Source organism: Spinacia oleracea, chromosome 1 (genome assembly GCF_020520425.1).
Source record: "Spinacia oleracea cultivar Varoflay chromosome 1, BTI_SOV_V1, whole genome shotgun sequence".
Taxonomy (NCBI): Eukaryota; Viridiplantae; Streptophyta; class Magnoliopsida; order Caryophyllales; family Amaranthaceae; genus Spinacia; species Spinacia oleracea.
In genome coordinates this window covers 63744338-63816426 of record NC_079487.1, presented here as the reverse complement: position 1 = coordinate 63816426, position 72089 = coordinate 63744338, and the positions used below count along the sequence as shown (strand labels likewise).

Genomic DNA, 72089 nt, shown 5'->3' with positions numbered 1-72089 from the left:
TACGGGGTACTCCATACTTGATTACAATAATGATTTTAGCAATTGAATTGATGTCTCTGCTAGGGAAAGGGAAGATTCTAAACATGGAAAGACTTTAAAATACTCATTTAAGTTCATTAGTTGAAAGTTGGGGCCGAAATAAGCCATTTTAGTCAAAATGTGACCGATAATGAACTAACGAGGCTTAAATGTGCATAACATCACCAAAATGGGTGAGAATGAGTCTTTGAAACATAAAACTAAGTGTATCAAATATGTAAAGACTTTAAAATACTCATTTAAGTTCATTAGTTCAAAGTTGGGACCGAAATAAGCCATTTTAGTCAAAATGTGGCTGATAATGATCAAACGAGTCTTAAATGTGCATAACTTCACCAAAATGGGTGAGAATGAGTCTTTGAAACATAAAAATAAGTGTATCAAACATGGAAAGACTTCAAAATACTTATTTAAGTTCATTAGTTGAAAGTTGGGACCGAAATTAGCCATTTTAGTCAAAATGTGACCGATAATGAACTAACGAGGCTTAAATGTGCATAACTTCACCAAAATGGGTGAGAATGAGTCTTTGAAACATAAAAATAAGTGTATTAAACATTGAAAGACTTTAAAATACTCATTTAAGTTCATTAGTTGAAAGTTGAGACCGAAATAAGCTATTTTAGTCAAAATGTGATCGATAATGAACTACCGAGGCTTAAATGTGCATTACTTCCCAAAATGGGTGAGAATGAATCTTTTGAAACATAAAACTAAGTGTGTTAAACATGGAAGGACTTTAAAATACTCATTTAAGTTCATTAGATGAAAGTTGGGACCGAAATTAACCAATTTTATTATTATACGGTTCTTTATTTGTTTGTTATGAACAAATTAAGTCTTAATTTATTGTACATTTCAATATTTATAATATAACTAAAGTGTATATATATTTTTTTATGGTCGATCTTTTCAAGGTATTCACTAATCCGAGGGAGCGACCTTTCACCTTTGAGGAGATAGATGAAGTTCGAGAAATATTGGAAACTTCATTATCAGTGATTGTCTTTGATATTTTCTTGTACTGAATCATAAATTATAGATGCTAGTTTTTTCATATGATTGTAATGTAATCGACTTTTATATTTACAATTATATACTATTTGATTTAATTATCTATATAATTGGATACTTTTTCTGTGACGTATGGAGGTTAATCAGTGGCATGGTCCAATTGCAATATGTAGCAGGAAAATCGGTTATACAACAAAACTTGATCAAGTGCGACTCATTTATAGGCCAAGTTCGGCTCATTTATAGGCCAAGTGCGACTCATTTTTATGCTTGTGCTACCCATTTCTATGTCAAGTGCGGGCTCATTTTCAAATTTGGCAGCACCAAATATGTCAAGTGCAGGCTCATTTTCAAAATTGGCAGCACTAAATATATCAAGTGCGGGCTCATATTCTAAAATTGGCAGCACAAAATATGTCAAGTGCGGGCTCATTTTCCAAATTGGCAGCACTTGAAACATCAAGTGCTGCCAATATTTTGGCAGCACTTGAGAAACATCAAGTGCGGGCAGGCCATGTGCTGCACATGTAAAAGCCCGCACTAAACCCCTTAAAATGAGCCCGTACTTGAGGTTTTTTCTTCTAGTGTTGGCTCCCTTGGTGTTTCATCTCGGGAGTTGGGACTAAGGATACCCATCGCCAACCGGGGGGTGCATACGCATCGAATGTTGTCCACTCGACACTTTCGCTAGTAGTACACCCGTCCTAAACCCAATCGCTCGCCCACTAGGTCCCTCTCGCCTGCATGCCCCCTTGGCTTGCACTTGCGGGTTGGCCTTCTGGGGCGAAATTCGTCTGTTGAAAGCACTACCCCGACCGGGGCATGTGGTGGATCTGCGATTGAAGCGGTACCATGCCAGGCGAAAATAACTACCCATAGAAGCCTATCATAAACTACATGACATATTATTATTGCCTCATGATGGGATGTTAGTTATGTGTAGCGAAATATATGATTGTGTGTGACAAACTATCGATGGGATCGTAGAAAAACCAACGACCTTAAAAATTGCCCAAACATTCATAAACCAATTTGCCAAAGAGTTATACCGAAATACGTGTTCCGCAAACCCGAACGATCGCCACAAAAAAGCGACGCTCGGGATGGCCTGTAACGAATCCCACAAACGCTGCACAACGCGTAAAGGACGTTATTAGGCAAGCACGCAAAATCGAAGTCGCATAAACAAAAGTAGACGCAAACAGAAAACGAGAACCAGCCAGGGACGCATTTTCAACGCCCCTGGCTGGGCGCCAGAATTTCTCACGCCCATCGCTGGGCGCTGAAGTTGCTGCCTGGCCTTCTGGTCAGGCACAGCAGCCTCGGTGCCCACGCATGAAGAAAATACGTAGCAAAAAAAAAAACTTTTCGTGAAAATTTTTGCTACGAGGGCGTATGAAAAAGCACTTGATTTCAAAAGCGCCTTATAAAAAAATAAATAACTCTTTGTGTCGTTGTTAGGCCTCCTACGACGACGATGTTCGGGACCAAAACCAAGCATGCTAATTTAAAAAACTTTGAATGTCACATGGGCAAAGAATTCAAAAAATGATGTTCGAATAAAGTCTTCAAGACTAGGCTATGCCAAAGTACAATCTATATCCTAAGTCTTAGTTGTCTTATCCATAGAATCGGTCCTAATGCTTGGTGTCGTTCTGCAAGTCAAAAGGTTAAACCATATTGAGTCTCCCTTCTTAACATTTAAATCAATAAGCACCCATATGTAATTGTCATCCCTTGCTAAGAATCCACGACCTCAATACTCTCTCTCACCAATAAAAAGAATACATTATAGTATTTGCAAAATGGAAACAGTCACATTCTGAAAATCATTCCCCCATAGTCGCACAACCCCCAAAGTGAACCTAAGGTGTCAATACCATTGGCAAGAAAAATTAATGACCTCAAGGCGTATGATCACATTGGGTCACGACCATCATAGTCCTCTCGAGCCACTCGCTCCTTGAAATACTCCTAAGTACGGACTAAAAGATTTTCCATGAATGCAACATGACAAACCATGAAAATACCCAAATCGGCATGCCATAAGGCTACCATTGGGGTAAAGCAATACACACTAAGAGAGAAGCCGCACTAATGATTCTAGCCTTGCAAAAATAAAAATTCGATCTCCCCAATTAACTACCTTGCCAACATTAAGCAAAATGGCGCATGACAAATGAACACCCAAGCGTTAAAATCTAAAGTGTCAACCAACGAAAGTTATGGTCCAATTAGCCTAAGTCTGAGAGTCGCTTGATCAAGTATTATAGGCTTACGCCACGTCATTATTTTGAGTCTAGGCCACCTCCTTGTATTCCTACACGGGTTATAATCAGAAAGATTAATGAAAGTTCGAGTCTAAATCACAACTTCCAATTAAATCCCGAAAACTGGGATATGAAAAGAAGCAAAAAAAATTATTTTCGATGTACCTTTCGTTAAATTTCAATAAGGTAAAAATAACATTTTGAATCTACGCTATTTGCATATTTCAAGAAACGACTAAATACGCTTGCAAAGTAAGACAATTTAAAGGTCCACCCTAGGCCTGCTAAAATTAAAGGTCCATCCTAGGCCTACTAAAGTTAAAGGTCCACTATAGGCCTACCAAACGAGGCTCACTCAGTCTCGCCTCGTGACTCAAAGACCACAACCATCTACCTTTTAGCCCAAACAAAAAAATTGATTGAAGGATTTATGTTGGGGAGAAATCCCAAGCAAAAAGAAAAAAAGAGAAAGAGAAAAGGGAGAGCGAAAAGAGCCATGAAATACTTAGCCCGTAGCTCCCAAAGTGCGAAATCTACCCAAGTAAACGAAGGAAAAGAATTGAGTCAACCAATCCAAATCATAAAATTCTACGATGTCTACCCTTTCCAATCCTTATGCTCTTAGACGCCTTCGCTCTGGGGACCCTATTCAGCTCATTTAACCCATCCATGTTCTCATTGCCATAACCCAAGAAACCATTACCTCGACTCTTGTTCTTGAACTTGTTGTCAACCGCAAACCACGCACGGCCATTGACACGTGCGTCATACCCATTATATCCAAAACCTGCTCTTACACCCCCATTAGCATAATGACCATATAACTTGTTTGGATACATCCTGTTGATATACCCTTGAGCCGTCCCCATGCTATTCATTGGCCTTGGTTGATGTAATCCTCGTGCCTGACTAATACCTATACAACTCATTCAACCCGTCTTTCAAACCGTCTTGAGTCACGAATAAAAAAGAAGACAAATGAAAAGTACATTCTACACTCAACGTAAGAAAAAAAAAAAGGAACTTTGCAAAGCGCCTCTAAAAAGAAAAAAGAAGCATTTAGCGCACCAAAAAAGATCCGCCCAGAAGTCATTTTCAGCGCCCAGAGCTGGGCGCCGAAATCTTTAACGCCCCAGCCTGGGCGCTAAATCTCTCTGCTCGCCAAATTTTGTCCAGAAGTGCTCGTCATTTTATCCGCACATGCACGGAAAAATAACGAACACTTGGAGGGGTACAACACATATTCAGATATACGTACCAAAAAACACATGAAAAGATTTTTGTGCGAATACATGTACTTAAAAAAAAAAAAAAAAAAAAAAAAAATTGGCTTACGGCAAAGCGGAAGATTAAAATAAAAATAAACTTCACTTATCTCATCCTATTTCAAACATTACGATTCCACCTCAAAACGTACTTGTTTAAAAATCAGCATTCTAAGAAACCATTTTCTAGGCTAAGAACTACGCAAGACCTGATTCCAAATTAAATCTATTTAAAGCGGATACGTAGGCAATCCATGATTCGGTCCAACCAATTTGCAAAAATATTAAAGCCTATAGAAAAACAAAAATAAAAATATAAGTCCCTTATTGAAATTTAATTACTTGCAATCCAAGTCGAAAGAAAAATTGAAAGCACGAAGGAAAATCCAAGTCATCAAGATGCCAAAATAAGCACACATCGAAAAATAATGAGGGCACGTACCCTTGCCAGAAGGAGCACTCACACTCCTAGGCACTTAGCCAAGACTCAAAAAGATCGCTTTGCCTCAATTGAATGGGGGCTAGCGCAAGCGTCCATGACCTCTAAAGTACTCGACTTGACCCTCCCTAAAGCGAACTAACTCACTTAAAGACTTTCTTTCACCACTAGACATAGTCGTTCGCTTAAAGACCTTCTTTCACCACTAGACACAGTCATAATCGCCAACAAGTAGTAAAGGCAGTAAGCTTGCAATAAAGAGGATTGTTCTACGGCGTCGCCGCATTGTTCCTTCGAGCTCAGGGCACCCGTTCATGGTAACTCAAATGCTCGCGAATCCCCTTTAAAAAAATCAGACATTGTCAATAGGACTTGGCACTTAACCAAGGCTCACTCTACTCAGACATATGACACGGGCATCTAAAATCGAAATCTGAAACATCATTAATGGGAAGACATAACAGCAATTGGGGGCTAAAAAATTGAAATGAAAGAGCTAGGGAAAGAACTAAGTATACCTTGACCTTTTGTGCAGACATACACCAAGTAAATCTAAGTCAATTTGAAAATGGTTTATATTCCCGCAATTCTAGAAAAGATGTCCCTAAAAGGCCAAAGCATATGCCAAACGGGCACAAGTAATATCTTGACGCCTGCACCCTGGCTTCCAGCAAATCCTTAGACAGCATTCCAAAAATCGTAACAGTATTTTAATTCACTCATGTGATCCTGTACGAACCCTTCTATAAATCAACTTGCTTAGGACACCTCGGATTGTACACAGTAGGATTCGGATTTTAAATAACTTCCAAATAATTTTCAAAGACTTCTTCGAACATAATAAAGAGTCGTTGGTTTAATTTAAGTATGCGTTTATCCCGATGCAAGTGAGTCAAAAAGATTTCTAAACATGATTATGGGTAAATAAAGGCACCTAGCTTTTGGTCAAGGCACACTTCAACATGTGACTATCTTGACCATGGCAATGTCGCACAATACGACATTCACAAGAAAAGTAGCAAATTACTACCCGAACGTACCTCGCACTTTACGAGTCTGGTTCAAACTATTCATGATCCATGTCACCATCAATGCATAAAAACGTATGCAAAGCATTATAGCACCAAGCCAATCCCGTAGCTACAGTTGGAGGCTTGAGAAAAACACTCTAAAAATGCTCGAAATGACGATTTTATCGCAAATTCTCGACGCTAATGCTATACATATGTCATAGGGGCACAATCCTAAGCTTTAATCGTTAAAACGAACCTTAGAATGGCTACAACCCCTCCAAAATTCTAAGCACTACTTAGAATATATAAAGTCACCCCACTAACAAGGGTAACTGAAAATCGCGAGTCACCAAAACTCCGATCAAACTACTGCACCTAACGCTCGCCCTATAAGCGCCCGTTACACAGTCGTTCCAAAGAAAAAGCGAAAGAAAAATCAGGGATAAGAACTGTCAAAATATACCCAGAAATCATTTTCAACGCCCAGAGCTGGGCGCCGATATCTTTAACGCCCCAGCCTGGGCGCTGAATCTTTCTGCTAGCCATGTTTTGCCCAGATATAAAAATAAGAAAGAAACACCTATGAATCCTCGCATCGAACGAAGTAATAAGTCGTGCAAACAAACGCAGAAGGTGCTACACTTGTTCGAGCACCTGAACAAGGCGTAACAAAGTACTCCAACGCAAAAAAATAATAAATGATACCCCAACACCTGGAGAAATGTTCTAAGACACCTGTTAGGCCACACAAGCCTACGTCGCACCATAAGTTCAACCATCCCACGGTACAAGTCTAAAAAAAGAGAGTAAGGCATATTGCACTAATGCGGGCACGACCAAGAGTAAGAGGCAAAAGACTACTTGTCGCCCAAATCCAAAATGCAAGCCACACGACTTCTACATTAAGGATTAAAGGTAGCAAAACATTACCTACCACGAAAGGGATAGCTCGCACCTACACAAGCGGAACCCCAAGGCATCTTTCTCGAAAGAACCTACAAAAATCGTACGCCAAAAGGAAGCATCCCAACATGCATACTTGGGGGCTCCAAGCTACGAAACAACCATAGCAAAATAAAAAAAAAATCTCGAATCAAATGTTTGAACAACCGAAAGGGCACGATGCTTGAGCCAACTTCATGAATGGACCTGAACCCTATCAAGCTTCTAAGCAAATTATTCAAAATCAGTCATTGCTCAAAAAAAAAAATGATTCAAACAAACTGATTAATGGACCGCACACAACGGCCATTCTATGAACGCTCGTTCGCACATACATATCATCTTTTCTAAGTATCGAACATTTACGAACGCGTTCAAAAGAAAAAAAAGAAAACGAACGAACAAGAGACCAACTGTGTCATCAAGAAACCTCGCCATAAATTATTTTCAGCGCCCAGCGCTGGGCGCCGAAATCTTTAACGCCCAGGCATGGGCGCCGAAAATGATCCCAGACCCAAAAAAAGCTCTGACTTCTATAGGGCCCTGCCATATTCATTCGACTTGAAAATTGCTGATTTCTGAAAGTCGCACCTCACGGCTTTGTTAAGAGTAGCACACCACTACAAGGGTCGCTCGCACTTACGAGCACAATCCCAAACACGATCAAGGACATTACAGAATGCGTATCCCCAAGGAACCTCTTTGACAAGAAATGACCGTCAAGCACGAGTGCTTGGGGGCTCGAAAGAAAATATATATTATGCAAAGGTAAAACAATATTGCCAGACTACGCTGTACGAAGTCCCGTATCCGGATGTCTCAAAAGATAAAACCGGTTTACGACCTCAAGACAAAGGTCGCCGTTGATACTTATACATGGTCCCCTAATCAAGGAACCTGGTAGTGGCAAAATTGAGCCGCAAAGACTAGCTCAAAACCATGAAAGATGATGACCACAAGACAATGGTCCGTCTAAGCACGTTGTCAACCCACATTCAGGTTGCAACTAAATTCGAGCATCCCTCGAAAGAAAATAAGTTCTTCAAAAAAACAAAAAACAGGCTCGCCCACCTTCAGCGGGCGAGGTCTGCGTCACTAACCGCGCAGGTCCTCAGTTTTCGAAAAAGAATCTTCAAGAAAAAATATATGTTTACAGGCTCGCCATCTTTAGCCGGCGGGGTCTGCGCCACTAACCGCGCAGGTCCTTAGTCGCTGCAGCGATAACTTTTTCTGGTTTTCCGTTTTTCCAAAAAGAACGATGTGAGTAGCTTTTGGTTTTCCGTTTTTCCAAAAAAGAACGATGTGAGTAGCTTTTGGTTTTCCGTTTTTCCAAAAAAGCGATGTGAGTAGTTTTCCCTTTTTCCAAAGATTGGTTTTCCGTTTTTTTCCAAAAAAAGAACGATGTGCTGGATTTTCCTTCGTTTTACGTCCCATAAAAACAAGGGGGGTTTTCTCGTTTAGCTAGCCCTGAAAATGAGAATCTTTAAAAACATTTTTTCCTCGTGGTTGGGCTTGGCCAGGCGCAATTACACTTTATAGCTTTAATTTCGAAAACATCTGTAGCTACTCCCAATGACAAAGTGAGGGAGTTTCTGCGCACCTTTAGATCCTTCCAATGACAAAGTGATCAAGTTTCTATACTATTCGTTGACAAATCCCAATGACACGTGAGGGATATGTCGACACTTCAAGTGATGACCCTTAAGTCAAATGTTATCACTCGGGGGCTCGTGAGACCCTCGCCAAAACAGGTCACCATGGCTTGTGCGACGCACTCCGTCTAATACTTTGACCATCGTCTTACTCCAAGACTCAGTCAAAGTGGGGGCTAACTGTAGACACCTACTTTTGTCCCCATTCCCGAAAGGGAAGGTTCGATGATGAAAGCGTAAATCTCCACTTGACAACGCATCTCCTATAAAATAACGAATCTCAATTCCCCTTTTCATTTCACCCGAAACCTGCTATTTATGGAAACCTGCTAAAAATAGTAACTGCCGTAATGGGTAGTTGTTAAAAGTGGCAAGTCATAAAAGATAGAAACCTGTCAGAATTAGGTGTTGCACTCCAACATAAATCCTAAATGAGATAGAAATTGCGAGAGAATCCTATTCCTAATACGATTCGAAAATAAGAGTTACGTATTAATTAAAATCCTAACGAGCCTAGAGTTCGTAACGGGCCCAGATGCATTCCATCATAAAATTAATACGCACTAAAAGACTCAATTAAATCTCAAATACTCCGGATTCTAGGAATCCGAATCTGACTAAGAAAAACAGCCCAGATCCTATTTTCAACGCCTGGATCTGGGCGCCGAAATCTTCGGCGCCCAGGCCTGGGCGCTGAAAATACCTGGTACGTGTTTTTTCCTAATTCCTCGTGGATTAGAGTTCTACAATTCTATCTTTCCACGAACTCTTTTCTATAAATAGGGCCTTAAGTTCGACGTGAAACGGACAACAACACACAATTATTATTCTGAGTATTGACTCTAAACCCCTAAGCCTAAGCCTCACGCTGCAAAACTGATCACGGGTTCTGTCGCAATCGATCCATAAATCGAACAGAACGTATCCCGTCCCATAATTTGAGATTCGTTAAATAAAAGGAGAAATAGCAAAGTCAAAGTGGTTAGTTTTCTGAGAATCGTGACGCACCTCTCAAGGGTGTATCGTAATGTGTCCCTTTTCCATGGTTTAATTGCTTTCCTCGCCCTTTTATGAACTGTTAAACTAACTAAAATCTGATTGTTCGATCACGCTTAATAAATATGATATTTTTGGGAAATTGGATTATCATGCTAGGTCTCTTAAAACAATCTAAATCAGATAATCGCGCTCGAGCTAGTACTATATGTTGCATATTGTTATAATCAACTCAGATTAGTTTAATAGTTAACACATGTCCCTTCAATTATTTATGCTGAGCTAGTAAGGATATCCTGCCTATGGAGTTATCGAAGAGCGAGTACTCCTCTCGTTAGTTACAGTCCCCCGAACCCTCAATCTCTACCCTGCGGGTGTACGTTGAGCGATCCCCACCACCAGGGATCACAAGGGAACCTACGGCCGTCGTGGTCAAACATAATTGCACTCCCTTTATGTCACGATAACCGGGTTTTGTCAGTTTTTCTCGTTGTCGTTAAAAACTGAATGGCGACTCCTATATTACTAGTCAATTGGGTGTAAACTCACAGGAAATCCAATTACACTTGATTTGACAAAAAGAAGCGTCACACCCACGAGGGACGAGGTCACGCATTAGCGTCGTGCTTTTTCGACCCCTTCACAGCATTATTTCCTTCAGTTGGCGCACGAACCTTTTTAAGTACGAAATCTCCTTCTTTGATATTACGAGGTTTGACCTTTTTGTTGAACTGCCTCGCTATACGTTTTTGGTATACTTGCACGTGGTGCAAGGCCCTTAGTCTTCGTTCATCAAGTAGTACGAGTTTGTCGAACCTGGCTTGTACCCAATATGTTTCAGGTAGTTTACTTTCCAGGACTATGCGAAGAGAAGGTATTTCTAGTTCTACGGGTTGAAAAAATTCCATTCCGTATACCAGGGAGTATGGTGTCACCCTGATAGGAGTGCGGATGGAGGTTCGATATCCCAATAGATCAAAGTGTAGCTTGTTGGGCCAGTCTTTGTAGTTTTCAGCCAATTTTTTCGATTATGACTTTGAGGTTTTTGTTGGCTGATTCGACTGCTCCGTTCATCTGGGGTTTGTACGGTGATGGCTTATGATGCTTAAGCCGATATTTTTCGAGTAAGTCTTGGACTTCGGTCCTAAAGTGGGAACCTTGGTCGCTTATGAGTTCGTGTGGAACTCCATATCTCCAGAAGATGTTTCTTGTAGGGGAATACAATTAAATACATATTAACGCAGCGGAATAATCCCCAAAGCCAGGAACCATGTATAAAGTACAGATCAAGCAGACTTACGTTTGTAGCGTATTTTCCCTAGATTCAACGTATCACGAACACGAACAGGAACTCCAGATGTCGTTCCTCTACTTGGTTCACCGACACGTTCAGATCCTTCTTGAGATCGATGTCTTATAAGTCACTCAAGATATATTTGCTTTTGGGAAGAACACATTCATGGAGGCAAAGAGAGAATTAGGGTTTCTCTTTCCTCCTAGGGTTTTATGTGTAAACTGAATTGTGTGTGTATGAAAACATGTATGTAGGTTATTAGAATAACCTAAACACTTAAGCTAGCTAACCGACCAAGGCCTAAGGCCATTGGCCGGCCAGCAAGCCCACGAGAGGCATTAGGCGCGCACAGAAAGATTGGCCGCGGGCCGCGAGCTGCTGCACCTGCCTTGTGCTTTGTCCACGCACACCACACAGCAGCGAGGCCTATGGGCCAGCACTGCATTTCCATGCGCGTTGCACCCATGGGCCTTGCGCTTGTGCGCTCCGGCTCGTGTGTTGCTTTCGTATTACGAATAAATTATCTTTCGATAACTTTATTAATCGTTTCGTACTTGACAATCTAATGTCGTAAGATACGATTATTCGTCTCGCCTAGCTTACGAATATACGCAATACGATATACGATTTCATGATCCAATGTTTAATGGTATAATTATGTTTTCCAAACCAATTTCCCGAAAATCTATTAAATGAATTTCCGATTCATTTAATCCGGTGATCTGTTACATGCCAATGGTGTGACCTTATAGGTTCAGTCAAGAGTAAGCTTTGAGCCTATTTAGGATTAATACTCACTGATAAGAAGCATTACTCCAGCCAGCTGTTCCGATCACTTGATCTCACTAAATTAATTGTTCGTACTTGATCTGAACCTTGGTATTGGACTAATGCACCTTAGGTGAAGGATATATTTCCTCCAGTCTCCCACTTGTCATTCAGACAAGTGTGCATTCTGATTCCTTTGTCTCTTGGTGTTACTTACTGAACATAAGGTAAGATCCAAGCTATCCTTATTAGGTCTACAAGTGTTTCTCGAATTACTGAGTTCAACTGTTAAACTTTTACAGAAGGTTAAGCCTTAACCATTCTTAGCACGGCCATGCATTTTCACAGTATCTAACTCTTCGAGAGGCCTTGTACAACAACAACACCATATCCTATAAAAGATAGGAGGACAACCCCTTCTTGTAATTTATGAACAACTTACTTTGATTCATAGCACGCCCAATAACTGCTTTAATAGTCTCCTTTTACGGTGCGACATTTAGCGAGCATCAAAGAGAACTAACTCTCAAACAAGCAGCCATAACTACTCAGGTTCTGAGGAATAGGTTCCAATCACCATTAATGAGAACTACTTATGACATGACTTTAATCTCTTAATGTGTTCTCATGGTCAATCTGATACAAGATCCAATAAGTATCTATGCAAATGATTTCTGACATCCAGTCCATCTAGTTCAAGAAACAGAACTATAAATCAACTTGCAATCAAATCTTCATTAGTCATTGGTCGTCAAACCTTTCAATGACCTGGATTAGGGATCCTTTTGTGACTTCAATATGCAAGTTCACTTATGGGTTTTTCTTTGTCAAAAAATCCATCTTGACATCCCATTTGAATGGTTTTAATCACTTGGACTTTCTCATTTAATACACAACCAAGATTAAATGGATATAAAATAGAATTTCAAAAATGATAAATGTTTAAACCAAATTCTTACCAATTTGTGGGCCTCTAACCCAAAATCAAGCATTGAATGTTTTAGAGATATAGGCCTTTCACCCAATACTTAAAACATTCATGGAACTCAAACTTGATTCCATTTATGCATATGAGTGTTGTATCTCATTCGATGCAGAGGTTTAGCTTATCATACTTTGCTATTCTTAGCATCTTTTCTATCGAAAGTCTTTCGATGTAAGATGAAAAGATCTTTGAATATGTTTATAGAATGATCTAGTCTTTCATTGATATTTAGAATGATAATCATATTTAAAATAGAAAATCATCCAGATAGCAGACTTGTGATCAACCTGAGTTCATTGAAGAACTCCCACTAGAAAAAATTCCCTTTCATTGCTTCTTAGGCAATAATGAATTCATTTCAATTGTGTAGAATTGCAAATGATGATATTCTTTTGGAATACTTCAACCAGTTCACAAAGATGTGGGTGATACATCTTTCACTACAAGAAAATGACCATTTAGCGATGGATTTTTGTAACCGTACAAATATCGGTTGCTAAATTACTACTGGTCAAGTGTGAGTCGCCACTTTGGTACGGAAGTATTTTCGGTCCCTATTTAGCTTCGGATTACCATTCAGTCACAACAATCGGTAACAAATTACCTACCAAGCATACGTTGGTCACTAATTATTTACCGAAATAATTTTAGTCACTATTTAATTACCAACAAAATTTTAGTCACAAATTTCAGTCACTAAATAATTACAGAAATACTTTTTAGTCACTATTTTGATATAAAACAATTTCAATCCCTATATAGCGACAAACACGATTTCAGTCGCAATGCGTTAGTCACAAAACACGGAATAGCTAATTTTCTGTCACTTATTAGTTACAGTTAATGTTCTGTCACAAGTTCCAGTCGCGATTTTATTACCAACTAAATTTCAGTCACTAATTAAACACTAAATAACTTATGGTCCTTATTCCACTACGAAGATAATATTGACTATAAATTTTCGAGTGAAATAAGACATGAGTGTGCTTGTACTTACGTATAAAATAAATACAAACACGAATTTAACCAAACTATATATTCACCTACGACACGACAAGTTAAATATATGTAATCTTGCTTCCTTTGTTCCTGAAAGTTTTCCATTTCTTTGGGCACGTACACTTGTCAATGCACATTTTGTAGCGTTAATATCTCTAATTACATGTTAGGAAAAAATATAAATTTTTGATATTTTTAAAATACTGGCCGAGACGAAATAAACAATACCCACATGATTACATTTTTTCTTACATATCCTATATAATAATAAAAAGTTATTGGCTTATTTGAGGCCTCCAAATCCCCAATGAAGCAATTCTATACACTCCCGCCAAATGTACCTAAATCCCTCCTAAACAACCATCACAAAATTAAAAAATTGATATAATAATTATATCAATATGTATTTAGTCATCTTTGGTTTTAGTAGATATGTCTGCAGGAAGAGGTCGTTTCAGGCTTAGAGGAACATCTAGCGAGAGAGCCGATGAGCCTAATGATGAGCCTAATGATGAGCCTAGCTAATGACGAGACTCCAGAGCTACATATGGAAGAGGAAGAAAATCATGATATCCCAAATGACACTCTTCCTACACTCGATCCTGATGCATTATGGTTTTATCAACTTGCATTGCTTTTACCATTTATCTAAAATTCTTTAAATTTATGATTTCTCTAACTTATAATTATCATTTGCAAATAGGTTTGATCATTACTCTGTTTCAAGTACCATCACAAAAGTCATACAAACCATACACATGCTGGACCAACGCAAAAAAACATGCTAAACACTACTGGTGGTTTTCATTTCAGATACTCCCCTCCCTTCCCTTCCATTCCATTTCCCTCCCCTCCTCGTACACCAGCAACACTGTCAGCACCTTCATGTCTGTATCGGCAACACAACAAGCATCAGTCAACATCTGCATTAGTCTATTTATCAGTTTATGTACTAATGTAGTCTATTTATCAGCATCTGCATTAGTCTGTTTATCAGTCAACATCTAGGTTAATCTAGTTTAGCTTCTTCATTAGTCCTAACTTGCTTTAATCTAGTCCTGCTATCATAGTGATAGCAGGCCATTCTTAGTTCCACTAAACTATAGTAATTCAACAAATAAAGGTGGTTTTTCGCTATCGTGTTATGTGACTAGTCTGATGGCCAGGTAGTGATTCCTGCTCTCTAAATACATGTCCAACGTAGTGGGATTACTTAACTAGCTATAGATGATTCTCTTGTTTTAGCTGGCAGCTTCAAAAAATTTCCTTCATGTTTCAGGGAAAGTAATGTTTTTGTTCATGATCTTGCTTGTTCAGCTGTATCTAGTTTCTGTGATGAAGAGCGGCTTAGGAGAGATCCTTGTTGGATATCAAGATCTCTGATTCCATTGTGTAGAATCTTCAGATGAAGTATTTGAGAAGTACCATATTCCATATGCCCCCTCTTGTAATTCTGTTGTGTTTAATTTAGGGTTTGAATGTGTTCACTACACTATTGAATCGTGACTCTGTAATGAGTGTATTGTAGTTGTAGATATTGGTAAAATCGTACAAAATAAGATGACATTCATGCTGTCATAATATTGCATTCAGAGCTGTCATAATATTGCTATCATAGTATTGCATTCAGAGCTGTCATAATATTGCTGTCATAAAAGATCATAGAAGTCTTTCATTCAGGCTAAGAAAATTTATAGCATTCTAGTTCATAAGGATACTAGATGATTATTGTTGTTCACTGCTAATTATCAGTACATGCTTAGTGTCAATCTTCAAAAAAAAAAAGAAGGAAAAGAACACAATGTTCTGTTTAGAAAATAATATTGGCAGGCATATGAACAAGTAAATTGTGAAAAAATATATAGACAGATATACTCACCGAAATTTCAAGATCCTTAACGTGAGGACAACTCTGAATGATCAAAGATCGGCATCTGCATTAATCTTTAGTCAATCTTATTATTTCTTAGACTACAAGAAATTTACCTTTTCGTGTCGAATATTTAGTAGCGAATGTATAATCGCAACTATAAGTAAATAATGCGTGTTAAAGAATATAGACCATTATAGCACTTTATAATCGCTATATTAACCTTTAATTAACCAAGACGAAAAACTAATTAGATATTATTTCAATTATACCGCTCTATTTTTTCACAAGTTGCGCTCAATTTTTCTCTCAAAACTTTTCGCTCAAAACTTTAGGCTCAAAATTTTCAGTTCCCTCCACTCTCAGCCCTCTCGTCTTCTTCTCAATTTAGGGTTAGGGTTAAGAGATCAGTTTTCTCTCATCCATTACATTCCTCCATAGGTGACACCAGGTGATACCAAATTCATCCATCAAAGCGCGGGATTCTGGGGGGAGGGTGTGAATAATTCACGCAAACATTGATCGGTGTTTTCATCTTGGATTCTGAACCTGATTTCACGAAACTCCATTGCAAGCGAGCTGTTTCATCACAAGTTCAAGGTAATTTTCCTCTTTTTTATTTTAATTCATTTCGAACTTTGGTTAAATTTTCGTGATTATTTTCGAAATTTGGTTGAATTTTCCCAATCCTTTTCAAATTTTGGTTGAATATTCCTAATTCGTTTTGATATTTGAATGATAATTGTATATTAATTTGGTTATGGTTGTTCCTTGTCATCGCTTCTCTCCTTCCAGAATTGAGGTATTCAGAGCAAACAAATTCGCCATGATTTCACGAAGCAGTTCCAGTTAATTTTTCTCTTTTATATTCTAATTCTTTTCGAATTTGGGTTGTATTTTCCTAATTCTTTTCGAATTTTGGTTGAGATTTCATCCTCTAGTTCATTTTGAATTTTTCTTTGAGATTTGGTCTTCTGTTTTTTCAAGGATTGAGTTACAGTACTACGTTTCTGTCAATTTTGTTTGAAACTTGTCGCCAAAATTAAAAGCTACTGTAGTAAATTAATCTCTGTTGTTGCTAAAATGCCAAGTTAATACTCCTACCAGGACACATTAGGAAGGCAGGAACTACAACCATGAGTGCCTAACTGAATGCTTGTAGTATCGTTGACTTGTGCCCATGCGATAGTCCTATAACCATGAGTACTTAACTGAATACTTGGTCCTCTGGTTTCGCTAGAAATTATGTCATGAGTGTTTTGGTGATTGGCCAGATAGAGTAGCTCGACTGTGGACACACTACTAGAATTGCATGTTCCCTACCCCATTGTGTGTTCGATTTCTTTGCAGAATAGCTTCCTTCGGATTTTTTCCTATCTTTGCCTCAATCATGCAGACCTTAGGACAAGAGAGGTGGTAGCGCTTTAAGCATGAAACCCCTTAACTACTAAAGCAAGTAGTACATAAAGTTTTCTTCATCAAAAATTTAGCGGTGGATCTGGACCTGTAAAAAGTGTATAGTTTATTGTATGTCTAGCTTTAAACTTTAACTTGCATGGGCTTTTAGTGTTGATAATTTTCTGGGTTAATTTGTAAAAAGTGCTGGGATATTGAAACTTACTCAACTGGGGAGCTACAATGAAACTGGGTTAATTTGTAACTAGTTCTTATGTTTCCTTATGAGGACACCTTGTCCTCATGCTGTACTTCTCACTTTTCTTAATAAAAAAATTCATAATTGTTTCAGTAGAGTTCGATATGGCAAACAAGAAGTAGGAGATTTTTATTGGTGTAGAAGTTGGTTTAGTTTTGTTATCCACTTGTGTCTTTGCGGTTGTGTAATGTGTGTTTTCTTTCTTATTTCCCAGGCTTCTGATGAGGCAAAATTCATTTAAGATTTAGAGACAGATCGCATGAGGCAGCTGGTTGACTTATAGACTAGGATAGATGAGATCATACTGACAGACTCTGGCCAGAAAAAGGCATTTGAAAATGAGTTGCAACGCAACTTAAGAGGAAGACTTGCTTTGGATGATATTAGGAGAGGTGCATTCCAACTTGCTTGTGACGAGGAGCAACAAGTAGTTTTTGTATGCACACTTCACTTCATGTTGTTTGATTATTGTTGATGTATTTTCCGTTGCTAATATTATAAGGTAGATGCATTGACATTCTGTTAGTTTTACAACAACTCTAATTTGATCAGGATAAATGGATGCATGTCTTCCGATGAACTTTCGATGCAGTGCATCTTGATTGCTCTGAACCGATTTATGCTGGTATGAGCACATTTCATTTTTTACTTTTAATTTTTAATTTCTGTTGTTCATATTAAGTATTTCCTCCATTCTTTTAGTCTACCATATTCCTTTTAGGGATGTTTTGAATTAGTTCTACCATTTCCTGTTTTGGTGTGTTAAAATTCTTTAAATGTCACCACTTTCCCCATACTTTACATGGGTTTATTTGTCAAAAGTTGACTGTAGTCTTTTCCTTACTTTTTGGTCACTCACTTGGGTGGCTTTGTCATATTACAATTACCCTTAAAAAACCACCCAATGAGAAATGGTAGACCTAATTAAAAAAACAAGGGAAGTATATTAGACTACTTGTTTTTAGGACTTTTAGCTAGTGAGTATGTGATGTTAAAGAATCTTGTAATGAACTTTAAAAAATTATACGAGAATGATGTAACATCAACAGGAGAAGCATGGTTCCAAGATGGCTTTCCTGGTTGGCAGTCCTCGAGAAAGGTTGTGCATGCCTATTGTTGAGAATATTGAGTCACTTGGTGGTGAAGTGCGACTTAATTCTCGTATTAAGAAGATAAATTTAGCTAAGGATGGACATGTGGGGTAGTTTTTTTTGGTAACTAATGGGAAATAAGTTAGAGGAGATGTTTATGTATCTGCCACTCCAGGTTTACTTTTCTTCTTAATCTGATACTAGAACTACTATTCAATCATATTTTGAGCTAGCAACATTTTGAATAATTATTCAGAGCTAGTTGATCATTAGCCTCAATCTTAAAAGTTGCTCCATGTAAGTGGTTACATTACTGGTATTTTTGGCTTAACAACATTATATTTCTGGTAGACTCTCCACTGTGCTGTCTAACTTCTGTTTGCAAAGTGTGATCGATTTTCTGAGGGCTTCTCAGCAGGAAGATAAATGAACTTGGCTTCTTTTTTCAGTTTCTTGTTTGAACTGTGACATGTTGTAAATCAGTTGAGAATGAGATTCATATGTTAGAGTATAGCAAAATTGAACAAATAAGTCCAGTTCAGGAATCTCTACAAGATACGGGTCTCGCTCAGATTTATATGGTTTAGATAAGTTCTTTAGCTCTTCTACTCTATAATGCAGCATCAGCCTATTTGCGTGTGTTTTAGCACTTCTTCTTCTTTACTAGACTCACTCATAATCTCTCTTGCAATTACAGGATTATATCTTAAATTACTTCTGTACATTGAAATCCGTATAAATATATATATATATCTTATTTGCAGCAAAGTTACACGTAGGATAAGAAACACGCATCAGCGGTTGAAGTTAATTTTAGGAAGAAACCTGCAATATCTCTTAAAGGCATGGCCTCTAGGGCCGGCAAGGCAAAAAACAACACAATTATACCTTGGTTGTCTGCAGAAGTTAGGAGTGAGCTTAAAATTCTTCGAGAATCAGATGATTTTAAGAAGAAATCACAACAATCTATTCTAAATAGGTTGGAGGGAGAAAAGAAAGGTATAAAGCATAGTCAAGGATCAGTCTCAGCCCCTGGGATAGCTAAATGAGAGGTATATATGTCATTATTTTAAGTTCTCATTTTTTTTTCTCTAGTATCTAATTAAATTTTATGCACATGTAAATATAATGTATAGATGAAAAAGAATGGAAAGATTCTTTCTGCTCCTGATCTGTACTTGAAAAATCATACAAAAAAGGACAATACTATGACAAGTGAGGCGGCACAAAATATATGGTTATGTGTTTGTTTCATACTTTTTTAATTCATAGTATTGAATGTTAATTTGTTGTTTCATCTTTGGTTCTAGCATATTCTTTTTTTGTTTTCGTTGTTTGAATGATATAAATGTATGAATTTACGTATAACTCTTGGGCTTATCTTCTAACAATGTCACTTGTACAATATTCTTGTGGCAGAATAATTTTCAATCCAAGAAAGCTGCAGCACAAGCAAGTGGGTCGACTAAGGGAGATGATGAAATATTTTATGAAGCGGTTGGTGGATATTCAAAGAAAGGAACTTTTTTTGGATTAGGAAATAGTGCTGGAAACTATTTCACAAGGCCAAGAAAATCAATTACCAATGATATATCAACACCTTCATCGAGCATTGTCTCTCAACTCCAAGGTCAACTAGAATCTACCACTAGTGAGCTCAGCTACGTTTTTTAGTTTCATCTGTTCCTATATTTAAGACAGAATATTCATCCATCCAGCTACGTTCTGACTTTCTTATTTCAGGTATCCAGGAATAAGTTGGAGTTTTTTGCTGCTGCAAAAGTTTCTTCATCGTTTCCCCCACCTGATCTTCCGGAGATTGGATTTACTGGTAATTGATTTCTTTCCGGGTTTTTTGTGACTTTTCATATTTCTTAACCTGGCTAGCAAGATTAGGGATTCATGTACACATGGACCACGAAAGCTTCTTGAGTTCTCAAAACATTGACTCCCAAGTTCCTCCTCCCTTAGCCATTTTGTGTATGGAGCTAATAAAGGACAATTTAATCAGCTAATTCACTTACTTTTCTTGTGCTTAATTTTGCTAAAGTCTCATTTGGGAAATACCGTTTATTCTATGCTAAATATTGGACATGACAGAAGAGGTCGTCCTGCAGCTATATTCTAGGTGGCTGGAAATGTTCCTTTTATTTCTCTTTGATCAGCATATATATGATATGCAAATTGAAATGATACTAATCCATAATCTTTGATCAGCCTGTCCGTTTCTGCACTAGTTTATCGTTAGTTAGCGAAAACTGCAAAATTTATGAGCCTTTTGATTGTCAGATAGATTTAGAGCATATTTCCGGTGTTTAGATTGTTGTGGCTTTATGTAGAGTAAGAGCTAGTAGGTTGCTGGACAAAGGTAAAGGCTTAAGACAAAGATAATGTTGGTTTCCATGGACCATGGTTCTGATATCATTCCAGGATTTCCTGCTTCAAGTTTATTATGGAAATACCTTATTAATTATACCATGTACCCTCATCTATGGTGTTTCCTTGGTGGTTATTACTAGGTTACTGATGAACTGCTGCTGTCTGTACTGTTGCAGATGCTACTACAATTGTTGTGTCGTACTTCGTTGGTTCTACAGATAAATCTCTACAAGTTTCAAATTCTGTTCTTCTCCATTTGTGCTCAGTTAGCCAGGACTCAAGATGCAATAGAGATTGTAAGCCAAAGCTGTAGGGAAGTAGGGAATTCATAGTAGCAGTTGAAGACCTTATCTGTTACAATTGGTTGTTTGAGCTCCTTTTAGGCACTTTTTACCAAAATTGACTATGGTTAACTCTTACTAAGGGCTATCTTTACCTTTATGGCTTTCAAAGTGTTGTTTTCTAGGTGTTTGTTTGTTTTAGCTTGTACAAACGCTCTTTCCTTTGAGTTTAATACAATGATTTTTTACCACAAAAAAATAGAACTCATTGGGTTATATAAAGTAATATATGTTGAAAATATTATTATCTTAAAAATGCTTTGTCCCAATAAATTAAGAAAGTGGCTAACTTTACAACTGACATTTGAGTTGCAACATAGGAACCAATACATTTAGTACCAATTTAGCGACTCAAATCACTTAGTCACTAAACTACAACGGAATTAGCCAGTACCTATTAGTACCAATTTAGCGACTTCTTAAACGTTTGTTGTTAATTTGTCACTATAGATACAGTTACTAAACTATCACGAGATAGTTGGTTGTTAATTTGTGACCACATGATACGGTCACTAAATTGCCACGAAATTGGTGGTTGTTAATTTGTGACCGCGTAATACGGTCACTACATTGCCACGAAATAAAAATCACAAATTAGGCACTAATAAAGTGTCGGTCGCTACATAGTAACTAGAAGATCCGGTCACAAAATAGCGATGATCACTAATCAGTCATCAAATAAAAACAGATTTCGTGGTTACCATATGGTGACTGATAATATCGTCGGTCGCAAAACTGGGACAGTTAAAATTTTGCGACCAGGCCTTTAGTGACGGAACAAATCAGTCACAAATCCGTCGCTAAAGACGTTTTGCGACTGAATTTTGATATTTAGCGACCGATTTTTCCGTCACTAAATGCCTATTTTCTTGTAGTGTTTCATGAGAACTTGGAAACTAATCATTGATTCAGTTTTCCATGCATCACATATGGTTTAGGACCTATGTTACCACCTTTTAATCACGACGCCTAATTTCTCGTGTACGTTTGTGGTTTGCCTAACAACAAGATTCAACTTTTGCTTAGGCAAATGCATGTAGCATCAAAACTTTAGTTAATCTTCACTTCCTCTTATCAAGTGCTCATCCTACATATCCAAATGTATTGGATGTTCTTAATGTTGTTCTAATGATCTTTGATCTAGATCAATAGATATTGGTATAAAATCGTCACGATCCAATGTTCACGAGTTATCTTGGCGATCTATGTATCACATCATACATGATTGATTGTAATGCAAAAACCATTCGCATTTTAAAATCTATCCATGTAACTTTTAGCTTTATTCTGTTTCAAGAGATACTGAATCTTGCTAAAATCTTGGCATTGCCATGTGATATAAGGTGAAGGCACCTCTTCAAGGTCCTTCATGTTTAACTTTAGTAACAACAGCCTAGCTTTATACTTAGTTAAAGCATTCATTAATTGGACTTACTCATATGGGTTGAGAGTCTCTTTTGAGTCTCTCAATTGTGTTTGATTTAGTAATTACTTTTACAGAATCCAAACAACGCTTTAGATCCTATCCAATAGATCTTTAACCAGTATGTTCTAAGTTTCGCCATGGTTCTAATATTGACAAATACTTTCTAATCTAACTATTTCGAATTTGAATGTCATTTTCAATAGAGAGATATGTATCTCATGAAGAAAATATGCCCTTCATCCAAGGTGCATTAATCTAATACCAAGGTTCAGATTAATTACGAACAATTAATTCAGTGAGATTAATTGATCGGAACAGCTACCTGGAGCAATGCTTCCGATCAGTGAGTTCTAATCTATATTAGGCTCACAGCTTACTCTTGACTGAACCTATAAGGTCACACCATTGGCATGTAACAGATCTTCAGATTAAATGAATCGAAAATTCATTTAATAGCTTTTCGGAAATTAGTTCGGAAAAACATAAATATACAATATGACGTTGGATTGGAATCGTATATCGTATCGCGAATATTCGTAAGCTAGGCGAAACGAATAATCGTATCGTACGACGGTGATTCGTCAAGTACTACAATAGCTGTAAGGCATTGGACGCGGATACGAGCAAGGCAAGGTTGTCGGCCCGTCGAGCCAAGCTCGCAAGGCCCAACGAGCGCAGCAGCTCGCCAGCAAAGCCCGTTGGCTTGCGGCTGGGCGCGCGCGGGACAGCAGCAGCGAGGCCCAAGGCCCATGGTTGTTCGCGCTGCTCGTGGGATTTGTGCCAGAGCTGGCCGGTTTAGGCCTTGTGCCTTGGCCGGTCATGTTATAACCCTTAGGGTTATAACACCTCACCCATTGTTATGTTTTTTCACAACTCTAATTACGTACATCAGTTTAACCTAAATCAAAAGCGAAACCCTTAACTCTTTTGAGCCTCCGTTCAAACTGTTCTTCCCTAAAAGCTAAAATATCTTGAGTGACGTCTAAGCTACGAATCTCAAGACGGATCTGAACGTGTCGGTGAACCAAGTAGAGGAACGACATTTGGGAAAACACGCTACAAACGTAAGTCTTCTTCATCTGTACTTTATACATGGTTCCTGACTTTGGGGATTATTCCGTTGCGCATGTTTTTAACTGTATTCCCCTACAGTGGTATCATGAGCAACATGTATTTTAAAGTACTTTTAGGCATGTTAATATGTTTGTGGTGTTTTCGAAATTTTCCTGAATTTTTCGTGAAATTGTCGAATTTTTTCTGGATTATTAGATGGAAAATTTGCCAATTACAACCCAATAAAGGTTACACTTTGCGAATTACAACCTTAAACCTTCATGTTTGTGAATTACAACCTCAAACTTAATCCCATACTTTAAATTACAACCCGATGTCATATTCCGGCAAAAACGATCGGATTATGATGTCATTATTATGTTTTATACCGAATTAATAATTCCAAAATAAAAACAAAAAACATAATCAGAAAAAAAAAATTTAAAAATCCCCAAAATACAGTGCACATTCACGTCATTCTGCCTAATTACAACCCTGTAATTTTCTAATCTTTCTTCATTGTGTATGTGTTCATCTTCTATGCACAAACGTCAATGGCACCCCTCAAATAGGATAGTGCCTCTCCTCTGCATAATCAATAGGTAGCAAATTAAACAATCATAAATTACACTCAATTACTCCACAATTCAACAATAAAATCCCTAATTTACACTCAATTACACGCAATTTTTGAAGAATCTCCAACTGAGGAACCCTAAATTTCGAAAAGCCCCAATCCAAGAACCCTAATTTTCAATTAATCCCCTACCGAAAAACCCCCAATTGAAGAACCCAAAATTTTGAAACCCCCAATTCGAAGAACCCTAGATTTCGTCAAAACCCCCAATTTAAGTGTCCATTTTTGTTTTGAAATCCCCAATTCAACTATGATAAGGAAACAGAGAGAGAATTGAAGGAAGAGTTGAGGAGAGGAATTACCTGTCATCATTGTTGAAGCTTCCAACCTTCAACCTGTAATGGTGTCCTCTTATGTTGATAAAATATATAGAGAGATATAGCACACTGAAATAGCATCGAGGGAGTAAATTTATGAAAATCTTAGCATTGAAGTTGAAAAGATGAGTTATTGGGGAGTGAGAGGAGTTGAGCAGAAGTTAATGGGAGGAGGGAATTGTAATCGAAATGATAGTGAATGGATTTTTGGGGACTTTTTTTGTTTTTTTTTGTTAATTTATTATTATGGTTTTTTTTCTTTTTTTTTGAATTATTAATTAGGTATAAAATATAATAATGACATCATAATCCGATCGTTTTCGCCGGAATATGACATTGGGTTGTAATTTAAAATACGGGATTAAGTTTGAGGTTGTAATTCGCGAAATTGAAAATTTAAGGTTGTAATTCGCAAAGTGTAAACTTTATTGGGTTGTAATTGACAAATTTTCCTTATTAGATAGATCGTAGAAAATATTCTGATTACGTAAAATGTCGGAAATTCTATTTTTCTAACCCTAATCTGATCGAAAACGGCATTTTAAAATCAAGTCATGAGAACATAATTGCAAAAACAGGCCCCGAAGTTTGAGTTTTTGGGCTTTTTTGTTAATTAATGAATTAAATTAACAATTTTGGAAAATTTTCAATTAATTACTCGACCTAAACTACTAGGAATTCATTGAAATTTTTCCCTAGTGTTCTTGGGTATTTTTTAAATTTATGGTAAAATTTTTGGCCATAAATGTTAAGTATAAACCCTAAATTTAATTTTTTTTTCCTAAATTGCTGATTTTTAGATCAAAATTGATTTTAGTAATTATTTAGATCTGGAAATTTGTTTAATTGGGAAAGGGAATGTAATTTCATGTTAAATGGTAGATTTAAAAATTTATGGATTAAAATTTTAATTAGATTCGTTAATTTTAATGGATCACCTAAACCAAATTTGATAAAAATCTGAAATTTAAATGTTTAGAACTATTTAAAATTTTGGATTGGATTATCAAACATATTCAAATTTTTGTTGAAAATTGATCGTTCGTTAAATTTAAATTTTGTTAGCCAAGATTTATAAATTTCTTTAAATTGGATTGTTGGAAAATTAATTAAATCACCCGCTTTGTTATTTTTCGAAAAATAAAACGATTAATTTTGTTAATTTTATGAAAAATAACATCATGCAAATAAAGTTCCGTGAAATTAACTTTTTTTTTGGTTAATTGGCTCGTATGGCACGAGCCAAAGGCGCGGAACAAGGGTGTGCGACGTGTGGGGTTAGGCGTAGCCCATGCGCGCTGCACTCCGCAGCTTGGCGCAGCGACGCGAGGCACCCAGCAAGCGAGCTGGGCGAGCCAGCGCGCGCTGGCCACAACAGCGAGCAAGGCAGCAATAGTGCCTTGGTGCAGCGACGTAGCTGGCCTTGACTAGTGAGCAGCTGCGAGCAAACAAGGCAGCAACGCTGGCCTTAGCTTGCGAGCAGCGACGAGCAAGCAACAGCAGCAGCAGCTCACGCTGTTGTGCTATGCGGGGGAGGGGTGCTGCTCCTTGACCTCGTGTGGCACGCAATGCACAAGGCGGCATTGGGCTGGGCGCAAGCTTAACCCATGTTGCACAAATTTGCTATTTTGCTTCGTTTGGGATTTGAATTTAATTTTGCATGAAATGGCTAACGGTGGACCTTTTATTTATTTTATTTTATTTAACTCTGGTCGCGCCGTGAGTGTAAATATTTAAAATTAAATTGTCCAAATTAAAATGTAGGTTTAAGTGGGAGCCATTTAATTTTTTTTTTTTTTTTTTTTGACATGAGCTTAAAGAAAAACACCAAAACTAAGGAACATTATTAAAAGCTAATAAAGTTGTAGATGCGCCCTTCGCGAGATCGTGAGCTCTCTGCACTCTGCACCGATCCACCTTCTGTATACTACACCACTGGAACATTTTCCCAACCCTTTTAATTTCTGCAACAGTCCAAAGAAAATGGACATCAATCAACTCCTCTATCATCACCATCTCTACTAGCGACTGGGAATCAGTAAGGATTGTAACTTTATCAAAGCGTGCCTGCACAGCCCACCGTAACCCATATAAACAAGCCAAAGATTCCAAATGCAAAGCAGAAAAAGTCGTTCCTGACGCAGCTCCACCAAGGATCCTGTGAACATTCTTTTGTTGCCCCTCCAAATACCATCCCATTCCTGCATTGCGGGTATGAGAATGCCAATAACCGTCAACTAGAATCATATCCATTGCACCTTCTGCACCCGTATCAGAAATGATAATTCTACATTAACCTGGTGGATAAGTTGAAATGATCTCTGGAGGATGAATGAAATTAAATGAAATAATTAATTATAATTATTTTCGTAGGGCACCATTATTTTAATTAAATTAAATTTTGATTAGAATAATTCTAAGGATTAATATTCGGAATTGATTAATCTTTTAGGACGCGTTTTATGTGGTGATTTTAAATAAATCATGTAAATACTTGCATATTTATTTGGGCCATTCGTTTTAGGACACGAATGGATGAATGCATAGAAAATATTTTATGTATTGCAGGTATTCAAGGTGACAAGTATGGCCAATCTAGGATAGTTAAATACAGTCTGCGTACTGTTTTATCTTTGAATGTAAAGTTTTAAATGTGGTCTGCGTACCATTGAAGTTTTGATGTAATTATTTATTATTTCAAGTACTTCTAGGAAATTTAGAACTTTAAGTTAGCTTTTGAATGAAGTTCAAGACGATGCCAAGCTAACAAGGTGAAGAGGATTGGATGCTTCAAGACAAAGTTTTGGGCCATACTAGTTCACCAAAATTAAATTTATGCACTATATATATATTATGAATGAATGTATATTATGCATGAATGTTGTTTGTTTGTTTGATTAGATTTAGTTCACTAAATAATCAAACCGACATAGAAACAACTAGGCCCAAAGTAATATTGAGTTTATAATTGCCTTCCAAATCAATCACTTACTATGTAAAGTTTTAAATGTGGTTTGCGTACCATTGAAGTTTTGATGTAATTATTTATTATTTCAAGTACTTCTAGGAAATTTAGAACTTTAAGTTAGCTTTTGAATGAAGTTCAAGACGATGCCAAGCTAACAAGGTGAAGAGGATTGGATGCTTCAAGACAAATTTTTGGGCCATACTAGTTCACCAAAATTAAATTTATGCACTATATATATATATTATGAAGGATGATTTTACAATGGCTACATCAATTTGGTAGTCATTATAATTTTTTTAATCTTGACCATATATTTAGAAGTATTAAATCTGCACCATTCATTTTCTATTGACTTTGACTTTTAATTTTCTTTTTAAAAATAATGTCTAAAAAAGTGGAGAAAATAAAAAATAAATTTTTTTTAGAAAAAACTAACTTCCGTTTCTTATCCTCTCTAAAACTCCATGGTTATCCTCAACCATTAGAATTGGCCGGGTTTTCTTAACAAAACCATGAAAGAGTTATCGTATTCGGAGTATTTTTTAACCAAATTTTACTCAACTTAAAACTGGGTTTGCTTGAAAAAAAAAACCATTAGAACGAAAATAAAAAAATAATACAAATCTCAAAAGTTGATTTCAACATTAAGTTAGAAACAGTAATTTTAATGGTACCGAGCATGTTTCAATTGTAAAACTAATAATTGTTAGGTGGATAAGAGATGACACTAATGTATGTGATTATTATTTTTGTAGGTTTTGATGGTTAAAAAATCAGATAAATATGATAATTGTGCTTTGTTTTTCTGTAAATGGATTCTCTAAAACAGTTTTTTTCCCTTCCGTTATGCAAACAGTTTTTTGTTTAAACTCTTTCTATTTTAATTCTTTTACTTTTTATTTTGAGAAAGATAGTGGTCAAACAAATAAACGGGTCAGATTAAGTCATTAAATCGAACGGTTGAGATTCATCACAATTATAGCGGCTACCATTTTATTGTAGCCATTGAAAAGTCTTCCTATTATGAATGAATGTATATTATGCATGAATGTTGTTTGTTTGTTTGATTAAATTTAGTTCACTAAATAATCAAACCGACATAGAAACAACTAGGTCCAAAGTAATATTGAGTTTATAATTGCCTTCCAAATCAATCACTTACAAAAATCTAAGGATCTAAGGTAGTAGGTTTACGCCAAAGCGAGGTGCATATTTAGTTGACTTAGATGGTAATTAAGGTATCCCAAAGGAATACGTTGATTGTGGTTTTAACTCAAACAACAATGGCATATGTTGTGGCAAAGGAATCAATTATGGAATTAATTTATTAACCAAGAGTAATTTGGAGATCACTAGCAATAGGTTTTGCTTACCTAGAATCTTAAAAGACTTAAGACATGCCAAAGCTGCTAAAGAATTTAGGACTTTTACGGTCTTGGATTCATTTTATTCATTTTGGACCATGTTTTATTTTTTGCATGAATGAAATGTTTAATAGCTTTAATGATTGCATGATCGCATTTATTTCAAAGTTATTAAAGATTATGAATGGTTATTTATTGCGAATTCTTTTCAAATGTAGTAATCAAATGGCCGCAAACAATAACAACAAAGAGAAATTGAACGGCAATAACTTCCTCGATTGGAAAAAGAACTTGCAAATAGTTCTAATGCATGAGAAAAAAGAGTATGTCCTTGAGGAAGAGGCCGCCGGGCCGGAGGTAACTCAAGCTGCCCTTAACCGTTGGATCCAGGCCAACAGGGATGTCAAATGTGTGATGCTTGGATCCATAAATCCTGAACTTCAGAAAACGTTCATTAACTCGGATGCTTACCAATTCATCTCGGAGTTGAAGAACATGTTTCAGGATCAGGCCAGAATCAAAAGATTCGAGACTCAGAGGTTGATCCTTGAGACTAAGCTCAAGAACAGAGAATCAGTGACCCGCATGTTCTTAAGATGATTGGATTGTTCGAGAACATGAGAGCTCTAGATTCTGACGTCTCAAATGAAATGGCCATTGACATTATTCTCCATTCGCTTCATAGTGGATATGATCAGTTCAAGTTGAATTACAACATGAAAAGTGTGGAGAAAACTCTTACTGAGCTTCACGGTATGCTGAAAACCGCTGAAAAGACCCTCAAGCAAGAGAATAAGCATGACATGCTTATGGTGCGTAAGGGCAAGGGTTTCAAGAAATTTGACAAGGGAAAGGGAAAGAAGGGTAAGGGCAAGGCTGCTCCCACACCTAAGTCCAGCGGCACCAGTTCCGGTAAACAGAAAAGGGTGACTCGTTCTCCTGCCGACTCTGAATGCTTCTACTGCAAGAAGAAGGGGCATTGGAAGAGGGATTGCTTGAAGAGAAAGGAAGATGAGAAGAACGGGAATGTTACTTCTACTTCAGGTATGTATGTTATACATTGTAATCTTGCAAATTCTACTTCTTGGGTATTAGATACTGGTTGTGGCTTACACTTATGTTCCAATTCGCAGGGACTAAGGGGAAGTAGAAATCTTGATAAAGGCGAGATGGATCTACGCGTGGGAAATGGAGCACGGATTGCTGCATTAGCCGTAGGATCTTATTTTATTTCTTTGCCTAGTGGTTTTGTTTTGGAACTAGAAAACTGTTACTATGTTCCTAGTATCACCAAAAACATTATTTCCGTTTCAAGTTTGGATTCTAAAGGTTTTAGTTTTCAATTTAAAGACAATAGTTGTTCTTTTTCTTTGAATGGAATGTTTTATGGTTCAGCACAACAAGAAAATGGTCTATATGTGCTAGATAAAAGAAAATAAGTTTATAACATAAATACCAAAAAGGCTAAAACTGGTGATTCCGATCTCACATATATGTGGCATTGTCGATTAGGCCATATAAACACAAAACACATGGAAAGACTTCAAAGGAAGGGAATTCTAGAATCAGTCGACTTAGAGAAGATTGATCAATGCGAATCTTGTTTACTTGGCAAAATTACAAAGCAACCTTTCTCAAAGGTGGGAGAAAGAGCAAGCGAACTACTAGGGCCAATTCATACGGAAGTATGTGGGCCTATGAGTACGAAATCTAGAGGTGATTTCAGCTATTTCATAACGTTGACGGACGATTTCAATAGATATGGCTATATTTACTTAATGAAACACAAGTCTGGATCGTTTGAGAAATTCCGAGAATTTTAAAATGAAGTAGAGAATCAACCTGGCAAGAAAATCAAAGCTCTAAGATCAGATCGAGGAGGTGAATATCTTAGCCACGAGTTTGATGACCATCTAAAAGAATGCGGCATTCTTTCTGAATTGACTGCTCCGGGAACACCTCAATGGAATGGAGTGTCGGAACGAAGAAACAGGACCTTACTCGATATGTTCAGGTCAATGATGGGTCAAGCCGAACTTCCTTTACAATTTTGGGGACATGCGTTGCAAACAGCAGTACTCACAATGAATCGTGCTCCGGCAAAAGCTGTTGAAAAGACTTCATACGAATTATGGACTGGGAAACTTCCAAAGTTGTCTTTTCTAAAGATTTGGGGTTGCGAAGCATATGTCAAGCGATTAATTTCGGACAAGCTGGAACCAAAATCTGACAAATTTTCTTCGTTGGGTATCCAAAAGAAACTAAGGGGTATTACTTCTACAACAAGTTAGAGAACAAAGTATTCGTTGCTCGTGACAGTGTGTTTTTGGAAAGAAATCACGTCTCCAAAATGACAAGTGGGAGAATAAAAGACCTCGAAGAGATTCAAGACGAACAACAAACCAAGAACTCTTTAGAAGCAGTTCAAGGTGAAGAACCTCCAAGGCCTTCAGAAGAGCTAGTGGGAGTAGTTCCTCTAGACGGTGTTGCCCCTCGTAGGCCACATAAAACTAAGGTTCAGCCGGACAGATGTACAAGCGTCCTCTTGACTGAAAACTTAGACGTTCTCATATTAGATAGTGATGAACCTATGACCTACAAGCAAGCTATGACGAGCCCAAGCTCCACTAAATGGTTAGAGGCCATGAAATTTGAGATAGACTCCATGTCTGAAAATTAAGTATGGGATTTGGTAGATTTGTCGGATGGGTTTACACCTATCGGGTGCAAATGGGTCTTCAAATTGAAGAAAGACAATGATGGAATTGTATACATATACAAGGTTAGATTGGTAGCAAAAGGTTACAGGAAACTTCACGGCAATGACTACGATGAAACCTTTTCTCCAGTCGTTATGCTTAAGTCTATTCGGAAAATCCTTGCGATTGTCGCATTTCATGACTATGAAATATGGCAAATGGATGTCAAAACTGCCTTCTTGAATGGTATTCTTGAAGAGAGTGTGTTTATGACACAGCCGGAGGGTTTTGTCGATCAAAAGAATCAAGGAAAGGTATGCAAGCATAAGAAATCCATCTATGGATTAAAGCAGGCATCAAGGAGATGGAATATACGATTTGATGAAGCAGTCAATGAATTTGGCTTCATCAAGAATCTGGACGAACCTTGTGTATACAAGAAAGTCATTGGGAGTAAAATTGCATTCCTAGTCTTGTATGTAGACGACATACTGCTTATTGGAAACGACATTACGATGTTGGAGTCTATAAAGACTTGGCTTGGAAAGTGTTTCTCAATGAAAGACTTAGGAGAGGCACAGTACATATTAGGCATCAAGATCTATAGGGATAGATCTAAGAGGATGATTGGACTAAGCTAGAGCACTTACATTGACAAAGTGCTAGCTAGGTTCAATATGAAGGGAGCCAAGAGAAGCCATCTACCCATGTCACATGGCATATATCTGAGCAAGACTTAGTGTCCCAAGACATCTGATGAGCGTATAAGGATGAGTGAAATTCCATACGCTTCGGCTATTGGATCCATCATGTATGATATGATTTGTACAAGGCCAGATGTTTCGTTCGCACTCAGTGCAACGAGCAGGTACCAGTCAGACCCAGGTGAGGCGCATTGGAATGCTGCCAAGAATATCCTAAAGTACCTGAAAAGGAAAAAGGATCAATTTCTGATCTATGGTGGTACAGATGAGTTGATTGTTAGAGGCTATGCGGACGCAAGCTTTCAAGCCGACATAGATGATTTCAGATCACAGTCTGGTTTTGTGTTCTGCCTCAATGGCAGAGCAGTAAGCTGGAAAAGTGCTAAGCAAAGCACTATTGTGGATTCTACAACTGAAGCCGAGTACATTGTTGTTTCAGAAGCAGCAAAGGAAGCTGTTTGGATTCGAAAGTTCATCGAAGAACTTGGGGTTGTCCCCTCCATTAAAGGACCAATGGCTTTGTATTGCAACAATAGTGGAGCCATTGCCCAGGCAAAGGAGCCTAGGAGCAACCAGAAGTCCAAGCACGAACTGCGGCGATTTCACATACTTCGAGAAATCATTGAAAGGAAAGAAATCGAGATTTGCAAGGTTGGAACTGACGACAACGTCGCGGATCCATTGACTAAACCGTTGCCACAAGTGAAGCACAACGCACATGTAGCAACCATGGGAATCAAGCATGTTGGAGAATGGCTTTGATTTTCTAAGTTTTGTTTTAGAACATCTTTTAGATCTGTGTTTAAAACAATTGGTTTAACCATTTCATATTTATTGAAATTCTTTATTTCATATTCATTAACTTTGGTTTAGTATTAAATGAAAAGTCCAAGTGATTCAAAACATTCAAATGGGATGTCAAGATGGATTCTTCGACAAAGAAACACCCATAAGTGAACTTGAATATTGAAGTCACAAAGGATCCCTAATCCAGGTCATTGAAAGGTGGACGACCAATGACTAATGGAGATTAGATTGCAAGTAGATTTTTTGTTCTGTATCTTGAACTAGATTGACTGGATGTCAGAATCTTTTGCATAGATACTTATTGGATCTTGTATCGGATTGACCATGAGAACACTTTAAGATATTAAAGTCATGTCATAAGCAGTTCTCATTAATGGTGATTAGAACCGTTCCTCAAAACATGAGTAATTATGATTTCTCGTTTGAAGATTAGTTCACTTTAATGGTCGCTAAACGTCGCACCGTAAAAGGAGACTATAAAAGCAGTTATTGGGCGTACTATGAATCAAAGAGAGTGTTCATAGATTGCAAGACTGGATTGTCCTCCTATCTTTGATAGGATATGGTGTTGTATTGTAACAAGGCCTCTCGAAGAGTTAGATACTGTGAAAATGCATGGCCGTGCTCAGAATGGTTAACACTTAACCTTCTGTAAAAGTTTAACAGATGAACTCAGTAATCCGAGAAACACTTCTGGACCTAATAAGGATGGCTTGGATCTTACCTTATGTTCAACAAGTAACACTAAGCGACAAAGGAATGTGAATGCACACTTGTCTGAATGACAAGTGGGAGACTGAAGGAAGTATGTCCTTCACCCAAGGTGCGTTAGTCTAATACCAAGGTTCAGATTAATTAAGAACAATTAATTCAGTGAGATCAAGTGATCGGAACAGCTAACTGGAGCAATGCTTCCGATCAGTGAGTTCTAATCTATATTAGGCTCACAGCTTACTCTTGACTGAACCTATAAGGTCACACCATTGGCATGTAACAGATTATCAGATTAAATGAATCAGAAATTCATTTAATAGCTTTTCGGGAATTATTTCGGAAAAACATAAATATACAATAAGACGTTGGATCGGAATCGTATATCGTATCTCGAATATTCGTAAGCTAGGCGAAATGAATAATCGTATCCTACGAAGGTGATTCGTCAAGTACTATACGATAAACAATAGCCGTAAGGCATTGGACGCGGATATGAGCAAGACAAGGTTGCCGGCCTGTCGAGCCAAGCGCGCAAGGCCCAACGAGCGCAGCAGCTCGCCAGCACGAGAGAAAAGCCCATATGCTTGCGGTTGGGCGCGCGCGGGACAGCAGCAGTGGCAGCAAGCAGCAGCGAGGCCCAAGGCCCATATATGGCTGCGTTGCTGTGCGCGCTGCTCGTGGGCTTTGTGCGAGAGCTGGCCGGTTGAGGCCTTGTGCCTTGGCCGGTCATTTTATAACCCTTAGGGTTATAACACCTCACCCATTGTTATGTTTTTCCACAATTCTAATTACGTACATCAGTTTAACCTAAATCAAAAGAGAAACCCTAAACTCTTTTGAGCCTCCGTTCAAACTGTTCTTCCCTAAAAGCTAAAATATCTTTAGTGACGTCTAAGCTACGAATCGCAAGACAGATCTGAACGTGTCGGTGAAACAAGTAGAGAAACGATATTTGGAGTTCTTGTTCGTGTTCGTGATTCGTTGAACTAGGGAAAATACGCTACAAACGTAAGTCTGCTTGAATCTGTTCTTTATACATGGTTCCTGGATTTGGGGATTATTCCGCTACGTTAATATGTTTTTAACTGTATTCCCCTACATCTCATATATATAGAACCAATAAACTTGACTTAGCTCCCACTAAACCCCTCATCTACAAAATGATCCATATTTTTATAAAGCTATGATTTCTCAATAGCCTTGTTGAAAAATATGGTCCGATTCCCACTTGCGTGCTTTAATCTACGAATAGATTTCTTAAGCTTGTTCTTTTATCTAGCATCCAAAACTTTTACATTGTGTGATGTGCACAATTCCTTTCTACAAGTCCAATTGAGGAAGGTGTTTTGTTTTCCAATTGCCATATTGCCATATGCAATTATTGCTAGATTTATCCAAAATAGTTCAAGCATTCCGGATTGGTGAAAAAGATTTCAACATTATCAACACCGTGAAGTTGTTTATAATCTTTAACCACCAATCTAGATTTTCTTTTGTATGTGTATACAATATCATCTTTGTATGTTTTGAAAACATGTTTGCAACCAATGGGAGTGAACCCTTTATGCAAATTAACGTTGTATGTTTAGAAAACATGTTTGCAACTAATGGGAGTTAACCCTTTATGCAAATCAACCAAATCATATATTTGATTCTTTAAGATGAAGATACTTTGGATAAAATGGCCTCAAACCATTTTATATGGCCTCGAACTATACTTATGTTTCTGATGGCCTCAAACCATACTTGAGAATTTTAATTCGTCGTAGCTAACCTGTAAGTCGCATGTTTTTGAAGCACTTCCAAAGTCTTCATAGTTTTCATTCCTCAAGATATCTATGTCTCTATCTTGGTTAAATTCTTTCCTATACGATTTACCTAGGTATTGAACATCAAACGTTAGTGTCTATAAAGACATTACTCAAGTCCTTTGAGTATTAGGATTCTCTTGAAGCACTTCCAAAGTCTTCTTGAAGCTCTTTCAAAAGGCTTCTAAGTATGGAGCTTTTCCAAAGACTCCTAAGTATCCTACATTTGTTTGTTGCTTGACTCGAAGTTCTTTTGAGGTCACTTCGAGTTCATTTTTCTCCCACTTGTCTTTTGGAAATATGAGGGTTTCCTAAAAGACATTATCTAGAGTAACAACCATATGTTCTCAGATTTGTGGTAGAATCAATACCTTTTGTTTCTATGAGTCGCTCATAAAGAAACATATATTTATTCTTGAGTTTGTTTGATGTAAACACTAACTCCTACTAGGTTTGACAACCCTATATATATATATATATATATATATATATATATATATATATATATATGTTGAAAAGATGTACTGAGCCGAAGTTCAATCCTTATGACATCTTATCCTTAGCTTTGACAACTTTGTTTAGTGTGATAGTCACTTGAGAGTATCATTTAGAAACTATATAGGAAAATAGTTGTGATTATCGTTAATCGAATAGATTCCGATTTCTCCATTTAGACATACCATATTCTTATGGAGCTTCGATTGCATTAATGCCATATAAACAATCTAGATAATCTTTCTTGGCTCATGCAAACATCACCTTGACCCAGCCTAGATGTTCCAAAATTCTTGTCATGTTGATTTTATACCCTTTTGTGAATCGCATTGAAGCATTCACATATTTCACCTTGAGTAAATATAACCATATTTTCTCAAATTCTTGTGAAATAGGTAAGTCATAAAATTCATCTTTGGCCCATGAACTTAATTGTCTAAAAACTTCTAACAATAGTCCATTTCTATGTCATGTTCAACAAGTAAGACCCATGTGTCTTAAATTAGTCAACTTTCAAAAATCTATGCCATGGAATCTTAGAATGTTGTCTTGTTGACATAGTCCTATGACATTGCCAAAGATATGTGGAACACAAATCAAAATATTTGATTTGAACCTTTTGAAGTTTGAGTGTGAATAGATTTGTTTGTTTATTAATCAATCATATGACTCAACCCTTAAATGACAATTTCATTCAAATAAACACTCAACGAATGTTTTTGTTTACTTTGAATACGAGTCTTTCTGTTGCCCAAACAGAAATTGTTTATGATGATTAATGGAACATAATACCATTAAGTTCCTGCCTTTAGAAGGACTTTAAAACAAACATGATGACCTTACAATTAATGTAGCACAACTTTGCTTCATTTCCCACTTGTAGGTCAATAACCAGACTTAGCTTCCGGAATTTGAGTTCCTAACAAAGTTAGAACCTCAAGCGGTAATCTAATACCATAGGAGTTTATTTGCTAAATCGTTTCACTTCAACATAAACTTGTAGGTAGAAATAGAATTTTGAATTCATTTCTTATGTTCCCGTTTCCTATCTTTCTCACACGTTTTCTTATAGTCCAAAAGATTTGACACTGCAAGAAGCATTGTACCAACCATCACCTATTCATTTTAGTGCCTTTGAGTTCGGGAGGATAGAACTTGTAAAGAATAAGTGGAGTAAGAGTACCACAAAATTGGGAGAGAGGTTGATTTAAGTTATGGAGTTTTGATAAAATAATTTCGACTAAGGTTTGTTAATGGAGGAAAAGATTATAAAGAGGAAGAAGGAAGAAAAAGATGAGGGAAATCATAATTTGGCCGTTGGATGTGGGCTCACTAACGGCAATTTTAACGGAAGTTAAATTAGTGGTGACTTCCTTAACGGAGAAAGTTTAAGGTGGTTATTTAAAAAAAAAATTATAAGGTAGTTATTTCAAAAGTGTAAACTAAAGGTGATTTTATCCAAAAAATCATAAATTATATCCTCTTATTTTGGGTGAATATGTTGACATAACATCGAAAAAGCCAATGTGATTTGCTGTTAAATGGAATCAAATACCCAACACCCCACCCCACCTCCCCACCCCCACAAACCCAAATATTTGATTATATTATACGGAGTATAAGCATATGCAAGCCAGTAGCCAAGAGCCTATGCAATAACATAAATGATTGAACAAAATCAAAAGAACCATAAAGTTCGAAAAAAAAAACAGTAGAAATGACTTGAAAACAAATCCATTCAAAGAATGAAGTATCAAGGTGTTCCTACACTATGTCTATGTATATCTAAGTACTGAAACAATCGCCTCTCGGACTCTCATCATATCAGCCATGAGTTTCTGTACATAATACGAGACCCCGATTTCTAGACTCAGGCATAGGGCCAGCACTAGAAACAAACAGGCCAAAAAATGATCTGCTACCACCCAATCCCTTTCTGTCTCTCTCTCTCTCTCTCTCTCTCTCTCTCTCTCTCTCTCTCTCTCTCTCTCTCTCTCTGTGTACAAAGCGCTTGGGCAATGATTGGGAAGAAATCATAAGATAAAACCTCTTCCCTCCTATTTCACCCCATTCTGTACCAAACATCTAAAATATCGTTTAATCATGTGGCTAACTAATGGGTAGAAGAATAGGAATCTGTAAATAAATGTGAGTTGTCAGATCTATCACGAATCGAGCATATCATCATCATCATCAACAACACCTGGTGATGGCAATGGTGGAACAGCAGCTTCATGAGTTGCTGCATCAGTAAACTGCAGGACCTTCCTCACAGTTGCCTGAGAATCTGTCACTTTACCTACCTTCCTCGAGGAAGTTACTGTGTCATCAGGTCTTGTTGAATTTGAACTCTCTATTGAAGATAAGAATTTATCCTTTGAGAGAGGCGTTGAAGCAGATTCAATAATAGAAGTAAAAACACCAGACTCTCTCAAACCTTGAACAATCACCTGATAAGTAGACAAATGCAAATAAAAATAAGTGACACGGGAAACAGATAAGGAGAAATGTAGCACAATCAACAACTCAATAAGTTGTCTATATAATTGGACAAGGCGATATTCTAGCCCAACCACACAATAAGTTTATGTTTTCTATGGTTTTAGGCTACACTTGGAAGAGACAATGACACTTACCATGGGAGCATATATGCGAGTTAAAATGCCCTTCCTTAAAAGTTTCAGGTTTAGCGCTTTGTCTCCCCATACAACATGTTCTTGATACCTAAAAACAGAAGATGCCAAAACAAACACATTAATAATGAATCATATCTATTTAAGTAGAACCTCTCAGTACCATTCAACACAACCCTGAAGCAATTGAAAAAGATAAATATATCCATTCAACAAACCCTGAAGCAATTAACAAGACCTGTTAAGCTCACATACTTACCACTTTCGCATTTCTTCCTCAGTTGCAGTTGAAGCAATTATGAACGCCTGCCATCAGTAAAATGCACTAAATCAACAAAGATAGATAAATATATCCATAAGATGGTAAGTGACACAAGAAGTGCACAATCAATCATATTATTCATATCTTGAATATTAATTGCCAACAAAACACAATTCTAAGCACAATCAGATGATGGTAACTAGTTATTATATCCACATCCAATCCCATAAATGTTTCCCTTGGAAGTTGGAAACAACAGTCCACTTCTTAGACTATGACTGAGGTTGGCCAAAACTTACCCCAATACAACATTCCCAGCCCAAACTAGCACGAGATAGCTGGTTTAGATTGAGATTTAAGTTATACACACCATCAATTTAAGCAAGTTGTTATGAAAGCCCCATTTAAAAAATGAGATTAGAGTTGTCATTTCAACCACGAAAATACCCTATTTAACACTTTAATTACATCTATGTGGCAATAAAACAAACATGGGTGAATGTAAGAAAGTGGTCTAAAATAGTAAGGAATTCTTAAATGGGGCACAAAAGTAAGTAACTAAATATGTAGTAAATGCTTTTTAGTTTTTACCTTCAACTTGTTTATTCATTTTATAATAAACTTGAATCATAAAAAATAAAAACAGATGGATCAAACAGGGTTAATTTTTGGCAGCCCATTGGAAAGCGTTCTCCAAACTGTTCAAATAATGAATCAAGTTGGGTGATGGATTGTTAACCCATTTATCAATATCGATACGACTAACCCAACACATAAAGAACATAACCGATACAGGGAACAAGGGAATACCAGACAAAATCTGTGTTCCCTGCCAACTCTATTTTGATTCATATAGATGTTAATAAACAGACAAAGCAAATGAAAATCTCTTAAAAGAGGTAGACACTTTCAATAGCAATGAAAGCCCTCTCTGACATTAATCTTGGTGTTTATGCTTCAGTTGTCATTCAATGGACCATGGGAGTTTAAATGTAGACTCCAGCTACTAAGGAAAGGAAGGACTGACTCCCTACTTGGCCCAAGATGATTTGTATTCTGAACTACTGTTTCTGATCACTTCAATGAAATCATAATCATATGGCATACAAAAGAAAAAGAAGGTACCCTCACTAACCAAAGCACTTCATGTCACAGAGAACGGAAGAAGACAAGGAAAACAAATTTTGTAGGAAAGTCGTTAATAACTGATAAACTTACCGCTCTATCAAATTCCAACATGAAGCATCTTTTAACATCCTCTTTTGTGGGCTTGCATCCACATCGATCACGTCTAGAAGTCAAGTCTGAAAATTTTGAATACGTAAAATGCAGAACAGCGGCTTCTTCGAATTTGATCTCACTAACAAAAAGTGGAAAATGACATAAATCAATAAAACAAGGAAATGAAATAGATATATACTGCATGAATAATTACTACTTGAGAAAGGAACAGGCAAAACTAGAAAACTATGGACAATACTGAATCCTTTAGCAAAGACGGATTGTTAACCCCTTCCCTCGAACTATATAACATCTAGCATCCTGCTAGGAATCAGCTCACAGATTATTTCCCAAAACAGAGATGACAGAAAAGAGAGATTAAAGAAAGAAGAATGATTAGGAAAGAACAGTAAAGATACGACTCTATTTAATTCTAATCAAGAGTCTATCACCAATATAACCTAGTCGAGAGCATCGGCACTCTCTCCCCTTAATTACCTTTTATTTATAGTCTGATCTAATTGAAGCATTTGTCTCAATTCGTTAATCATGTATGTTCTTTTTTTAGCATTTGTCTTACACTCCATAATACATGCCTAGAGCTAGTATCATTCTATCAAGAGTATAATGCTTTCCAACCAACATGAATGACTTGTTTTTATATTAACTAGATTCTTCAAGCGCATAGCTTTAGCAACCCTTTCAGATCCAACCTATGCCCTAAAAGATTCCCGAAAAACTCCAGAGGAAATATCTCCCCCCAGGCCCCCCTCCATTCCTACTAAAACATTTAGTCCTTGATTACATCACACCTCAAACTTCTTGCCTCATTCACTGGTAAGGGATTATGGCATCTTTATATACCGGCAAGGATCTTTACTGTACAAGTTAGATCTAAAGTTGAGATGCTCCTCTCGAAAAAAGGTTTTTTGAAAAAGAAAAAAAAAAGACACTAACCACCCTTACTAACACAAACACAAATCTGTACCGGTTTTTCACTATCATCAAACAAACTTATTTCTTATTCTTGAACAAGACCTTCTTAGACTACCAAGTACCAATATAAACTTCAAGGGAAGATATATAAAATGAATATTGAATAAATATTGCTTCAAAATGAATGAGCTTACAAGACAGAAAAAGGTGTCATACTTAGGAGTCTTCATATAATTGTGCCACCGGTGGGCACCATTAGGACGTAGATGATCTTGGACTCGAGCAATGGATTTCCCATTTCCATAGGTCAAGAAGTAATTAGGATTTCCTCGAGTAGCTTCCTTGTACATGCCAAAGTATGTATCCTTTGGGAGATGATCATAGTTCCTCTTAAACATTGATACCTGTTGCAGGAAAAACAATGTGCATGAGTAGTTGCAAAGTATGAGAAAGAAAATGAAAATGATAGGCAAACTAATATGTTCTCAATTATTCAACGCTTATGACCTAGGGGCTGCACAACCACGCGCTATATAACAAAATGAAAATACCATTATTTTTCTAAATTCTTTGCAAACACACTCAAAATTGCGGTATGATGTTTACGGATCGCATCTTCATAGCAGATAGTCGTCTGCTATAATATAAAGATGCTACGTAAGACTTCCCCCTTTGTTCTCCGAATAATTTCTAACCTTTCATTTGCTTACAGGCAAAAAAGGGATGTGATGTACTTTGTATTAACCTAAATGTTCCAAGGGTACCGAATTCTGAAGGATACAGCTTATAGCATACCTTGACAGAGAAAGTAAATTCCAAATGTACTAGAAGTTTCAAAAGCTAGACAGATTTTCAATTTATACTACTACGTAACTGTCAAGTACAACATTACAAACCAATTCTGGTGACCGCAACAAAACCAATAATTTTTTTCCCTCCTATCAAATGAATATCATGAAACGTTTGCTACATGCTAGTTTAACCTAAAACGAATCAAAGCAAGCGTCAGTCTTAATCCCAAGCATCCATAATTTGACTAACAGAAGCTACTTATGAGAAAACATTTTATCAAAGGACTTACCTCACTGAAAGGATCTTGGATATCATAACGCTCCACACTGCTTTCCTGAACAAGAAATGATACTAAATTAGCACCACAACGTGTACAAGAAAAAGTATCTATACTAGACCAGATATCACCAGAACACAAATGCTATCCTAATGCCTTTTCACTTACATAATTTGGAAAAACAACCATATCCACATTCACAGGAACGTCAAGCAGCAGTTGTCTCAATGAATACTCCCGAGTACCAGCTGGATGTATTAGCTCATCGGTATCAAGATGAAGAATCCATTCAGCACCATCATTCTAAAATTACCAGAATCCAACAAAAATCAATAAAGAGTAGTAATACAATCCGTCAAGAGCTCAAAATTATTATCTTCTTACCCTAGCCATGACAATTGCCATCTCCATGTTAAGAGACTGCTTCACAAATAGCTCATAATTGCATGGCTTGTAAAAGAAACTTGCCAGCCATGTCTCATTCCATATCCGACTAAAGTAAAAAAAAAAAAAAAAAAGGGAGAGCAGTCAATCCATTGAACACACAAGTTTTCAGATTAGAAAACAACAAAGCCTCATAGTCAGTCCATTAAATGGATCGAATTTTTTCAGGAAACATTTGTGCAAGCAACAGGTAACACAAACAGCAGTACAGCTAGATCAGAGCACCTGGAGTCTGGAGATAACATACAGAAACATGTGTAGCCAGACTAGCCACGAGACATAGTGCTAGTTGATTATGTATCTATGTCCCATAATAAGGACCAACCATGAAGCCAATCAAGCATTAAAAAAATAGTGGAAGCTCGATACAAGACTTCCAAGGAAGCACATAGCTTTTACCATATTCAACCACCCTCCCCCTTAGGTCTGGAAAGTGCATCATGGTGTCGAGAATTAGATAGAATTGACGAAGAGGCAAAACAATCAGTTTCCCTAAACATCACTCCTAAGAAATGCTTGTTAGATCCTAGCAACTTAACATTCAAAATTGCAAGATAGATTGACACACCTTCTAGCCTGTTGCTCCTCTAGTTCTTTAGTTCTATAAATAACTTTAACACCCTGCAAATAGAACAAATATCAACCATTCATAAAATCTTAAAAGAGACTAATCCAACTAAAATAACATGAACACGGCAAAGGAGAAACTCGAAGGACTGCACTGTCAGAACTTAAAATTAAACTCACCGGGATAGATTCCAAAACCCTTGTAACTTTTGGAGATGCAGCCTTCCCTTCCACAAAAAGGTAAAATGTAGTGACCCCAATAACCTTATGGAAGAACATCCATGGCAAAATCTGCTCCAGACTTGCTGAGGTACTCGTCGTGATAGCAATCTATGCAAGGGAAAAACGTTGGTTTTCAGTTCATAAAAGGACACAGCAAAACCATCACAGAAGAATCCCAACTTATGATTTCGACCCGCAATCAATTTAAGTTGTTAGATCATACCTAATAACTTATTAACAAGTTCAAAACCAATCAATTAGAACTCTCCTCAAACACCATTAACAACTTCAATGCACACACATGAGAAATGGCAATGCTTGAATCAGTAAAATGTTCAATTAACCAATTGCATCACACATTTCAAGATCAAAAAACCAATTCATCAAAATTAAAAGCAGCATCCAAATTCAAAATTACAAGTACTTCACAGGAACTAATTAATATCATGCAATCCAAACCTCATTGATCCAAAACCCAAAACCCAAAACTTCAATTATAGGTCAACAGAAAAACCCCATCAATAATCAACCAAATCAAGCAATCCCCATTTCGATTCAAACCAAAACAAACAAAACAAAGAAACAGATCAACAACAACAAAAACAAAAACTCAAAAAATCGAATATTTTGTTGTTCACCTTGGGCTTAAGATCGGTTTGGTAATGAAACTTCCAATCGCGATAATAAGGAAAAGACGGGGAAGAATGGCTTAAAAGGGGCCCACAATCAGAACGTGAAAGATGAGAAGTTTTCATAGTAGTTGTAGGAGGAGAGCTATCCATGCCTGGAAACTTGTGATCTTCGGCGGAGTAGCGCGTAGAAGGGTCTGTAACACCACCGCGCCATTGAAGAACAAAGGCAAACGAGGCGAGCGTAAAAGGGAGGAGAGTGAGCAGAAGGAGGATTTTTGAACTGAAAGATTGGTTTGATGATGATGAAGATGCTGGTTTGAGGGATGAGTGAAGTCCACCCGCCATTGTTGATGGAGGAGAGAGAAAGTTAGAGAGGGAGAGTTTTGTGAGAGTTATTTGTTTTTTTGAAGAGGGAGTGATGTTTTTTTTGGTGAAAATTTAAAGTTCTGGAGTAAAAAAAATGCAAAATGAATGTGAGAATGTGAGAATGTGAGATCTTCTTCACTTCACAAGGAAGCAATAACTCTGAATATGGAATTAAAATATTTTGGTGATTTGATAGTCTTCCAATATCTTGAATTATTATTGAACCAAATCAAGATACACGTATATAATATTTTTTGTCAATTACAAAATAGATTTGGTGATTTATTGGTGATTTAATGGCATTTTACACGAATAACAATTTACACTTTGTAAGGGACATTCAATTGATATAAAGTCTAAAAGGATACATTTTATTCAATTTGTGGTTTCAGATGAGCAAATCAGGAAGGAAAAAATTGGTTCTTAGGGTACAATTGGTTGGTGAAGACTTCATGATTATAATACTTTACTTTGGACAAAATAGTTTAGGTGATTTTATAAACGGTTTTTCTAACGTGTGTCCACGGGCACACATTAACATTAATGTGTGCCCACTAGGCACTAGTTAGTTTCCCGGGTGATGTCGCGGAGTGTTGCATATAGTTTGATTTTTTTTATTCATTTCAAATTACTTATAAATTTCTTTATACATGCAGTTTAAAATTGGTTAACCAACAATTGTTGAACTAAATTTTTGAGTAAATTTTTATTTGTATAAATTTTTTTTTTTTTTTTGAGGGAAACGTTAGGCCAGAAATTTATTGCAAATCAAGTTCCGCCAAAGTTAAAATACTTTGGGGAAAGGAGTTCATACATACTAACTCAGAACTACCCTTAGTATCCCACCTCGCCACAAGATGGGCTACCGTATTCCCGGCCCTTCTAATACGCGTAGACACAAAAACATTAAAACTCTTTGACAATCTGATGATATCATCATAAATAAGGTAAATCGGTGAAGCACCCCCACCATCCTTGTTAATAGTTTTAACTACATTACTTGCATCACTCTCCAGCCAAATACTACGGAACCCGAGTCGCAAGGCCAATTGCACTCCAAATCTTGCTGCTGCCGCCTCAGCCATGTCTGTTGCCCATGACACATTCAACCTCTTCGTAGCTACTGCCAATATGTTGCCACCGTTATCACGATATACCGCGCCCAGCCCAACCATAACTCCATCTAAAACATGTGCATCAACATTTACTTTCACCAAGTCATTTGGGGGAGGGTGCCATGTTGTAGCAGAAAGTGGGTTTGTCCCAATTAGCACCGGCATGTAGACCTTTTTCGAATACGATCCATATTCTTCAACAAGCCTAAGAAATCCAGCCACTGTAATTGATGGATTTAATGTAATATTTTCATGGACATACTTGTTACGACAAAACCAAATAGCCCACGCCAACGTCATAATATCACGAACATCACTCAACCCATACTTGTTCGTCCACCACAGCAACTTCATGCCCATCGAACCCATAGGAGCAGCGTCCACTATATCCTTGAGCGCGTTATTATCCCACACCAACCTTGCCGAGGAACATTCAAATAAAACATGAGATATAGACTCCACCTCAATTCCACAACAAACACATAATTCATCCTGTGCAATGTGCCGACGATATAATACTTCCTTTACCGCCATATTTCCCTTACACGCCTGCCATACGAAGTGAGACAATTTTGGAGGACCACCAATACCCCAAACTAATCTCCAAAGCTCAACATTAACACCACCATCCACCTGTCGACGTCCCAGCATTCCCGTCCAGTGCCCAGATTTCACCGAGTAAACACCATCCTTTGACGGCCCCCAATATAATGTATCAGCTGTGGGAAATATAGATAGTGGAATTTGACAAATTCGCTTACAGTCATCCAACAAAAAGGTGTCAGCCAGCATTGAGACCTTCCATTCCCCACATTCATGGTCAATACAATCAGCAACTTTGAGGTCAACATTAATGACGGAGCTCGGTTTAGGAAGCGGAGCATCTACTGTCCCAGGCATCCATCCACCCTCCCAAGCATTAATATTAGTACCAGTACCTACCCTCCAAGCTAGACCCTCCTTCAGTAGAGATTTGGCACCCCACAAGCTACGCCATGAATAACTGGGATCATACCCTCGGAGAGCCTCCAACACCGACGAGTGTTTAAAGTACCGTGCTTTCAAAATAGAATGCAATAGGGATGTTGGTTCCGTATATAATCTCCAAATTTGCTTCGCAAGAAGGGCTTGATTGAAGACTTTTAGATCACGAAAACCCATCCCGCCCATTGCTTTCGGTTTACAAAGTGACTCCCACGATTGCTAGTGCATTTTCCTTGTCGTGCCATTTGAGCCCCACCAGAAGCGGGCAATAAGGGCATGAATCTCATCAAGTAGACCATCTGGAATCTTAAAAATACTCATCATGTAAGTTGGGATGGCTTGAGCAACAACTTTTATCAAAGTTTCTTTCCCGGGTCTGGATAACAATTTTTCTTTCCACCCTTGCAGCTTCTTCCAAATTCTCTCTTTTCGTAGTGCAAAAATTGCCTTCTTCGATTTCCCGATGATTGTGGGTAATCCCAGATACTTATTTTTTGTACTACTTTACTTGCAACTTATAAAAAAATTGTAAATTACAATTGTATATTGAGTTACAAAACGAAATACATTTTAGAGGAAAAAAACACATTTGATTGGCTAAAAGAAGCGCATTATTATTATTCCTATTATTTTCTCTGTTAATTTCATGGTTTTATGTTTGATCAACATAAATTTCTAGAAAAGATGTGTGATTTGATTAGTAAAAGAACATAAATTAAGAAAAAAATTGTTATCATAAATTGTAACTCAAATATATAAATTTGGGCATTAAACTTTTCTCCTTTTTAGTTATTTTAGAGTCACAAGTTGTATCATTAGAGTGATGAATAAAACGTAACATTGACATATAAGAGGTCATGGGTTCAAAGATGGGTAGCAACATTTTATTTGTGTGTACACAATGAACAAGCATGTGTGCTTATGACGTGACACTATGATGTCATGTCACTTGCCAAGTCATCGTGACACGTGGAGAGATCACGGATTGCCTTGGAAATTTAATAATATATATAAATTTTATCAAGTATAACACCCGTGCGATGTACGATTAATAAATTTTAACATTAATTTTACACGATTATATTTAAACTACATCTAATTTAGTGAGTAATAACTGAAGGAAATAATGCCCTTGGTCCAAGTATGCATTCTATGTTAAGTCTAATAAATGCGGTTCAGTATTAATTAACAAGTTAATAATTCAGTGAGATCAAGTGAGCTGAATGCCTAGCTAGAGGCCGCTTCAGTTCAAGTGGAATTAATGATATTAATCCACAGCTTACTCTTGACTGAACCCGTAGGGTCACACAAATAGTACGTAAACGGATCAAGTATTTAATGGCATTAAATACTCCATCTATGGATATTCGGAATCGACGGATCTTGGTTTCAGTGGGAGCTGAGATCGTCACAGGCAAGAAAAGAATGCTCCGGAAACGATGATATTACCGGAAACGGAAATATGGATCGTATCGGAAATGTAAATATTATCCAAGTCGTAGATGTTTCCGGAAACGGAAACATGGTACGTATCGGAAAATATTATCGGAAATGGAAATATTGCCGGAATCGGAAATATTGCCGGAAACGGAAATATTGTCAGAATCGGAAATATTATCGGAAACGGAAAATAATTCCGGAAACGAAAATATTAAATATTTGTTCGAAACGGAAATTAATTCCGGAATCGGAAATATTAAATATTGTTCGTATCGGAAATAAATTCCGGAATCGGGAATTTAATCGGAAGCGCGTCGTACGAATTAACATCGGACGAGACTTGCTAGACGAAGGCCCAGCACGAAGCCAGGCCTACGCTCAGCAAGCCCAAGCGCCCAAAAATACGCTGCCAAGCCACGCCCGGTCCAGCGCAAGGCCAGGCCCAGCAATGGCCTTGGCGCGCGCGCGGGGCTGCGATGAGTGGGCTGGCGCTGTGCGTGGGCCGCAAGGCCTGCGTGCGGTGCTAGCGTATCACTCGAAGTGTGTTACTCGAATCCTAAGGCTACCGGGATTTGTCATATAATTAAATCTAATCCTAAAAGATTTAGTTTGTTTAATTAGAGTCCTAGTAGGATTATAATTAAATAAATTAGTATCCTAATAGGATTCCAAATCCTTTTCCATAACTCTATAAATAGGTGCCTAGGGTCACATATTTACATCGAGTATTAAAGTATTCAAAGTGATTTTTGAGAGCAAAAATTCAGTCATACAATTGCCTAATAAGTGCCGAAAATTCTAAGTACCTTAAGGGCGATCCTAGTTGGTCAAGCTTAAGGCGGATCCGGACGTGCTGTGGACTATCTACGGAGGGACGACACTTGGAGTCCTAAAGACTTGTTCTTGTTCGGTTCGGGCGCAGCTAGGGAAGGCACGCAATAAAGAGTATGCATCTAAACTATGCTAAATGATTATGTGTAAATAATATGCTTTCCTGGCTTTATGGTTTTTCCGCATGATTTATGAATTGTCATATGTATCATAACCTTACAGTGGTATCAGAGCCTCTTATTATTTTCATAATCTAAAATTGCATGAACATGGTTAAATATTACAAATTTGCAAGAATTAAAAGGGGTGATTAATTTTCGTAATTGTTAATTAATTGCAAATTGCGTTTATTTAATTATACGTACGCAGTTTTTCGGCAGTTTCTTCGTTACTCATCCAAATCGAGTGATTTTTGTGTCAATTCCGCATGTAAAAGGCATTCTAAAATTTTGACAAAACTAGTATTTTTCGGCCGAACCCAGAATTCTCAAATTCGAAGCCTAACTATGACTTTTCGGAGGTTTTAGTTTTTCGAATGCAAAATTTCGTAAATTTAAGATGTTAAATCAAATATTTGCGATTCTTGTTGATAAATCTTGAATTTTTGATTGACCTACTGTATATGTTTAACAAGTTTGAATGCCTAGCCTTGTTAATTATGCAATTTAATTTGTAATTATGATTAATTTGTTGAAAATTGGAATAATTTAGAATTAATTTGATTTTCATAATTAGTTATAATTTAATTAGATACCTATGATTAAAAACCACCATAAAAATTGTAAATTTATGTTAAATTTTAAATTTTTATGACCTAGACTTGAATCCATGTTAATCGGAAATCAATTGAATAATAAATTTTCGATTTTTTCGCCCTAAAATTATGAAATTAATATTATTTATTAATTTGTCATTAATTTTTAATATAAATTTTAAATTTTTATGCGATTCGCTCATATAACTTGCACGCACAAAGCAATGGACGCTACGTGTTACCCTTAAGGGGTGTTGTATAGTGCGGGCATGTGACGACGAGCAAGGGAGCTCGTCGCCCATGCGGTACGAATGCAATGAGCAAGGCCATGGTGCACGAGCACAAGGCAGCAGCCCTGCCTTGTGTCGTGGGCTGTGTGCAATGGGCGAATGGGCGAGGGCGAGAGCAAGGCGCGAGCAGTCGCGTGTGGGCAGCAAGCGAGCTGCGCCACAGCGCGCACTGCCTCGCGCAAGCGTGCGGAGCCTCGCGCGCAGCGAGTGTAAGCTCGCGTGCCACGAGTGCTGCGCCAAGCATCGATCGCTCGCGCGCAGCGAGCGCTATTGTGCGTGCGACGAGCGCTGCGCCCAGCGATGGCGTGCGAGTGCTTGTTGTGCGTGCGACGAGCGCTGCGCCCAGCGATGGCGTGCGAGTGCTTGTTGTGCGTGCGACGAGAGCTGCGCCCAGCGATGGCGTGCGAGTGCTTGTTGCGACGTGTGACGAGCGCTGCGCCCAGCGATGGGCTGCGGCAGCATGCTCGTGCGTCGAGCGCTGGCGCGCGCAGCGAGCACCAGCTCGCGTGATGCCTTGCGATGGTGAGCAGCAGCAATGCAAGGCAGCGCATGGGCTGCGCGAACATGGCCAGCGATGGCTGTGTGCGTGTGGCCCATGGGCGTGCGTTGCGTGGGATTGTTGCGTTGCGATTAGATCGTTTTGAAATTTTAATTTGAAATTTTCAGTTTACGTAATTTTAATTAATTTTAAAATTAATAATTTAAATTATTTTCTTGGATTTTAATTTTGAATATTGTAATTATAATAAATTTTATTTATTCTAATTATTTTACTAAAATTAAAATTATGAATTAATTTAAATAAGACTGAAATTAAATTAAACCTTTTGGATTCAATTATAAATTTATATGAGCTTTAAATTTTAATTAAATTTGTATGTTTCCGGTTAGACTAGAAATACATTTTTATGTTTAAAATTAGTAAAGCATATGAATTTATTGGTTTAAGTGGGAGCCCTTTTTAGTCATATACTCTTGATTAGGTCTACAAATCCTTAAGGTTAAAACAACTTGATTAGAATTAATAAGGACTGAATAATTTGTAGATTATTGGTGCCCTTGATTAATTGCTGCAAATGTTTATGTGATGCATAATGTGTTTTACTAACCAGCTATGTGGGCCATTCATGATAATGAATGGGTGAATGGTATATATATTGTATATGTACTGTTTTGCAGGTTATGAAGTGACTAGTATGGCCTAAATAGGATAGAAAATATGGTCTGCGTACCATTAATTTGAATGTAATTGGTCTAAAGTACCAAAGTTGTTTTTTCAATTCAAATATGGTCTGCGTACCATCAAATAGTTGTAATTAGTTATAGCTTATTCTATTTGAAGAAAATGGTGCCTCCCACGGAGATTTTCAAGACGGACTTTGAAGTTAAAGCTTCAAGATGAAGTCGGGCCATACTAGATCACATTTATCTTATGCATGTTTTAAGTTATTTATTGCTTTTAAATATGTCTTAAAATGCATGAGATCAAAAGCTTGATTATGTTGCATGATTAAGGATTTTAGTTCACTTAAAATCTAACCAACATAGTAAGAGCCTTAAGTTCCAAACTTAAAAATTGAGTTAAAAGGTGCCATGCCAAAATATACACTTGCTTGGATATCCTTTACATCAATCTAGTAATAGTTTTTGCTCAGCGAGGTGTTACTTATTGGTCCTAAAGGGGCAAGGTACACAAATAATTGTGAGCACATGTTAGTTTTGGTGAAACTCAACGATATAAGTAAGGAGTCCTTTTATGTCGTGGCAAAATCGATAGGTTTACCTAATAAGTTCTTAGACGTACCTATCAACCAAGAATAGTTTCTAGACTATTAGCAAAAGACTTTTGCTTACCTAAGATGTTTTAGGATTAAGTCGACAAACTGTGCTTAGTTCTTCAATGAGTTTAGGATCTTGGAATCATTTTATTCACACCTGCCGGAACACATAACTTGAATAAAATGCTTAATGAACATTGAATTATGCATGTATGCTAGAATTTAAGTTTATTAAGAGAAACTGTGAATGGTTATTTATTTGTTTATTCTTTTCAATTGTAGTTTTAAATATGGAAAACAACAATTCATTCAACATTCGATCAATTCTCGAAAAGGAGAAGTTGAACGGGAAAAACTTCCTTGACTGGCAAAGGAACTTGCAAATAGTTCTTATGCAGGAAGGAAAGGAGTATGTCCTAGAAGAGGCGATGCCCGAAGCCACAGGCGACGGGGTCACTCAGGCAGCCCTCAATCGTTGGATTGATGCCAACAAGGATGTGAAATGTCTAATGCTCGCCACCATGAGTGCAGATCTGCAGAAAACGTTCATCAACTCAGATGCTTTCACAATCATCAGTGAGTTGAAGAACATGTTCCAAGATCTGGCTCGAGTCGAAAGATTCGAGACTCATAGGCAAATTCTTGAGATCAAGCTTAAGAAAGGCGAGCCCGTAAGCCCACATGTTCTCAAAATGATTGGACTCATTGAGAATATGAGTCGGCTGGATCAGCAATTTTCTCAGGAAATGGCTATAGACACCATCCTCCATTCTCTTCATAGCGGGTATGATCAGTTCAAACTGAACTTCAGTATGAATAGTCTGGACAAAACGCTCACTGAGCTTCACGGTATGCTGAAGACCGCTGAAAAGACGCTCAAAAGTGATAAGCAGGATGTGCTTATGGTGCGTGGGGGCAAGTTCAAGAAATCTGGAAAGAAGAGGAATGCTAAGAAAGGTGGCAACAAGGCCAGCCCAACTAAGCAAACTGGCGCCAAATCTGCAAAGAGGAAGGTCAGTCAACCCACTTCTGAATCCGAATGCTTCTACTGCAAGAAGAAGGGGTATTGGAAGAGAGATTGCTTGAAGCTAAAGGAAGATCAGAAGAACGGAACAGTCGTTCCATCTTCAGGTATTTTCGTTATAGACTGTATACTTGCTAATTCAACTTCTTGGGTATTAGATACAGGTTGTGGCTCACACTTATGTTCCAATCCACAGGGACTAAGAAGAAGTAGAAAGTTAAGGAAGGGTGAAGTCGACCTACGAGTGGGAAATGGAGCACGGATTGCTGCATTAGCTGTAGGAACTTATTATTTGTCGTTGCCCTCCGGGCTAGTTTTGGAACTGGAAGAGTGTTTCCATGTTCCAAGTCTTACTAAAAACATCATTTCAGTTTCTTGCTTAGATGCTAAGGGATTTTCCTTTTTAATAAAAGACAATAGTTGTTCGTTTTATTTTAAAGAGATGTTTTATGGATCTGCTAGATTAGTCAATGGACTTTATTTATTAGATCACGACAAACAAGTTTATAACATAAATACCAAAAAGGCCAAAAAGGATGATTCAGATCTCACCTATCTGTGGCATTGTCGATTAGGCCATATAAACTTGAAACGCTTAGAAAGACTTCAAAAGGAAGGAATTCTAGAACCATTTGACTTAGAGGATTATGGTAAATGAGAATCATGTTTACTTGGCAAAATGACAAAGCAACCTTTCTCTAAAGTTGGAGAAAGAGCAAATGAACTATTGGGTTTAATCCATACAGATGTATGTGGACCAATGAGTACAAATGCTAGAGGTGGTTTCAGCTACTTTATCACTTTCACTGATGACTTCAGTAGATATGGTTATGTCTACCTAATGAAGCATAAGTCTGAATCCTTTGACAAATTCAAGGAATTTCAGAGTGAAGTAGAGAATCAATTAGGCAAGAAGATTAAGGCACTGCGGTCTGAGAGAGGCGGTGAATATTTGAGCTATGAATTTGATGACCATCTGAAAGAATGTGGAATTCTATCAGAATTGACTCCTCCTGGAACACCACAATGGAACGGTGTGTCGGAACGGAGGAACAGAACCTTGCTAGACATGGTCAGGTCAATGATGGGTCAGGCCAAACTTCCATTAGAATTTTAGGGACATGCACTAAATACAGCTGCACTCACTATAAATAGAGCTCCGTCTAAAGCTGTCGAAAAGACTCCATATGAATTATGGTTTGGAAAGCCTCCAAATGTGTCTTTTCTTAAGATTTGGGGATGTGAAGTATACGTCAAACGATTAATTTCAGACAAACTTCATCCAAAATCTGACAAATGTATCCTTGTGGGCTATCCAAAGGAAACAAAGGGGTATTACTTCTATAATACATCTGAGAACAAGGTGTTTGTTGCTCGAGATGGTATCTTTTTGGAGAAAGATCACATTTCCAAAATGACAAGTGGGAGAAAAGTAGACCTCGAAGAAATTCGAGTCGAACAACAAACTCTAGAGAATGCTCAAGATGACATTCAGGATGAAACTCAGAGATCTTTAGAAGAATCTGGTGAGAATCATGGTCAATCTAGAAATGTTACCCCGCGTAGATCGCAAAGATATAGATCTCAACCGGAAAGGTACTTAGGTATTTTGACGAACGAGAGCTATGACGTTCTATTACTTGAAAGTGATGAACCTGCGACTTACAAACAAGCTATGACGAGCCCTAGCTCCAAGCAATGGAAAGAATCCATGCAATCTGAATTAGACTCCATGTCTGGAAACCAAGTATAGGATTTGGTCGATTTGCCGGATGGCTACCAAGCCATTGGAAGCAAATGGGTTTTCAAACTGAAAAAGGACAAGGATGGGAAAACTTGAAGTTTTCAAAGCTAGATTGGTTGCAAAAGGTTACAGGCAAGTCCACGGTGTTGATTACGATGAAACCTTTTCACTAGTTGCAATGCTAAAGTCTATTCGGATAATGTTAGTAATCGCTGCATATTACGATTACGAAATATGGCAGATGGATGTCAAAACTGCTTTCTTAAACGGCGTTTTAACAGAAACTGTGTTTATGACACAGCCTGAAGGTTTTGAGGATCCAAAGAATGCTAAAAAGGTATGCAAGCTAAAGAAGTCAATCTATGGATTGAAGCACAGGAGCTGGAATGTACGTTTTGATGAAGCAGTCAGTGACTTTGGTTTCATCAAGAACGCAGACGAATCTTGTGTATACAAGAAGGTCAGTGGGAGCAAAATTCCTTTCCTAGTACTATATGTCGACGACATATTACTTATCGGAAATGACATTCCTATGTTGAACTCCGTCAAGATTTGGCTTGGGAAATGTTTTTCGATGAAAGATCTAGGAGAAGCACAGTACATATTGGGCATCAAGATTTACAGAGATAGATCTAAAAAGATGATTGGACTTAGTCAAAGCACTTATATCAATAAGGTGCTTGATAGGTTCAAGATGGCGGACTCCAAGCGAGGCTACCTACCCATGTCTCATGGAATAACTCTAAGCAAGACTCAGTGCCCAAAAACACTTGATGAGCGTAGACGAATGAATGGGATTCCATATGCATCATTGATTGGTTCAATAATGTATGCTATGATATGTACACGCCCGGATGTTGCGTACGCACTCAGTGCTACGAGCAGATACCAGTCAGACCCAGGAGAGGCGCATTGGACTGCTGCCAAGAATATTCTGAAGTACCTGAAAAGGCACAAAGATGACTTCCTGGTCTATGGTGGAGATGATGAATTAATTGTTAAAGGCTATACGGACGCAAGTTTCCAAACCGACAAAGATGATTTCAGATCACAGTCTGGGTTTGTCTTCTGCCTCAACGGAGGTGTAGTAAGCTGGAAAAGTGCTAATCAAAGCACCATTGCGGATTCTACAACTGAAGCGGAGTACATTGCTGCACGTGAAGCAGCAAAGGAAGCTATATGGATAAGGAAGTTCATAGGTGAACTTGGTGTAGTCCCCTCCATTAAAGGACCAATAGCCCTGTATTGTGATAATAACGGAGCTATTGCACAGGCAAAGGAGCCTAGACACCACCAGAGAGTCAAGCATGTACTTCGTAGATTTCACCTTCTACGAGAGTTCGTTGAAAGAAAAGAAGTCGAGATAAGCAAGATTGGAACTGATGACAACATATCAGATCCATTGACTAAACCTCTGCCGCAGGCGAAGCACAACTCGCACACTGCAGCTATGGGAATCAAGCATATTGGAGAATGGCTTTGATATCCTTGTTTAATGTTTTAAAGTTTTAGAGTTTAAATCTTTGTAAAACATTATTGGTTAATCATTCACAATAAATGAAAAGAATTCATTTTTCCATTTAATTTGTGGTTTATTAAATGACGAGTCCCTTCAATTTGACGATATATTCAAGATAGACTGTCAGGACCAGTCCTGTGACTAAGAAATGTCTATCAAGTGAACTTGAATGTCAAAGGTTGAAAATGGTCCCTAGTCGGAGTTTTCTATAAAATTGGACGCATAGAAAACGTTAGACGATTAGAATGCAAGATGACTAGTAGTTCTGTTTCTTGAACTATGTGGACATGGCAATGTCATAATCATTTGCATAGATACTTACTTTGGGAAGACTAGTATCGGACAAGACCTATGAAACTTTACTGTAAGAGATGAAAATCTGTCATAAGTAAATTTCATTAAAATTATTAGACACTAAATCCTCAATACCTGAGTGATTTGAGATTACTTGTTTGAGAACTGGTTGCTTTGACGTTGACCAACCGTCGCACCGTAAAAGGAGGCTATAAAGGCAACGCTCAGGTAATCACCTATCAAACGAAGTCTAATCTCAAGATCGCAAGATTGGGATTGTCCTCCCATAAATCGGGATGAGATGCTTAAAAGTTGTACAAGGCCACTCGGAGAGCTAGAAACTGTGAAATGCATGGCCGTGCTCGGATGAATCATAGGCTATGATTATCTGTTTATTTGATCAGTTGAACTCTGAAACCGAGGAACACCTCTGGACATAATAAGGATGACAACTCTTACCTTATGTTCAAGAGCAAGCATCGAGTGACAATGGAATTAGGAAATGCACACTTGTCCCTAAGGACAAGTGGGAGACTGAAGGAAATAATGCCCTTGGTCCAAGTATGCATTCTATCTTAAGTCTAATAAATGCGGTTCAGTATTAATTAACAAGTTAATAATTCAGTGAGATCAAGTGAGCTGAATGCCTAGCTAGAGGCCGCTTCAGTTCAAGTGGAATTAATGATATTAATCCACAGCTTACTCTTGACTGAACCAGTAGGGTCACACAAATAGTACGTAAACGGATCAAGTATTTAATGGCATTAAATACTCCATCTATGGATATTCGGAATCGACGGATCTTGGTTTCAGTGGGAGCTGAGATCGTCACAGGCAAGAAAAGAATGCTCCGGAAACGATGATATTACCGGAAACGGAAATATGGATCGTATCGGAAATGTAAATATTATCCAAGTCGTAGATGTTGCCGGAAATGGAAACATGGTACGTATCGGAAAATATTATCGGAAATGGAAATATTGCCGGAATCGGAAATATTGCCGGAAACGGAAATATTGTCAGAATCGGAAATATTATCGGAATCGGAAAATAATTCCGGAAACGGAAATATTAAATATTTGTTCGAAACGGAAATTAATTCCGGAATCGGAAATATTAAATATTGTTCGTATCGGAAATAAATTCCGGAATCGGGAATTTAATCGGAAGCGCGTCGTACGAATTAGCATCGGACGAGACTTGCTAGACGAAGACCCAACACGAAGCCAGGCCTACGCTCAGCAAGCCCAAGCGCCCAAAAACACGCTGCTAAGCCACGCCCGGTCCAGCGCAAGGGCAGGCCCAGCAATGGCCTTGGCGCGCGCGCGGGGCTGCGACGAGTGGGCTGGCGCTGTGCGTGGGCCGCAAGGCCTGCGTGCGGTGCTAGCGTATCACTCGAAGTGTGTTACTCGAATCCTAAGGCTACCGGGATTTGTCATATGATTAAATCTAATCCTAAAAGATTTAGTTTGTTTAATTAGAGTCCTAGTAGGATTATAATTAAATAAATTAGTATCCTAATAGGATTCCAAATCCTTTTCCATAACTCTATAAATAGGTGCCTAGGGTCACATATTTACATCGAGTATTCAAGTATTCAAAGTGATTTTTGAGAGCAAAAATTCAGTCATACAATTGCCTAGTAAGTGCCGAAAATTCTAAGTACCTTAAGGGCGATCCTAGTTGGTCAAGCTTAAGGCGGATCCGGACGTGATGTGGACTATCTACGGAGGGACGACACTTAGAGTCCTAAAGACTTGTTCTTGTTCGGTTCGGGCGCAGCTAGGGAAGGCACGCAACAAAGAGTATGCATCTAAACTATGCTAAATGATTATGTGTAAATAATATGCTTTCCTGGCTTTATGGTTTTTCCGCATGATTTATGAATTGTCATATGTATCATAACCTAACAGTGGTATCACGAGCCTCTTATTATTTTCATAATCTAAATTGCATGAACATGGTTAAATATTACAAATTTGCAAGAATTAAAAGGGGTGATTAATTTTCGTAATTGTTAATTACTTGCAAATTGCGTTTATTTAATTATACGTACGCAGTTTTTCGGCAGTTTCTTCGTTACTCATCCAAATCGATTGATTTTTGTGTCAATTCCGCATGCGGGAAAAACAACCCCCTACAAATATGTTGTGGAAATTTATGTGAATTGAACTAAGGAGTAAGGACTATTCGTGCTATGGGCACACCCCGCTTATTAACTGGCAATGTCGGGTTGTCTCAACAGTATTTTGAGAAGGAACAATGAGAGTAATATCATTTGAGTCCTATGTTTGATCACAAGTCCTGAAGGATTAAAATAAAGTGTCATTGCTTAATTGCTTGTATGTTATGCTTTGTGTTGAGTCTTGAGTCGCCTTGAACATAACATATTAATTAACGTAAAGTGTAACCCGAATGAGCTTCAAAACTCTTGGAACGTATATACCTTGAGTATGAACAATGGGGGGAGTCTTGCAGGTAAACTTGTATTTCTTGAATGATACAAGAAGTTCTTTCATTCTTTCGTTTTTATGCTTTTATGCACTGAAATTCCGTCGGTATGGCCCGACTGTCGGTAGGAGTCCGACCTTTATTTAATTTGGTTGTTGGAGGGCTCCCAACACCTTTATCTTTCCTTTTATGGATATTTTCTTTTACCCGTTTGAAGCTAATTCTTACTAATCTGTGAGTCAAGAGTCGTGTCAAGTGTCTAGTCTTGTCTCCGTGATTACTTGTTTATTAAATGGCTTTTGCATGTGGATTATTATTACTATTATTTCGAATGAAACATGTTAGGATAGAATGTTATTCTAGCTTGTTCGTACTCAACTTTCGCTGACTTCGTGTTGCATGTCTTTCGGTCATGGCCTTCGCCTTAATGACCCTATGATGATCCACCATTGCATTTGCATTATTGGGGAGTAGATTTTGAATAAACAAGTGGTTAGAGATAACTTGCGGAAGAAGTTATCATGGGATTGTGTTGATAGTTTATTTTTTCTTCTGTATTTTATAAACACTATCTTATTTTATAGTCATGACTAAACCGATTATTTAACTATTAGTTACTGGATTTTAACAGTTTTTGTTTTGGGCCGTAATGGTTCCGACTTTGTAGTGATACCATTAACTATTTATTATTATGGTTTGAAAGTTAGTTAATTTCCGCTGCGTAATTCTGGTAAATAGCCTTAGCCGTTATCACGGTGGCGGTAATATCTTGGTAACTCTTTCATATTCAGAAAAAGGGAGTTATAAATATAAGGAATTATCAAGGTGTTACATCAGTTTCATCTTCGACGTCTATCAATTTCATCTTCTTTTCTCTCCAAATTCGTCATCTATTTTTTTCGAGTTAGTGAGTTACACTAACCCTTCTCTATTAAATAATTTTAATGAAATGATTTTATTATGTTAACAAATCTTAAAAGAAATAATTATTTTTGAAAAAATACTTTTGTCTAGTACTCCCTCATTCCATAAAGTTTCCACTTTCTGTTACGTGCGTTCTCCAATGTACTACTTTAAGTACTAATATCCTCAATTACGTATTAGTAAAAATTTTAAAAAAATTGATATTTGAAAGAATTGCATTGAAATGAATCAAATAAGATCCCACAAGAAAAATTTTACTAATATTTAAACTACCAATTATGGTCAAAATTTTTAAACTTTATGGAACCGAGGAAGTAAAAGACTTGAGAGCGTGATGCTCTTTTTAAAATTTAGACTAATGATTTTAATAGAGTCTAAATAAGGATATATATATATATATATATATATATATATATATATATATATATATATATATATATATATATATATATATATATATATATATATATATATATATTATTTTGTAAGACTATATTACACTTCGTATATAGCTTAGTATAGCAATATATAGGGATTAGGAAATGGCACATTTTAGTTTATTTCAGATTATATTAAGATCACTTGTACTGTTAATAAAGCCCTTGGATGTACTATATATAGGGAACGATTGATTTTAAGTTTCTTTTTTCTTTCTTCCTAATCTATATATTATACTAAAAGAGAGGAAATCAATGTGGAGCTGAAAAATGTCGCTCTCTTATTTGCCTCTCTTATAATTAAAATAATATATTTTTTAAAAAATCATTATGTTATATATGTAGCATAATGTTAAAATCTTAATTATAGATAATAAATTATACTGAGGTTTTTATTGACTTTATTGTGCCATAAGTAATTGGCTGCCATTGACTAATTTGAGGTTTTTATGTGATGATCCTGTTATTGGTGAACTGTTTCAAACTCTTCTTTAATTTGTCCAATGATGAGTCTTTATTTGTTGAGGATACATGCCTTTATTACCACAAATCGAAGTGCGCCATAAGCAACCAACCATCTTTGGCTGAATTCTGGATTTTGTGTGCTAACGGTTTGTGGTTAGGGAATTTGTTCGATGATGCTTGGGGACAACTGAGGACACTAAAACAAAATATAATTTCATTCATGATTTCAGAAAGTTTTTAACTTGAACCAAAATACTTCTTTTTATTACTTCAATTCACTCCATTCATTACAACTTAAGCTAATTAAATCAACAACATTACGACTTTATTCTATTACAACTTGACCTAATAATGTGCATTTGATATTGATGCAATGTTTGTATGCGCATTAGATGGGGATGCAATGTTTGTGTTATCTTCTTCTTCCCCGTACAATGCCTGCCATGCCTCTATCACTGCCCACATTGGAGCACTCACTTGTTCTTCCAATCTTCCTTCGGCAGCTAGCTTTTTCTTGTTCACATGTGGTAGATCGTAGTTGTTTGAACCTTTATCCTTCAATATCTCATTCATCACATATTGTAGAGTAGTCCACACATGGCTTAGTGTTATAGGCTCAAGTTCATAGAATGCTTCATTCACAGCTTCCATCATCTTGTCAACATCTTAAGGCATCTTTTTTTGCATGAGTTACTGTATGCTTCTGAAAAATTCGAGGCCTAGTATGTTTAAATCGGGACTGTTTGGTGGTTGGTTGATTAAAATGAAAGTAAAACCTTCTTGTTGATAAACTTGTTGTCATTCCGGATCCTCTTGGCTTATGTGTGCTTTTGCATTATCTTGTTGAATGAAAATTATTTTGTGCCTTCCATCCTTTGCCATTTTTCCTTGATTGCTGGTACAATTTCATTGATTAGCATGTGCCTTGTGACCTTTTGGTTGACTAATTCAACTATTTTTGTCTCCATTGTCCCCTTTAATTTGTTTTTCGAACTTCTTTTTGATGTTGCTTGGTAAGTGAATGGGAAGATTGCAATTTTCCCATCAAATTTGCACTCACCTTGTTCATTAAACCTTGGCCTTGCAACAACCCCCGTGAACATGACTTTTGGAATATATTTGCTTGAACTTGCTGATCTATACTTGCCTTTTTCCCCCTTTACTAGGTAGGATCTTTGTGATTTCTTGCTTAAGTAAAACCACTTTTCATCCAAGTGCACAAGGTCGTACATTGTGAAATATTTTTGTTTTGTTTCTGGTGTATTTCCCATTAGCAAGCCCAAAATCCATTGCAACCTACCCATCATGTTTTCATCATTTAAACCGGGATGTAATGAATTTGTATGAGCGTTAATGATTCCCCTTTTAACCATTCTATGGATTGTACTCTTTCCTATTCCGAGCATTTTTGCTAAATCTCTTAAACATATTCTGTTCCCCATGTTAATACGTGTAATGCTTTCAACAGGAACTTCAATTCTTTTCCTACCGGAATTGTGAAATTTTGTACTTACATTGTATTTCTGGTTGGCTTCTTTCTACTTCTTTGACGTGTTCCATAAGTTTCTTAAACATCATCTTGACAGTCTGAATTCTTGTATTGCAGCCTTTATCGAGCCTTTCTTGACTTTCCCGTCTTTTCCCAGTCCCCTGTTAAGTATCCAAACGAGGATATGCAGCCTATCAGCATTGCTGAGCCTGGCGCGCTTATGAGGACGCCTTCCTCCATGTCTTGTTTCCAGATGAGTGGTTGCCTGAGAATGCTGTAAATGCATCCTTGTTTCTGCAAAACTGCTTGCTACCTGTGTATGTTGTTGCTCTGTTTCTGTCCCCTGTTGCTCTGTCCCTTGTTGCTTTGTCCCTTGTTGCTTTGTTTCTGGTGGTTCCATATTTAAATCAAACGGGTAAGCTATATGTTGTTCCGTATTCAAGTCGATGCTGGTTCCATTAAAGAGTATGTCAAGCTCATCATCATCTATTTCATCACCACTTGAGAAATCGTGATTTTGATCCTCTTCAAGTTCTTCATCCGGAAACCATGGTTGATTTAGATCCAAGTCTGAAACCATCCTCCCAGGCAATGATGCTCTCCTCAAAAAGTTGGCTGCTTCCCCCCCCCCCACCCCCTTTTTTTCTAGTGATTTTTTCTCTCTCTGTTTTGTTGAAATTTTTCTGAACAATTAACAAATGAAGTATGTAGTTATATTGTGGGTGTGAGTCACAAGTTTAGAAATGTGAATTTGAGTAATCTATGTGTTTTTCTAATCTGTAATTCTATTGGAAGTTGTTGAGAAATAAAAACCTTTTATTGGTCAGTTAGTTTTTGTATGGATTAGTGACTTGGCATGATAATTACTCATTTGTTATTGGCTTACAACATCAGCACTATAATCCAAACCCATTAATTTTGTTTTGTTTGTTTTTAATTAAAATTTAAATAAAACATGTACTTCATCTTGAAAGTACAAACAATGATTTAGGTTATCCTTTACCTTAATAACCGTGATTTTGGTCAATCGGACACTATATTATGGAACGGAGGGAGTAGCATATATACTTATAAAATATCTTTGGCTTTATTATTAATTTCTCAAATCTAGGAATTTCTAAATGTACTTTTAAGGAAAATGATAACCGCAGGATCCAATCTAAAATCAATGACTATTTTCCCTATCAAATCGATCAATTTCCCCTAACCTTTTTTTTATAATTTCATTTCAATAACTCATAGGCGTTTTTTGGCAAAAATATTCTACAAATATCTTAATAAACTTATAGTGTATGCAAAAAGGGCATGCAAATAAACTAAAGATACATAATCATTCGACTAAAGATACCTGACATTGTGTAAACTATACTGATTAAATATTCTATAACATAGGAAAAAAAATTCATCTAAATATGTACGATATATGATGGCTAGATATATTAGTATACTAGATTTTAGCCCGTGCGATGCACGGTTTCTATTAAATTTTTACGTTAAAATAAAACTATTACATATATCAAGTGCTAATGTGCTATATTTTATATATTAGATTAAATTGATTTTTTTTTGAAATGAATTTCATTTTAGATTTTTTTTAATTATTATAGTGTTTGATTTTGGATGAAATTGTATATAAGAAATATTAATAATTATTTAATAAAAATATTTACGTGGCACCTAATTATTTATCTGCGTGGCATTCAAATTTTTAATTCAAAAATAATTTTGAAGTCTTATTTTTCATTGGCTGAAACCATTAGATTTCCTGCGTGTCACTCTAATATTGGATTAATGTTTGATTTTGGATTGAATTTTATTTTAGATTGGTGTTTGATTTTGGATGAATTTTATTTTAGATTTATTTTTTAATTATTAGAGCGTTTGATTTTGGATGGAATTGTATATATTAGTAATTAATTAATTAATTTAAATATCTACGTGGCACCTAATTAATTATCTACGTGGCACTCGATTTTTTTAATTCAAAAATAAATTAGAAATCTTATTTTTCATTGGCCGAAACCATTAGTAATCCTAGGTGGTGCTCTAATATTTCAGCAAATATGCCTCCTTTATATATGTATATTAGATTTTATGTATGTTTTTTATGTGGTACACTTAAAAAAAAGTTACACCTAAATATTTTTTTCACCTAAAAGATATTGTTTATCCTTGAAAATTATGTAAATAAACCATCTTACTTATTATATAGATTGGTCTTCGTACATATTATATATGGATATGCATATGGTAAATATAGTGTAGGGATTAAGATTGCACCTAAATATTATATATGATGGCTAAATATATAAGTATATTCTGAAGTATTTACGTTATCTTTGTGATATACTTTTAAAAAAATGCACCTAAATATTTTTTTCACCTAATTGTTTATCCTTGAAAATTATGTAAATATGCATCTTACTTATAAAGTTTGGTCTTCGACATATAATGCATATGCATATACTATACAGTGACTAAATAATTTGCCATAGTACATATAAAAACGGTGTTTATAGCTTAATAGATAATTTTTTTTTTTTTTAAATCTACAGTCTCATATAATGTGTTATTTCCTTTAATAAACATATTATGCTATACTTGCTAGCTTTAACAAGAATCATATTTCATACTTCCTCCGTCTTTTAATACTCGCAACGTTTGGACTTTTGCCACTATTCATATAATCTACTTTGACTATTCGTAGTGTTTTTTATATAAAATAAAACGTAGTCATGTGGGATCTTGTTAGATTCGTCTTAATGTGTATTTTTAAAATATCAACTTTTTATAATTTTTGCATAAAGAGAATTTAACATATAAATGATCAAAGTTGTGCATCGGCATGCGTGAAACTAACAAAAGTTACGAGTATTAAAAGACGGATGAAGTATTAACTAAATTTGTTTTATCAGTCCACTACTTCTTCCGTCCCACAAAATTTTTCACTTTTGTGTTGCACCAAAAAAATGTCAATTAAGTAAAATTAATAAATTAATGAATTTCATCTTCATTAATTTATTAAGTAAAATTAATAAATTAATAAATTAAGTAAAAAGATAATTAGATAATTTTAAATAATGGACTCCCACAAAGTGAGGTTGTAATTGATAAAATATTAATATTAAACTAGCTTTTGAGTTCGTTTAATGAACGACAATTATATAGTGGTTGTTAATTAAGTCATGTTTTAAAGTGCTTATTTTATTAAGGGCTTGTGATTTTAGTGTGAATATATGATTTATATAAAGATGAAATTTAAAAGTTGAAAAAAAATATAAATTAGATGGTGAATTAATATTTAGTATGAGATGGAGTGGAAGAGGTTGAATTAATATATGAAATAAATGATGAATTTATGTTGAATGAGGAAGATGAAGTAGAAGAGGTGTTAGATACGTAAAGTACTTCGTATTATCGTTAACAAACAACGAAAGGAAGAATTAAAAAAACAAATTTATGGTTGAAAGATGGGGGGACATGTGTCATCTAACCATCAATGGTTTCCTTTTTAAATACTAAACTAGATATAAATTTGTACATTGCACAGGGGAAATATTCAATGTATACTTCGCGGGTGACAGGTGATTGTGATGGATTTTAGATTGGACATTCACTCCCCGTCCTTCATCTAATTGATTAATAACATATCTAACATTTATTTTACTATTAACATACATAGTGTAATGTTTTTTTGTTTACTCGATTACTCTAATAACATAACTAAATTTTTGAAAAATTTTAGAATAGAGTTTTAAAATTGAAACTCACTTAAAAAAATTACCTGGTATAGGTCTAGGGACATGGGTGAAGGTGCAAACATAAATTTTATTTTGCACCCTGCAAGGCGGGGATTGGGATGATGATGAGTATCGTACCTATTGTGGTGATGAAGATGAAAACTTTCGACGGGTACAAGTGTAACATTAGGAATAAATTTTAGGAGAGTACATGTGTGGGTGACGGAGGAGGGATAAAATCTATTTTGCACACCGCGAGGTGGGAATTGGGATGGAGATGAGTATTATACCTATCGTGGGGATGGAGATTGGGATGGAGATGAATATCGTATCTATCATGTCCATATCTAAACTGATCTGTTGAGATCATGTCCAGATCATTTATTGATTAGAAACGATATGTTCAGATTATGTCCTAATCATAATCGTTTTTTCAAATCATGTCTAAAAGAGTTGAGTCTAGGGGTGGGTTTGTGGCTGGTTTAAATACTCCATCTATGGATATTCGGAATCGACGGATCTTGGTTTCAGTGTGAGCTAAGATCGTCAAAGGCAAGTAAATGAATACTCCGGAAACGATGATATTGCCGGAAACGGAAATATGGATCGTATCGGAAATATAAATATTATCCAAGTCGTAGATGTTGCCGGAAACGGAAACATGGTACGTATCGGAAAATATTATCGGAAATAGAAATATAGCTGGAATCGGAAATATTGTCAGAAACGGAAATATTGTCAGAATCGGAAATATTATCGGAATCGGAAAATAATTCCGGAAACGAAAATATTAAATATTTGTTCAAAACGGAAATTAATTCCGGAATCGGAAATGTTAAATATTGTTCGTATTGGAAATGAATTCCGGAATCGGGAATTTAATCGGAAGCGTATCGTACGAATTAGCATCGGACGAGACTTGCTAGACGAAGGCCCAGCACGAAGCCAGGCCGTCGCCCAGCAAGCCATACGCATCAAAACCACACGCCAAAGCCTCGCCAGGCCCAGCGCAAGGCCAGGCCCACCTAGGAGTGGCGCGCGCACGGATCAGGTGGGCTGCGAGCATTGGGCCAAGGCGCCGTGCAGTTCGCGTGGGCCACGAGGCATGCGCGCGGGCTGTGCGGTGCTCGTGCTCGTGCTCGTGTGCGTGGTATACGAATCCTAAAGCTATCGGAATTCGTGCTATGATTAAATCCTAATCCTAGAAGATAGAAATTAATTATTTAAAGTTCTAAAAGGATTCCAATTAATTAATTAGTATTCTAACAGGATTCGAAATCCTTTTCCATGATTCTATAAATATATGCCTAGGGTCATAAATTTATACAAGAGTTTTTTTTAACAAGTATTCATACAATAAAAGCTGTGATTTTTGAGCAGAAAAATCAGTCACATTACTTGCCCATTTAGCCGAAAATAATAGTACCTTAAGGGCGATTCTAGTTGGTCAATCTTAAGGCGGATCCGGACGTGCTGTGGACTATCTACCGAGGGACGACACTTGGAGTCCTAAAGACTTGTTCTTGTTCGGTTCGGGCGCAGCTAGGGAGGGCAAGGTACAAAGTGTATGCATCTAAATTATGCTAACTGATTATGTGTAAATAATATGTTTCCTGGCATTAAGGTTTTTCCGCATGATTTATGTTTTTCATATGTATCATAACCTAACACAAATGGCCTTGACCGGCCACATCACCACACGCAAGCCAACAACCGCGCCCACCTACACTACAGGCCGAAGCCCACAGTGCGCGCAGCCGAGCAGCTGGGCCGTGGGCCTTGCGTGCTCGCTGCTGCGATGCTGTGCGGTTGATGCGTGCTCACCGTCGTACGATACGATTATTCGTTTCGTCCAGCTTACAAATATTCGCGATACGATATACGATCCCGACGCGAGGTCGTATCGTATAATAAGTTTTCCAAAACTAATTCCCGAAAAGCTAATAAATGAATTTCCGATTCATTTAATCCGGTGATCTGTTACATGCCATTGGTGTGACCTTGTAGGTTCAGTCAAGAGCAAGTTGTGAGCTTAATATCCATTAGAACTCACTGGTCGGAAGCATTGCTCCAGCTAGCTGTTCCGATCACTTGATCTTACTGAATTAATTGTTCGCAATTAATCTGAACCTTGGTATTAGACTTAATGCACCTTGGGTGAAGGACATATTTCCTCCAGTCTCCCACTTGTCATTCAGACAAGTGTGCATTCACATTCCTTTGTCGCTTAGTGTTACTTGATGAACATAAGGTAAGTTCCAAGCCATCCTTATTAGGTCCAGAAGTGTTTCTCGGATTACAGAGCTCAACTGTTAAACTTTTACAGAAGGTTAAGCCTTAACCATTCTGAGCACGGCCATGCATTTTCACAGTATCTAACTCTCCGAGAGGCCTTGTTACACAAAAACACCATATCCTATCCGAGAGGCCGTGTGTGCTATGCGATGGGCGATGAGCGATGGGCGACAAGCAAGGAACTGCGAGCAGTCGCGTGTGGGCAGCAATCGTGCTGCGCCACAGCGCGCACTGCCTCGCGCCTGCGAGCGCTGGCTCGCACCAGCGAGCGATGCCTTGCGAGGGAGAGCTGCTGCGATGCGATGCGATGAGCAGGCTGCGCGCAAGCGTGCCTTGGCTTGCTGCGTTTGCGCGTGGCTGCTGCCTCTTCTGCCTTGTGCAACGGTCAGTCGAGGGGCGATGCGGCCTCGAGGCTCGATGGGGCTTGGGCGCAAGCCCAAGTGCCTTGTCTTGCGACGATTGATACGTTTTGGTTTTAATTTGAATTTTCAGTTCCGAAATAATTTTAATTAATTTTAAAATTAATAATTTAAATTGTTTTCTCGGATTTTAATTTTGAATATTATAATTATTATAAATTTTTATTTATACTAATTATTTTACTAAAATTAAACCTTGAATTAATTTAAATTCTTAAATTCAACTGAAAATAAATTAAATGGATTCGATTATAATTTTATATGAGCTTTAAATTTTAATTAAACTTGTATGTTTCAGGTTAGACTAGAAATACATTTTTATGTTTAAAATTAGTAAATCATATAAAGTTATTGGTTTAAGTGGGAGCCTTTAGTCATAAATTCTTGGTTAGGTCTACAAATCCTTTAAGGTTAAACAACTTGATTAGAATTAATAAGGACTGAATAATTGGTAGATTATTGGTGCCCTTGATTAATTGCTGCAAATATTTATGTGATGCATAACAATGTATTTTACTAACCAGCTATGTGGGCCATTCATGATAATGAATGGGTGAATGGTATATATTGTATATGTACTGTTTTGCAGGTTATGAAGTGACTAGTATGGCCCAAATAGGATAGAAAATATGGTCTGCGTACCATTAATTTGAATGTAATTGGTCTAATGCACCAAAGTTTGTTTTTTCAATTCAAATATGGTCTGCATACCATCAAATAGTTGTAATTAGTTTAATTATAGTTGATCCTATTTGAAGAAAAAGGCGCCTCCCACGGTGAAATTCAAGATGGAGTTTCCAATCCATTTTCAAGACGGACTTTGAAGTTGAAGCTTCAAGATGAAGTCGGGCCATACTAGATCACATTTATCTTATGCATGCTTTAAGTTATTTATTGCTTTTAAATATGTCTTAAATATGCATGAGATTGTGGCTTGATTATGTTGCATGATTAAGGAGTTTAGTTCACTTAAAATCTAACCAACATAGTAAGAGCCTTAAGTTCCAAACTTAAAAATTGAGTTAAAAGGTGCCATGCCAAAATAACACTTACTTGGATAACCTTTACATAAATCTTAGTAATAGTTTTCCGCCATAGCGAGGTGTTACTTATTGATTCTAAAGGGGTAAGGTACACAAACAATTGTGAGTACATGTTAGTTTTGGTGAAACTCAACGATATAAGTAAGGAGTCCTTTTATGTCGTGGCAAAATCGATAGGTTTACCTAATAAGTTCTTAGACGTACCTATCAACCAAGAGTAGTTTCTAGACTATTAGCAAAAGGATTTTGCTTACCTAAAAGATTTTAGAATTGAGTCAAAATACATTATGTGCTTAATTCTTCAATGGTTTTTAGGGTCTTGGAATCATTTTATTCATACCTACCGGAACACATAACTTGAATAAAATGCTTAATGAACATTAAATTATGCATGTATGCTAGAATTTAAGTTTATTAAGAGAAACTGTGAATGATTATTTATTTGTTTATTCTTTTTCAATTGTAGTTTTAAAATATGGCAAACAACAATTCATTCAACATTCGATCAATTCTCGAAAAGGAGAAGTTGAACGGGAAAAACTTCCTTGACTGGCAAAGGAACTTGCAAATAGTTCTTATGCCGGAAGAAAAAGGAGTATGTCCTGGAAGAGGTGATGCCCGAAGCCGCGGGCGACGGGGTCACTCAGGCAGCCCTCAATCGTTGGATTGATGCCAACAAGGATGTGAAATGTCTAATTCTTGCAACCATGAGTGCAGATCAACAGAAAACGTTCATCAACTCAGATGCTTTCACGATCATCAGTGAGTTAAAGAACATGTTCCAAGATCTGGCTCGGGTCGAAAGATTTGAGACTCATTGGCAAATTCTTGAGACCAAGCTTAAGAAAGGCGAGCCCGTAAGTCCACATGTTCTCAAAATGATTGGACTCATTGAGAATGTGAGTCGGCTGGATTAGCAATTCTCTCAGGAAATGGCTGTAGACACCATCCTCCATTCTCTTCATAACGGGTATGATCAGTTCAAACTGAACTACAGTATGAATAGTCTGGACAAAACGCTCACTGAGCTTCACGATATGCTGAAGACCGCTGAAAAGACGCTCAAAAGTGATAAGCAAGATGTGCTTATGGTGCGTGGGGGCAAGTTCAAGAAATCTGGTAAGAAGAGGAATGCTAAGAAAGGTGGCAAGAAGGCCAGCCCGACTAAGAAAACTGGCGCCAAGTCTGAAAAGAGGAAGGTCAGTCAACTCACTTCTGAATCCGAATGCTTCTACTGCAAGAAGAAGGGGCATTGGAAGAGAGATTGCTTGAAGCTAAAGGAAGATCAGAAGAACGGAACAGTCGTTCCATCTTCAGGTATTTTCGTTATAGACTGTATGCTTGCTAAATCAACTTCTTGGGTATTAGATACAGATTGTGGCTCACACTTATGTTCCAATCCACATGGACTAAGAAGAAGTAGAAGGTTAAGCAAGGGTGAAGTCGACCTACGAGTGGGAAATGGAGCAAGGATTGCTGCATTAGCTGTAGGAACTTATTATTTGTCGTTGCCCTCTGGGCTAGTTTTGGAACTGGAAGAGTGTTTCCATGTTCCAAGTCTTACTAAAAACATCATTTATGTTTCTTGCTTAGATGCTAAGGGATTTTCCTTTTTAATAAAAGACAATAGTTGTTCGTTTTATTTTAAAGAGATGTTTTATGGATCTTCTAGATTAGTCAATGGACTTTATTTACTAGATCACGACAAACAAGTTTATAACATAAATACCAAAAAGGCCAAAAAGGATGATTCAGATCTCACCTATCTGTGGCATTGTCGATTAGGCCATATTAACTTGAAACGCATGGAAAAACTTCAAAAGGAAGGAATTCTAGAACCATTTGACTTAGAGGATTATGGTAATTGCGAATCATGTTTACTTGGAAAAATGACAAAGAAACCTTTCTCTAAAGTTGGAGAAAGAGCAACTGAACTATTGGGTTTAATCCATACAGATGTATGTGGACCAATGAGTACAAATGCTAGAGGTGGTTTCAACTACTTTATCACTTTCACTGATGACTTCAGTAGATATGGTTATGTCTACCTAATGAAGCATAAGTCTGAATCCTTTGACAAATTCAAGGAATTTCAGAGTGAAGTAGAGAATCAATTAGGCAAGAAGATTAAGGCATTGCGGTCTGATAGAGGCGGTGAATATCTGAGCTATGAATTTGATGACCATCTGAAAGAATGTGGAATTATATCAGAATTGACTCCTCCTGGAACACCACAATGGAACGGTGTGTCGGAACGGAGGAACATAACCTTGCTAGACATGGTTAGATCAATGATGGTCAGGCCGAACTTCCAACAGAATTTTGGGGACATGCACTAAATATAGCTGCACTCACTATAAATAGAGCTCCGTCTAAAGCTGTTGAAAAGACTCCACATGAGTTATGGTTTGGAAAGCCTCCAAAAGTGTCTTTTCTTAAGATTTGGGGATGTGAAGTATACGTCAAACGATTAATTTCAGACAAACTTCATGGACAATCTAGAAATGTAACTCAGAGATCTTTAGAAGTATCTGGTGAGAATCATGGACAATCTAGAAATGTAACCCCGCGTAGATCGCAAAGATATAGATCTCAACCGGAAAGGTAATTAGGTATTTTGACGAACGAGAGCTATGACGTTCTATTACTTGAAAGTGATGAACCTACGACTTACAAACAAGCTATGCCGAGCCCTAGC

General features: G+C 37.2%; 1 protein-coding gene and 1 long non-coding RNA gene across 2 annotated transcripts in view; one reads left to right on the top strand and one right to left on the bottom strand.

Annotated features, from left to right (window-relative positions):
* Positions 1 to 1182, top strand: part of LOC110775598 (uncharacterized) — a 2128-nt gene extending 946 nt beyond the window's left edge. The window contains exon 5 of the long non-coding RNA XR_008920175.1: positions 957 to 1182. This is a non-coding gene — a long non-coding RNA (uncharacterized lncRNA). The remainder of the gene's footprint in view (positions 1 to 956) is intronic.
* A 36539-nt stretch (positions 1183 to 37721) lies between these two features.
* On the bottom strand, positions 37722 to 44460 carry LOC110775595 (glycosyltransferase-like KOBITO 1). Its single transcript, XM_021980207.2, has 11 exons — positions 43996 to 44460; positions 43316 to 43465; positions 43137 to 43189; positions 42509 to 42617; positions 42293 to 42427; positions 42137 to 42181; positions 41272 to 41459; positions 40117 to 40258; positions 38896 to 38942; positions 38640 to 38727; positions 37722 to 38453 (listed from the first exon to the last, which is right to left on the bottom strand). Exons 1-11 carry the CDS (start codon positions 44332 to 44334, stop codon positions 38169 to 38171), a joined length of 1581 nt encoding a protein of 526 aa, XP_021835899.1. The 5' UTR covers positions 44335 to 44460; the 3' UTR covers positions 37722 to 38168.
* Positions 44461 to 72089: the final 27629 nt, after the last annotated feature.

Bases quoted from the DNA above. Each gene is read 5' to 3' on its own strand.
- LOC110775595 (XM_021980207.2), bottom strand. From the start codon at position 44,334: ATGGCGGGTGGACTTCACTCATCCCTCAAACCAGCATCTTCATCATCA. The intron at 43,190-43,315 runs GTGAGTTTAATT...TTCTATTTGCAG, and splicing joins GGGTTTTGGAATCTATCCCG to GGTGTTAAAGTTATTTATAG. The intron at 41,460-42,136 runs GTAAGTCCTTTG...TTCCTGCAACAG, and splicing joins TCCAAGATCCTTTCAGTGAG to GTATCAATGTTTAAGAGGAA.